General features: G+C 40.3%; 1 protein-coding gene across 1 annotated transcript; it reads left to right on the top strand.

Annotated features, from left to right (window-relative positions):
- Nucleotides 1-14,305: 14,305 nt before the first annotated feature.
- On the top strand, nucleotides 14,306-69,389 carry MFSD14B (major facilitator superfamily domain containing 14B). Its single transcript, XM_047754943.1, has 12 exons — nucleotides 14,306-14,718; nucleotides 23,494-23,589; nucleotides 42,829-42,891; nucleotides 47,621-47,748; nucleotides 50,287-50,401; nucleotides 54,308-54,526; nucleotides 57,337-57,450; nucleotides 61,111-61,182; nucleotides 62,560-62,672; nucleotides 64,830-64,927; nucleotides 66,738-66,880; nucleotides 67,561-69,389. Exons 1-12 carry the CDS (start codon nucleotides 14,611-14,613, stop codon nucleotides 67,888-67,890), a joined length of 1,599 nt encoding a protein of 532 aa, XP_047610899.1. The 5' UTR covers nucleotides 14,306-14,610; the 3' UTR covers nucleotides 67,891-69,389.
- The last annotated feature ends 2,700 nt before the right edge of the window (nucleotides 69,390-72,089 follow it).

Raw genomic sequence — 72,089 nt, 5'->3', positions numbered from 1 at the left:
ACAAAACAAAAAAAGAATGCATATATGGTGATAAATGTTTTGCATAGCCATAAAATTGAGCATGTGTGTGTGTGTGGTTATTAAAGAAAAAATATTTATGACACTTGTTAAAGATAGTAAGGAAAGAGTTCCTTCTGTGGCACAACGGGATTGGCATCATCTTGGGAATGCTGGGACGCAGGTTTGATCCCAGCACAGTGGATTAAGGATCCAGCATTGTTGCGGCTGTGGCTTAGGTTGAGACTGTGGCTTGGATTTGATCCTTGGCCTGGGAGCTCCATATGCTGATATGCCATGAGGCAGCTCCCCTCCCCCAAAGATAATAAGGAAGACTTTAGTCAAGGGGGCTATTACAATGAGGTTTTGTAGCAGAGGAAAGAGACAGCGTTCAACACAGAATATGACAAGGAAAAGTGAGAATTTATAGCCAAGAAGCAGCTCAGTGGATAGAAAATTACTGAGAGGAAACCCCAGTAAGAGGGGATTCTGGCTAACCTGACCCATTAGGATTTCTGTTGAAGGCAGGCCAGGGTGATCACAAATCTCTACACCCCGAAAGAGTTCATACCTAGAGCTTCAGAAGTTGGCATTTTTGTCAACTAGTTAGCAGCTTGCTGAGAGTAAGCATAACTCTTCACCATGCAGCCCTGGGACTGCCTGGGAGAGTTTTTTATGCAAGCAGAAAAGTCCTAGGATAAAGATGTACAAATCTTGGAGTTCCTGTCGTGGTGCAGTGGTTAACGAATCCGACTAGGAACCATGAGGTTGAGGGTTCAGTCCCTGCCATTGCTCAGTGGGTTAACTATCCGGCGTTGCCCTGAGCTGTGGTGTAGGTCGCAGACGCGGCTCGAATCCTGTGTTGCTGTGGCTGTGGTGTAGGCCGGCGGCTACAGCTCCGATTGGACCCCTAGCCTGGGAACCTCTGTATGCTGCGGGAGCGGCCCAAGAAATGGCAAAAAAAAAAAAAAAAAGATGTACAAATCTTCCATACATTTCAAAAGAACTTAGAGGTGAATAAAAGTCCACCCATCTCAGTACACCCAGGGCAGCCCTGGTTTTAGCCCTGAGTGTCCTACATATTGGGAAACCTTCGATCCCGGGCAAACCAGGCCAGTTGGTCACGTAATTAGAGGTTGTGAGACACGAGGTGAGTTTTAGCATCACCTTCCCTCCTGTTCACTCACGTCATGAGATGCTATTATATACTTGACTTGATTTCTATAAGAAAGATAGACAGGGATTTCCTGTCATGGCTCAGAGGAAACTAATTTGACTTAGCATCCATGAGGATGCAGGTTTGATCCCTGGCCTCACTCAGTGGATTAAGGATCCAGTGCTGCTGTGAGCTGTGCTGTAGGTCGCAGACATGGCTCAGAGCCCACGTTGCTGTGGCTGTGGTATTGGCCAGAAGCTACAGGTCTGATTAGACCCCTAGCTTGGGAACTCCATATGCCATGGGTGTGGCCCTAAAAAAAAAGACACACACATACACATACAAAAAAGGTATTAAATTAATAGTTTGCTCAGATTTAGTAATTAAATGGGACTATGTACAGTTTGCACAATTACTTTATTTCCATTATACAATGATACAAAATATCACAAAGTTTTGTATTTTTGTTTATACAACTAGCTCACTGGATGATGAAATATTTTCAATACACTCTCATGGAAACATTTGTACAAAGAATTTTATCCTCCTCACAATATTTCTAAAAACTTGGAGTTCCCTAGGAGTTCCCGTCGTGGTGCAGTGGTTAATGAATCCAACTAGGAACCATGAGGTTGCAGCTTCAATCCCTGGCCTTGCTCAGTGGGTTAAGGATCCGGCATTGCCGTGAGCTGTGGTGTAGGTTGCTGACGCAGCATTGCTGTGGCTGTAGCGTAGGCCAGTGGCTGCAGCTCCAATTCGACCCCTAGCCTGGGAACCTCCATATGCCACGGGAAGTGGCCCTAGCAATGGCAAAAAGACAAAACAAAAACAAAAAACTTGGAGTTCCCTAGTGGTCGAGTGGCTAGGACTTGGCACTTACACTGCTGCAGCTCGGGTTTAATCCCTGGTCCAGGGAGTGAGATCCCATATCAAGCCTCTTCACACCACTGCCAAAATAAATAAATAAATAATAAAATAAAATAAAAACTTACTCTGAAATTCCATTACTGAGAATTTGGGGGTGAGGAAAGCAGGAAGCAATGCATTTAGGCTGTCAAGTTTCTTATATTGCAATGTCAGTGAAACTACATCACACTTTGAAAAATCGACAAAATCCCTTATAACTTCCCTAATCATTCAATATTTTATTTGTCGCAAGACATGTTTCCTTGAAAACTCCATCTTGTCCTTCTTTACTTTATTCCATCTTCTTGTCTTATTTTATCCCATCTTCCTTCTTGGAAAAACAGTCACAGTACTGGTAAATGACTTAAGCTTAAGAACAAAGACCTAAAGGCATAAGTGACTTAACTGTTGTGTGCCTAGAGGTCAGAGTAAGGGCTTAACCCTTTACCACCTAAGTGGCTTTTTAAATAGTAAAAGAACTTATATAATAGTAATAAACCCTGTATCATCCACCCATAGCCACTCCTCACTTGATCTCATCTAGAGAGCACAATAAAAGCAGTGTGGATTCTTGAGGCAGGGCTCTTGGTCCCTGAGACCTTGAGTCCCCCGGCTCCCACCTCTACTTAAGATAAATGTCTCTGTGTCTTGTTTTGTGTTAACCTTTTTTCCTTAAGTTCCACAGCACCCGTTCTTCAGCCCCATCCTGCTGAGCTGGCCCCGGCATTTATTATCTGTAATATTCCAGCTCATCTATTTGGTTGAAGTGTATTTATTAATGTATTGCACATCTGTCTGCTTTGGTGATTTAGGTTCTGAGTTTATCTTCTCTGTTTTATGGGTTTCAATAGGGCCAAGTTTTCAAGTTGAAGATGCCCTAGCTTCCCACACAGTGTACAATTGGCCATTGATCTTGATTCAATGCATTTCTACGGAAGCTAAAGTTGGAATTGCACTCTGACCAAAAAGTCACTAACAGCAAGTAAATCATAACCCGATAAATAATATCTTAAAGGCAAAAATACTTCCGTAACCCACTTTCAGCATTCAAATTGTCACACCCTCTGTCACTGTCTTTGAGATGATGAAAGGAAAGTAGAAAACAATTTATGCTTAATGGATAAAGACACTGTGTCCCATGGAGATGAAGTCATTTGGTCAAAGTGATACTGGTTTTAGTGGCTAAATTTGTAGGAACGGAAAATAATAGGACCATTGTTGGAGCTTTACAATGGTGTTGTAATCTGATTTCAAACTGCTGAGTCAACATAGGAGGGCAAAAACACTTAACAGCTAAAATGTTCTAAGGGGAAATGTGAGACAACTTAATTCAGCACTTTATCATTTATTTGCAGATTTAAAATAGTAATTAATGTTGGAGTTCCCACTGTGGCCCAACGGGATCAGAGGCATCTTGGAAGCACTAGGGCACAGGTTTGATCCCTGGCCCAGCACAGTGGGTTAAGAATCTGGTGTTGCTACAGCTGTGATTTAGGTCAAAACTGTGGCTCGGATCTGATCCTTGGCCCAGGAACTCCGTGTGCCCTGGGGCAGCCAAAGAAGAAAAACAAGCAAATAAACAAATAAGAGTATATAAGGTTGGAGTTCCTGTCGTGGCTCAGGGGTTAATGAACCTGACTAGTATCCATGAACCTGCAGGTTCCAACCCTGGCCTTGCTCATGGGGTTAAGGGTTCCATTGTTGCTGTGAGCTGTGGTGTAGGTCGCAGACAAGGCTCAGATCCTCGGATCCTGTGTTGCTGTGACTGTGGCATAGGCCAGTGGCTATAGCTCTGATTCGACCCCTAGCCTGGGAACTTCCATATGCCATGGGTGTGGCCCAAAAAAGACAAAAGACAAAAAAAAAAGGGTTAATAAGGTTGATATACCAAGAGAACTATGGAATACTTTTATACTTAAAGAATTAAGAGCGAAACCAGGTTATCCTAAGCTTTCCCAGCCTGTTAGTAACAATGCAACCACCTGAATGGTACCACAAATGTGACAGTCTCACAACTCTGAGTGCCCCGCTGCCGCCACCACCACCACATCAGCATCTGATCATACTCAGTCCCTACCAAGACGTCCCCTTGCTCTTGTAAATAAGTCCCCACGGGCACATCTGTGGACTCAAATGCAAGCTTTCTTCTACTTTTGGGCCTGCCATGCACTGCCATGCTCTCATGCCCTTTGAGCCTAGTTGTGGAGGCTCAGCCTCCCTGCTGCCCTACAGCCCACAGATGGGAAGAATGTTCCTCTCTTACTCCAGGTCAAGGTGGATCACCTGGGCCTGATCCTCCCAAAGCCTATTGAAACCATGTCAGTAACACAAGGGCTGTTTTGTTCAAGTACTCATCCCATTTTACAAATCCAGTTGTAAGATAATTAGAATCCTGAGGTCATTCTGCCTCAGGTTGAATCCTGGCATTACTGTTCTTTGGCTGTGTGGCCTCGGGTGCCATAACTAATCTCTTTTATCTCTATTTCTCTGAATTTTAAATGCAGACTGTCTGTAGATTTGTCCTGACACACCAATAACTGTGTATGAAAATTGGTACAAGTCTGATTTTCAGTTATCGCTCAATAAATGTGCTAATATTCTTTTTGTTGATGCTGGTAATTGTGAAGACACAGACTTGTCCTCAAGATGCTTCCAGTCTAGTTGGGTTTGAGTCAGTTGAATTTATTTCAATTCAACTCTTTGTTAATAGATACAGAATACAAAGTATGTTTCTCAGAAATATAAAACTCTACAAAGAAAGAGAGGCTGTCTGGTACACAAATAATTGTAATAAGGACAATAAAAGAAGTGTGCACAAAGAAAAAAGTAGCAGATGTAAGGAGAGTGGCCAGGAAATCTAAATTTTATACTAATATAATCCAAGCTGCACTGGTTGATTTATACCTCATAAAAATACATCATGGGGAGCCAGGATGGGATCAGGTTTTAGGACCTTTCCAACCATTCAACTAGAGGCAATAAGTAATATAGAAAGGTGAAGGTTTTTTGTTCTGTTTTAATTTTTTAATTCAATAAATTTTATATTTGTAGTTGTAGAACCATCATCATAACATAATTTTAGAACATTTATATCCCCAACCCCCAGTTCATCCCTCCCCCCACCCAACCTGTCCCCTTTGGTAACCTAAGTTTTTCAAAATCTGTGGGTCTGTTTCTGTTCTGCATCTCTTTTTAAATTCCATGTATAAGTGATAGCTTATGATGTTTGTCTCTCACTAACTTCACTTAGCATGATAATTTCTAGATGCATCTGTGTTGCTACAAATGCCATTATTTCTTTCTTTTTATGGCTGAGTCATATTCCACTGTATATATGTATCACATTCTTTATTTCTCTGTCGATGGACATTTAGTTTGCTTCCATGTCTTGGCTATTGCATATAGTGCTGCAGTGAACATTGGGGTACATGTATCTTTTTAAGGCATGGCTTTCTCCAGATAGATGACCAGGAATGGGATTGCTAGATCATATGTTAATAGAAAGGTGAGTTTGTTTCTTTGTTTGTTTTTTAGGGCCACACCCATAGCATATGGAAGCTCCTGGGCTAGGGGCTGAATTGAAGCCATAGCCACAGCTACCGGCCTAAGCCACAGCAGCAGCAACACAGGATCCGAGCATCTGAGCCTTGTCTGCAACCTACACCACAGCTCATGGCTACACTGGATACTTAACCCACTGAGCGAAGCCAGGGATTGAACCTGTGTCCTCATGGTTACTAGTCAGATTCGTTTCCGCTGAGCCACAAGGGGAACTCAGGTGAATTTTGAGCCAACAGAGTGCTAAAATCAAATTAACAGAACCATGGTCAGGTGACCAAGCTGAAGGGAGAGGCCGCACCAAACAAGGAGCACTCCACAAAGCTCAGTGAGTTGACATCAAAAAGATAAGTGTCTTGGCTGTGAGTTCAGCTGGATTTAGGCTGTCTAAAATTTTCTTCCCAGGCAGTGGTTTTCAGTGTTTTTTTTTCCTTTTTTGCTTGTTGTCTCTTAAAACCACATTAAACAAACAAATGAAATCTATCCAACCTCACATACATTTAAATTGACATTTAAATTGCTTTATCATTAGTTTATAGATAGAAAAAATATATTTTCCAGGATATCACATAATAAGGAATTGGGAGTTCCCACTGTGGTGCAGTGGGATTGGTGGATCTTGGGAGCCCTGGGACAAAGGTTCGACCCACAGCCTGCAACTTGGATCTGATCCCTGGCCCAGGAACTCCATATGCCATGGGGCAGCCAAAAAGAAGAGAGAAAAAAAGATGGATTTGTATTAGAAAGACAAATTTTGTTTGAAAATTGCATGCATAGGTGGACGTGAACCCAAAGATAAAGACATTAAACTACTGAGAGTTGAGAAGAGATAAACTGTAGTAGTGTCAGTAGGAATGAGCTGGTGCAGAATGATTGGAGATATAGAATGTATAGGACATGATAGCTGCTTGGATGTAGGAGTAGGGAAAGAGGTCGGAGGTAAGAAAAGGCAAAAATGACATTTAATAACTGATTATCAGGAGGTGGCAAGGAGAAGGAGGAGCTGACCCATATGAGCAATAATTACTGCTTTAGGCATAGAAATTGTATCAGGCAGCACCAACAACTATCCAGCATGTGGAGCAAAAATAGGGCAAGGGAAAAGTCTTTAATTTCTAACTTTTTATATAGTTCACATACATTGCAGGAGAAACTCTTTATCTGCCTGGAACACTCAACATTCCATCCTGTCTTTCCTTTTCTTTTTTGTGCTTTTTAGGGCCAAACCTGCGGCATATGGAAGTTCCCAGGCCAGGGGTCAAATCAGAGCTACAACTGCTGGCCTACACCATAGCAACTTGGGATCCAAGCCATGTCTTCAACCTATACCACAGATCATGGGAATGCCAGATCCTTAATACCCTGAGCAAGGCCAGGGATGGAAGCTATATCCTCATGGATATTAGTTGGGTTTGTTACTGCTGAACCACAATGGGAATTCCAAATTCCATCCTTTCTTATGAAATATTTGACCACTCCATTTGATTCTGAATCATTCTAGTATACCTAATAGCCTAACATACTTTTTTTTCTAGTGGGTAAATCACATTTGCCTTTTGGCCAGATTTGCCAAATGGAAGGCTTTGCAGAATGTAAAGAATTGTAAAAATTAAGTAAATGATTGTTTTCCATGGAAAAAAAAAGTCAACTAAAATGAATCATTTCAAACAGCAGGCAAATACAGAAATAAATATAGATGTGTGCATATGGAAGGGCCTGAAGGCAATGATATCTCAGTAGCAAAAGCACACCCACCACCCAAATCTTGGTATCTGAGAATCTCTCTTTAATAAAAGCAACCAGAAATGGCTGATTCTAGGGCTGGGCTGAGAAAATACAAAATGAGCCTGGAGCATCTCTAGTGTCAGAAATTAATAATGTTCTGAAGAGTAAAAGAAGTGATTTCTCAAAAGGACACAGGAGAAAAATTGAAAGGGCACCCAATGGATGAAGATGGAACAATTTGAACAACAAAATAGTGATAGATTTCTAGATCGAAGTTGACATTTTTTCTTCTTTCAGTACCCTAAAGATGTTGCTTCACTGTCTTCACCCTTGCATTTTTCCCAGTGGAAAATATATGGTCTCATTCTTAACTTTGTTCCTCTATACATAATGTTTTTTTTTTTTTAATTTGGGCTGATTTTATTTTAATTTTTTATTTGTTTTTTTCTTTTTTGGTCCACCCCACAGCACATGGAGTTCCTGGGCCAGAGATCAGATCCGAGCTGCATTCGAGACCTAAGCTGTAGCTGTGGCAATGCTGGATCCTTAACCCACTGTGCCACTAATAGCCAGTGTTTGTTTTTTTAAATCACAGTCTCTTCTATTAGACTGTCTGCTTCTTGATGGCATGCATGTCTTCACCTACTTCTGCCTGTCTCTATTCTCCCATCCCTAATTGTTTGAGTCAGTTAATGCCATGGGGGTATCCTTATTAACCTGACCATTTACTTCTAGAGGTGACAAATGGAGTAGCAAGAATCTTTATAATGCATTATAAAACATTTTGGTAAGAAGCAATCACATTTAAGTAGTTTATTTTATTAGATTTTGTGCAGTAAAGGATCACTTGACTGGCTTCTGGGAGATAACGTCTAAGCCCTTGGAATATCACTATAAGCCTGATAAGAATGGCTTTGTGTTCCTGGGGCCTTGGGGTGTGCTAGGAAGTGGATGCTAACAATGTGATTTATGATGGGGGCTTTGGACTATCTGGTACCAATTTCATCTCTGGAGGGGCTGAGGACTGTGTATCTAAGGTCAGTCACTTGGTGCTTCATGCTATGTGACTGAACCCAATAAAAACCTTGGATACCAAGGCTTAGGAAGCTTTATGTGCATTGTTACATGTTGTTGCTGGGCTAATTAAGCAGTGTTCATGGGACCCACTCAAAGAAGACAACTGGAAAGTTGTGCACGGTCTTTCCTGAACTCTGCCCTATGCACCTTTTGTCTTTGCTGATTTCAATCTATATGCTTTCACTTCAGTAAACCATACATTGTGTTTAAGAGTCTTAAAAAGTTTTTTAAATTTACTTTTTAATTAATTAACAAATATGGTTTTTTGTTTTTTGTTTTTGTTTTTGGCTGCATCCGTGGCATGTGGAAGTTTTTCTGGGCCAAGGACTGAACCTGTGCCATAGCAGCCACCCAAGCTGCTGCAGTGACAATGCTGGACCCTTAACCTGCTGCGCCACAAGAGAACACTCAGTCTTTTTTTTTTAATTAAAATTTAAACTTTATTATTTTTTATTAACTTTTTCTCCAGCTTTATTGAGGTATAGTTCTTTATTTTTTTTGGACTCCCTGACGCATATGGACTTCCCAGGCCAGGCCAGGGATCAGATCCAAGCTGCAGTTGTGACCTAAGCCATAGCTGTGACAACTCCAGATCCTTAACCCTGTGCCAGGCTGTGAATCAAACCTGCACCTCAGGGCTCCCAAGACACGGCTCTCCCGTTGTACCACAGCAGAAACTCCAATTGAAGTATAATTGATGAATAAAAATTACAAAAATTAACATTGTTCTACTGATTTTTTTTTTTTTTTTTTTTTTTTTGCTGCACTCATGGCACCTGGAAGTTCCTGGGCCGGTAATCAAAACCGTGCTGCAGTTTCAGCCTCACCCATAGCTGCATGGGTAACATCAGAGCCTTAACCTGCTGATCCACAAGAGAACTTCCTCAATTCATGTTTCGATATTCATATAGATTATGAAATGTTTATCCCAAACAAGATGTTTAACATATCCATCTCCCTACACAGTTACCATTTTCTTTCTCTTTTTGTGATGAGAACACTTAAGATCAACCTTCTTAGCAAATCTCAAGAACACAATACAGTATTGATAATAACAGTCACACTGCTGTACATCAGGTCTTCAGAACTTACCCTGCATAACTGAAACATTATACTCCTGACAAATATCTCCAATATCCTCTTCCCCCAAGCCCCTGGACACCACCATTCTATTCACTGCTTCTAGGAGTTTGGTGATTTTAGATTCCACATATAAGAGGACATACAAGTGCAGTACTTGTCTTTCGGTGCTTGGCTTATTTCACTTAGCATAATGTCCTCCAAGCTCATCCATCTTGTCATAAGTGAGTACATTTACATCTTTTAAAATGATGAATAATATTGCATATATATTTTTTTCTTTAAACATTTTTAAAAATAATCATCTGAAGATGAATATTCAGGTTGTTTCCATATCTTGCCTATTGTGAATGCTGCTGCAATAAACTTGGAAGTGCAGATATCTCTTTAAGATTCTGATTTTAGATACATAGATTCTTTTTTTCTTGTTTGTCTTTTTTTGCCTTTTCTAGGGCCACACCCACGGCATATGGAGGTTCCCAGGCTAGGGGTCTAATTGGAGCTGTAGCTGCTGGCCTACACCACAGCTACAGCAACGCTAAATCCCAGCCTTGTCTGCAACCTACACCACAGATCACGGCAATGCCAGATCCTTAACCCACTGAGTGAGGCCAGGGATCGAATCCACAACCTCTGGTTCCTAGTCGGATTCGTTAACCACTGAGCCACGGCAGGAACTCCTAGATATATGGATTCTTGAGATTCTTTTAGATATATACCCAGGAGTGGTATTGCTAGATTATATGGCGGTTCTGTTTTTTATTTTTTAGGGGAAATTCTATACTGTTTTCTACATTGTCTGTACCAGTTTACATTCCCACCAGCAGTGTACAAGTTTTATCCATGTTTTTGCAACACTTGGGTTTGTGGGTTTTTTTTTTTTTTTTGACTTTTCTCTTTTTTTCTGGCCATTCCCGCAGCATGCACAAGTTCCCTGGCCAGAATCAAAGCCACGACACAGCAATGACCTGAACGAGTGACAATGCTGGATTCTTAAACTGCTGAGCCACTGGGGAACTCCTTCTTTTGGTCTTTTTTATAACAGCCATCCTAACAGTATTGAAGTGATACTTCATTGTGGTTTTGATTTGCATTTCCTTGATGGTTAGTGAAGTTGAGCATCTTTTCACATACTTGTTGGTCATTTGAATGTTTTCTTTTGAGAATGTATACTTAAGTCTTTTGCCCATTTTTTAAAATGATTTTTATTTTTTCCATTATAGTTGGTTTACAGTGTTCTGTCAATTTCTACTGTACAGCAAAGTGACTGAGTCACACATATACACACATTCTTTTTCTCACATTATTATCCATCGTCTTCCATCATAAGTGACTAGATATAGTTCCCTGTGCTATACCGCAGGATCTCATCAATTATTCACTCCAAATACAGTCTGCATCTATTAACCCGTCTCCCAGTCCATCCCACTTCCTCCCCCTCTCCCTTTGCAACCACAAATCTGTTCTCCCAGTCCATGAGTTTCTTTTCTGTGGAAAGCTTCATTTATGCCATATATTAGGGTTAGGGTTAGGTTCCAGATTTCCCATGTTTTAATCAGGTTATTATTTTTTTTGCTATTAAATTTCATAAGTTCCACATATATTTTGGATGTTAACCCCTTATTGGATATATAATTTAGATATTTTTCCCATTCAGAAGTTTCCTTTTTCATTTTGTTGATTATTTCCTTTGCTGTGCAAAAGCTTTATATGCAATCCCACTTGTCTAATTTTGCTTTGTGGCCTGTAGTTTTGGTGTCATATCAAAAAAAAATTTGCCCAGATTTTTCCTCTACTTTTTTTTTCAGGAGTTTTAAAGTTTCAGGTCTTTTTTATTTTATTTTTTTAGGGCCGTGGCATATGGAAGTTCCCAGGCTAGTGGTCCAATTGAAACTGCAGCTGCTGTCCACAGCCACAGCAATGCCAGATGCAAGTCGCATCTGAGACCTATACCTCAGCCCACGGCAATGCCTGATCCTTAACCCACTCAGCACAGCCAGGGATTGAACCTGAAACCTCATGGGTACTATTTGGGTTTGTTTACGCTGTGCCACAATGAAACTCCCAGTTGCAGCTCTTATGTTTGAGATGTTCATCCACTTTGCATTAATTTTTATGTATTGAGTAAGACAAGGGTCCAATTTCATGGTTTGCATATTGATATCCAGTTTTCCAAATACCATAACACATATATCTTTCAGCCATTATTTTTAGAGCCTAGGATGTTGAATGAAATTACGTGGAATCCCAGGTCTTTGACCTTGATTAGTGCAGAAGGTAATAAGGGTCTATTTAGTTCCTATGGTATAACTGTCAACATATGCAACAGACAATTCATCTTCTAAAAATTATTTTTATGACTCTGTAAATCAAGCAACCAGGCCTCACAGTGCCATCATCAAATACTACTTACAGTGTTATATTTTTGGCAATGCATTTTAATTGGGATTTTCATAAATTGGTATGTATTTGGAGGGTAATCAAGAAAGAGGACAGGTTCATCTTGGCATTTCAAAAAGCAGAATTAAGACATTTTTATATAGATATAGAAGGCAGAATCAAAGCATGGCTGGAATAGGCGGTTTTTGGCTTAATAAAAGAATATAATTCCAGAGTTCTCCCTGTGGTTCAGTGGTTTATGAATCTGACTAGTATCCATAAGGATTCAGGTTTGATCCCTGCCTCACTTAGTGGGTTAAAGATCTGGCATTGCTGAGCTGTTGTAGGTTGCAGAGGTGTCTTGGATCCTGTGTTGCTGTGGCTGTGGTATAAGCCAGAAGCTGTAGCTTGGATTTGATGCCTAGCCTGAGAACTTCCATGTGCTTCAGGTGTGGCCCAAAAAGCAAAATAAGTAAATAAATAAATAAAAGGACGTAATTCCAAGATATGACAGCTATCCATAAATAGATTGGTTCAATTTAACATATCCTCTTCTCTGTCTATATTTAAGAACAAGGGTAGGGAACAACTGGCCTGAGGTATTATTGGGGGAATTTCCCACTGTCAATTCAAGGCTGGTGACTTCTAAAATCCCATCGGTTCTTAGTGCCAACTAAAAAGTCTTCAGTCAAGAACAACTAGCAGTAAAGTCCCTAATAGAAGGGGCAGTCTAGGTAGATTACCTGAGCTCAAGAAAAGAACGTCTGTGTTTTCAGGAAAAGTTGCTTTTATACATCAGTATGCTTTGGGAAGCAGTGTGTAATCAGCGAGCATCAACGAATCTGTGACTTAGTACACCAAGAACTGTGGACTTAACTGTCTTCCCAAAATCTGTATGTTGAAGCCCTAACCCTCAATGTAATGGAATTTGGAGCTGGGACCTTTGGGAGGTAAATAGGCTTGGATGAGGTCAGGAGAGTTTGCTCTTTTGCTCATGTGAGGACACAGTGAGGCAGCCATCTGCAAGCCAGGAAGAAAGATCTCATCAGAATCTGACCTGCTGATGCTGAGCTCAGACTGCCAGTCTCCAGAACTGTAAGAAATTTCTGTTGTTTAAGCCATCCAGTTGATGTTATTTCATTATTGCACCCCGAGCTACCTGATACCAGCCCAAGGCATGGAAGGGACCTAAGCCAATAGATACACTATAGGAAAGCAAATAAATCCTTAGGCTTGTAAAGACCTGTTTGCAACAATAACAGTATAAGATGCAAGTCAATAGTGAAATGACTGGACTCATTCCCTTCTCCAATTAAGTCCACTTGGGTCTCTTTAAGAAAGAGGAAGACATCTCAGTGGTTAATGAATCCGACTAGGAACCATGAGGTTTCAGGTTCGATCCCTGGGTTAAGGATCCGGCGCTGCCGTGAGCTGTGGTGTAGGTCACAGACATGGCTCGGATCCCCCGTTGCTGTGGCTCTGGTGTAGTCCGGCGGCCACAGCTCCGATTAGACCCCTAGCTGGGAACCTCCATAAGCTGCAGAAGTGGCCCTAGAAATGGCAAAAAGACAAAAAAAAAAAAAAAAAAAAGAGGAAGACATAAGTTCTTAAGAATTTCAAAGTATTTTACTTCTTTCAAGGAGGCACTGAATGCTTAAACACCTAATAGGAAAAAACATTCTGACCATTTTTGTACCCCACATTTGCGGAGCAGGTCGTATCTGTTACATTAGCTCTTTAGCCAAGCTGCTTTACTTTTGAAGTATTTGCAGAATAGGTTGCGGTATCCACAAAGTCCTTTTCGGACTTTTTTTTATGGAGCCATGATTAGTGTTAGTTGATTTCGAGTACATCAGCACTTTAGCCAAACAAGATCTGACACTTTTGTTCATATTCACCGCGTTCGTACCATCAAGTAGCTCTGGAGTGGAACAGGGATCTCTGTGTTTCCTAAGACTGTCCGTCCCATGAATCCCACAGTCCAGGTGAAGCTCTCCATCGGCTTCTGTTTAGATTTGGAAGAGGAACAGAATATTCCAAAAAAAAGTGTCAGATACAGCGCGTATGACGCTTCCCTAATTCCGGATTCCAGCCCTGAGGGCTCTGTTTTCTGTCAGAACGTGCCATCTCTAGGCCAAACCAAGATCAGAAATGCAATCCCTACAAGAAGAAACCCCTGCCTTCAAAACTCCCAATTCCCCAGCCCCGGTACCGTACCAGCGAAAAGAAAATACAATTGCGGGCCCTGGGCAGTGACGCACTTCCGGCGCGCTGCGGAGTCCCGAGGCCTAGGCGGCCCGGGAGACCTGGAGGCGGGCCCTGAAGTGGGAGGGGGGCTCCTGGAGGTTTTGGGCGCTGGCTCTGAGCTTGTGGCGGGAGCAGAGATCTCGGGCGGGGCCGCTTCCCCCGGAGCGAGCCAGTAGGGAAGCGGGGGCGGGGCCCGGCCGCCGCGGGGCCTCCTGACTTCCCCAGGGCGGTCGCTGACGCGCCTGGCAGCTCCCTGAATCGCCTTCGGTGCGGGAGCTGTGGCGACTGGTCCCTGCAGCTGCCCTCCTCGCCTCTCCTCCTCTGAGGCTCCGACCTCGGCAGCCCTTACGGCTCTTGGCGTCTCCACTGGCGCCACCGTCAGGCCCGCGGGCCGCGGTGCCCATGAGAACGCGGGCCCCGCCGCCGCCTTTGCGGCGTCTCCGTAGTCCCGGAGCGCCCCGAGCCGGCGGGGGCATGGACGCGGCATGAACGCGGAGCCGCCACCCGAGCCACAGAAGACCGCGGCGTCGGAGCCCGAGGTGGGAGCCATGCCGGAGAAGCGCGCGGGCGCGCGGTCCCCTGGCGGCAGCACGGTGAGCGCGGGCACGGAGTCGCACCGCATTGCTTAGCCCGAAGCCCAGAGTCAGGGGAGGTGGGGCGGGGTGGCGGCCGGAGTCCTGGGACGCCTCGGGCGGGGCGGGGCGGGGGCCTGGGTACCCTGGAGGTGAGGAGACGCTGACCTGTCTCGGCTCTGGGCAGGAGCTCTGGTTCTTGGAAAGCCTGTCCTTTTCCCGAGTCAGGTAGCCGATTTCATCACTACTAGGCTTTCTTAGCGCTGCTCATCGTTAGACAGAAATTTAGGCGACTTAGTTATTGTTTCAAAAGACACACGACGTGGGATCGTGAATATAAGTAATCTGATTCTTTTAGAATCCTCTCTAGGTGTGACAGTAGATAGTATTTTCATGGTGCACTTCTGGCTTGAGCCTACCTAGAAGATAGGTAGAGAGCCTTTAGAACCGTCCTTGGGCCCTGGACGGGGAAGTTGGGCAGCGCCTTCCTGTTCCTTCATGGTTCCCTAGGAGGTCGCAGAAGCGGTTGGTGAGCAGGATTTCAGAGGAAAGCTGAGGATCCCAGGGCTCGGCTGAGGAGCGTGTTGAGGGAGGCCAATCTCTTTTTTTTCTAGTTTCACGTGAGATTCAGGATGCTTCCGAAGCACTGGTTTAATTGGCCTGGATTCAGCGTAACAGGCTTTGTCAGTGGCGCTTTGGTGTATGCATATGCATAAGTCTGTCGTTTCTTAAAGATTTTTTTTTTTTTTTTGGCCTGGTAAGGACAGGAAATATAAAAACGTTACAGTGAATAGAAACTAATGTCAGGGAGACTTTTTTATGGAAAAATAGAAATTTTAGGAAAATTATGTGCAATCGGCTTCAGATTTTATGTATTGTTTAGCTTATGTATTTTAATTTGCTTTTAAAAATGCTAAATGATGTTAAAGACCCCTTCCTGCCCAAGTGACTTCTTTTTTTCTTTTTTTTCCGGCTTTGCCAGTGGCCTGTCGAAGTTTCCAGGCCAGAAATTGAATCCACAGCAGTGACAATGCTAGATGCTTAACCCTGGGCCAGCAGGGAACTCCCAAGTGACTTCATATTTTTGGGGGAACAAAAAAACATTAGGGGTTCCTTATTTCAAAGATACGACTTCTGGAAAGTGGGGAGGTTTTTTTTTTGGTACGTGGAGGGAAATTCTATAGAACTGGTTTTTCTCGGTTTTTTGTTATTGTTGTTTTTTAATGGTCACACCAGGGGCACATGAAGTTCCTGGGCTAGGGATTGGATTCCAGCTGCAGCTGCCACCTATGCCACAGCTACAGCAATGCTGATTGTTAACCCACTGTGCAGACTGGGGATCAGAACCCTTGCCTCCGCAGGTACCCAAGCCTCTGCAGTGGGATTCTTAACCCACTGTGCCACAGCAGAAATTCCTCATTTTGATTATATAAAAAGTAGATTTGTCATCATCTTGCTCCCTAAACAAAACCAAACTGCCAGATCCTCCTCTCCACAGTGTTGATTAGTGTGATCTAACATGTAAATATGATCATTTCTACTGTCCTTAAATATTTTCATTGGTTCTCCTTGACTTATAGTATAAAAAGGAAACCTGGCAGGGTGAAGCATTATAGCATAATAATTAGGTGAGCATGATTGGAATCTCACTTCCCACCTTTTATTACCTACATAACTTTGGGCAAGTTACATAATCTCTCCAAATTAGTAAGAGCGTTTACCTCAGGATTTTTTGAAGGTAACTACAACCTGGCACCTAGTAAGTCCTCAATATATTAGCTGTTATTATTTCTCAATATTTTTGGCATGAATGATTGGTCAGAATGTATAGGTGATCCCTGTCTGATGAAAGCATGCAGTTACTAATCTATACAGGAATTGGACCCCAATCTAAAAATTAAAGTTGCCAATTTTATGTACATAGAGGAGAAATTTTTGATGGATGTTTACTCAACCTGAGACAGTTTATTCCCTGATTCCTTTCCAGATCCTAATTTGGGCACAGGTAGATGTTTATCCAATTTTTCCGTCTGTGAAGGTGATCTCTGCTATCTAGTCAGTAGTGATAAATTGCAATGAATACTCACAATGAGTTTTCTTCTTTTTTTTTCTTTTTTTTAAGGATTGCATCCACAGCTTATGGAGGTTCCCAGGCTAGGGACTGAATCAGAGCTGCAGCTGCTGGCCTACACCACAGCCATAGTAATGCCAGATCCGAGCTGCATGTGCAACCTGCACTACAGCTCATGGCAATGCTGGATCCTTAACCCACTGAGCAAGGCCAGGGATCGAACCTACAACCTCATGGTTCCTAGTCGGATTTGTTTCCGCTGCGCCAAGATGGGAACTCCTTCTATTTTTAATTTATTGAGGAACTGCCATACTGTTTTCCATAGATGCTATTCCATTTTACATTCCTACCAATAGTGCAGAAGAGTTCCGATCTCTCCACATCCTGGCTTCCAAGAGGAGGGCACCTGATCTGCATGTTTATAATTCCAAAACCCCTGAGGAAAGTCTCTTTCCTCAGCTCATTTGAAAAAAGAAAAACCCAGCATAGAATTCTGATTGGCTTGACTTGGATCATGTGTCTACTCCTGGACCAATCCCAATAACTGGACTGAGACTCTCTGATTCGCCCATCTTGGATCAAGTGCCCTCCTCTTGGCACATGTTGGAAACACTCACTAGAACCACATGGTTTGAAAAAGCATCTACCCGCAGATACTGTTCTGGGCATTTTTAAAACAAATTTTTCTTTGAGGCTCTCTTTCTATCTGTTTCCTTATATTTATGTGTTTATAAAATGACAATGAGTTTACTTAATGAGAGCGCGGACAGATTTCAGCTGCTGGTGCTTTTTGAAATGGGAAATCAGTGAATGGCTTCTATCATGTATGTTCATGTCATATGCCAAATATGCCCAAATGATGCCACTTTCCTGTTTGCAGTTTCTTTCTACCATTGCTTCCAGGTGCTACAGTTTTCTGGCTCCCATGACTTGACTTTATTTTAAGGTGTAGGAGTTTCCTTATAGCTTGATTCTAGTTTTTCATGGTTTCAGTTCTTAGATGCTACTAATAATCACGGGAAAGACTGCCTACGTACAGGGAATCAGCTGAGAACATTTTTCTGCCTTGTTTGGTGAAGAGATGTATTGACCTCCATAGTAAAAGGGAATCAAGTATTTATTTGAAGAGGTCATTGTGTTCTAGAAAAGGAAGATATGTGTAGGAAATAAGTTATGTTATGGTCTTCTCTTTCCATTGTCTCTCCTTGTGTGTGTACATACACCTTGAAATGTTGTGTCACAGTTATTTGCGTTATCGTTGAATGTGTATTTCCCATAACCAGGTAAAGTCATTTTGGAGTCATTTACTTTTAAGAATCTGACAAGAATTAAGGCTTTTCTGCAAAGAAAACACAACTAAGTTTATTTTAGCATACTATGTATTTCAGAATGTTCAGGGACTCCAAAAGTCCAGTACTTAGATACCAGTTAAGATTCCTGATGTATGGCCTCTTAGGATCTATGCCATTCTGGCAACATTTGATGTCTCAGACTGTTTCAGGAGGGGCCCCTGTAAAGGCTAATTTTGATATAAATAAATGTAACATACAGGCAAAATGGAAATAATACTGAAGAACAGCTTCTGTTGCTAAAAAAAAAAAAAATCTAAAATGACTAGGTATGTTTTGTTTGTAAAAAAAGCGAAAGAGGACCTAGGAACATTTTAGGGAAAATTTTTTTTATTAGCATTCAATTCTGTTAGGAATTAGTATGATCATTTCAGTAATACTGGGACACTGACAAAGGCAAACTGTTAAATTATAGCTGGAGAACAGGAAAAATAAACATTTGTAAGCATCTGATCTGTTGCAGTTTATAAAAGTGAATGCATCATACTTTCATAGCAGAAACTTTATATTTCATATTTAGCATTATGCAGATCTCTAGTCAACTTTCTATCATTAAACTTAGCCTTTATCCCAACGCTCAGATTTGTTGTTGCTGCTGTTGTGTTGTTCTTAGGCCTAGTATAGGCAGGATTTTGTAGATCTTGCATGTTAGGATATCTGAGCATCCTTTCCCACTCTTTTTCTTTTTTTGCTTTTTAGGGCTGCAGCTGCAGCATGTGGAAGTTCACAGGCTAGGGGTCGAATGGGACTGCACCTGCCGGCCTACGCCACAGCAACTCAGGATCTGCGCCGCATGTGCAACCTACGCCACAGCTCATGGCAACACAGGATCCTTAACCCACTGAATGAGGCTAGGAATCGAACTTGGGTCCTCATAAATACTAATTGGGTTCATTACTGCTGAGCCACATTACTGCTGCCCATTAAAAAAATTTTTTTTTTGTCCTTGAGTTGTAGGACTTCTAAAATATATTTTGGATATTATCTCTTACTAGATATGTGGCTTGAAAATGTTTTCTCCTGTCAGTTGCATTTTTACTTTATTGATAATGTTTTTTGATGCACCAAAGTTTTTCATTTTGATCAAGTCCAATTCATCTATTGTTTTCTTTTGTTACTTTTTCTTTTGGTGTTAATATCCAAGAAATCATTTTCAAGTCCAGTGTCTTGAAGCTTTCCTCTTGTATTATCTTCTAAGAGTTTTATAGTTGTAGCTCATATACAGGGCTTTCATCCATTTTGAGTTAATTTTTGCACACGATGTAAGGTAAAAAGGTCTACTTCATTCTTTTGCATGTGAATATTCAACTTTCCCAACACCATTTGTTTAAGAGACTTTCCTTTCTTTATTGAATGGTCTTAGCACCCTCATTGCAAACCTTTGACCATTATGTAACTGTTTATTTCTGGATTACATGGTACTCTGCATGTCTGTCTTTATGCCCATGCCACACTGTTTTGATTAGCTTTGTAATATGTTTTGAAATCAGGAAGTGTGAGAACTGTAGTTTTGTTCTTTTTCAAGATTGTTTTGGCTATTCATGGTTCACTGAGATCTATATGATCACAGCATCCTCAAAAAAATAATTTTACTCCTGCCTTTCCAGTTTGGATGCCTTTTATTTATTTTTCTTCCCTGATTACTCTGGGTAGAACTTCCACTATTGTCCTGGAATAGAAAACTGAAAGTAAGCATCCTTTTCTTCTTCCTGATCTTAGGGGAAAAGCTTTTTAGCCTACTATTCAACCCCTAGCCTGGGAACTTCCATATGCCATGAGTGTGTAGCTAAAATGACAAAAAAAAAAAATTTATGATTTTATTATTAGTTAGGCTTTTTTTTTTTTTTTTTTGGTCTTTTGTCTTTTTAGAGCTGCACCCTCAGCTTATGGAGGTTTCCAGGCTAGGGGTCTGATCGGAGCTACTGCTCTTGGCCTATACCAGAGGCATAGCAATGCCAGATCCGAGCCATGTCTGTGACCTACACCACAGCTCTTAGCAGCGCCAGATCCTCAACTGAGCAAGGCCAGGGATCAGACCTGCAACCTCATGGTTCCTAGTCTGATTTGTTTCTGCTGTCCCATGACGGGAACTCCTAGACTTGTATTATGGTCTTTCCATATACACATGAGAAGAATGTGTCTTTGCTGTAGTTGGGTGGAGTGCTCAATAAATATCTGTTTGAACGTAGTTAGTGTAGTGTTAATTGAAATCTTGCGTGTTTCCTTGTTGATCTTTTGTTAATTGTTCTGTTATTGGAAGTGGGTATTGAAGTCTCCAACTATTATTGTTGAATTGTCTATTTGTGCCTTTTATTTTTAAAGGGCTATGGGTGCCAGTGGGAGAGGGAAAATGATTTAATATTGCTTAACATAAATATCTTTGGTATTGATTGTACAGAGGTCTTATAAATATGAAAGATTATACTCTTCAATGAAAATATGCAAAAGATGAACAAACAATTCATAGAAAAAGAAATATAAATGTCTAATATTGAGGAATATTAGAGTTGAAGAAGCTCAGCTTCTCTAATAATTAGGGAGATGGAAAACAAAATGAAATAAGGTATTCATCACCCTACTTCAACTGTTGAAACAGTCTTTTCTCACCTGCATCTTCTGTAAACCTCATTAAGTATTTTTTTTTTTATTACTCAGTGAATTTATTACATTTATAGTTGTACAATGATCATCACAATCCAATTTTATAGGATTTCCATCCCATAACCCCAGTGCATCCCCCACCCCCGCGAACTCTCTCCTTTGGGAACCTTAAGTTTTTCAAAGTCTGAGAGTCAGTATCTGTTCTGCAAAGAAATTCATTCTGTTCTTTTTTCAGAGTAAACTTCATTAAGTATTATCAACTGAATTGAATCTTAGCTTTTGCTTGTTATGTTTTATTTTGGCGAGAGAACTTTATAGGGGAGTTCAGCAGAAAATGAACCCAATTAGTATCCATGAGGATGCGGATTCAATCCCTGGCCCCACTCAGTGGGTTAAGGATCCAGCATTGCTGCAGCTGTGGTATAGGCCAACAGCTGCAGCTCCAGTTTGATCCCTAAGCCTAGGACCCTCCATATGCTGCATCTGCGGCCCTAAAAAAAAAAAAAAAGAAAAAAAAAGAAAAAATTTAACGAATGAGGGAATGAATAACTTATAATCCTCACACTTTGTAACCTCACTGTAATAGTAAATCTGGGCAATAACCGTTAATGACCATTAAGGCCTTTGGGTAAAAGCTAATGAGGTACTTCATGAGGGAATAGTCAGACTAACACCTGAAACCTGATCATTCATAGCATCACTAAAGAGTCAAAGATTATTTGCTGCATGATGTGATAACAAATAACACCACTTAAAGCACTCTTTTTTTTTTTTTTTTTTTAGGGCCACACCTGTGGCATATGGCGATTCCTAGGCTAGGGGTCGAATCAGAGCTACAGCTGTTGGCCTGCACCACAGCCACAGCAATGCTGGATCTGAGTTATGTCTAAGACCTACACCACAGCTTGTGGCAGTGCCAGATCCCCAACCCACTGAGTGGGGTCAGGGATCAAACCTGCATCTTCATGGATTCTGGTTGGGTTCATTTCTGCTGAATCACAATGGGAACTCCTCTTTCTGGTCTTTTTTTTGGTCTTTTTGCCATTTCTTGGGCCGCTCTCATGGCATATGGAGGTTCCCAGGCTAGGGGTCCAATCGGAGCTGTAGCTGCCGGCCTACACCACAGCCACAGCAATTTGGGATCCAAGCTGCGTCCCTGACCTACACCACAGCTCACGGCAACTCTGGATCGTTAACCCACTGAGCAAGGGCAGGGATCGAACCCACAACCTCATGGTTCCTAGTCGGATTCGTTAACCCCTGGGCCACGACAGGAACTCCTCTTTCTGGGTTTTTAATGGGAATTTGTTCTTTGCCTTTTCTGAAAAAATTTGAAACTACAAAAAATTAAAAGACTAGTAAAATGAAGTCATTCCTTTCATCTAAATTCAGCAATTAACAAAATTTAATTTTGTGACATTTGCTTTAGAAAATATATAGCTACCATTTTTTCCTCAAATCATTTGACAGTAAGTTGCAATGACATGAATGCCATATTATTATCTAATATATAGTACATACTGCAGTTATTTTTCCCCTTGTCCCCTTTTTATCCGGGGTCCAGTCCAGATCTTCTATTTGGTTGTCATAACTCTTGTCTCCTTTAATCTGTACGGGTCTCCTACCTTTTGTCTTTTATGACATTGATGTTTTTAAGGAGACCAGGTTATTTGTCTTGTAGAATGTCCCATAATCTGAATTTGCCTCATAATTTCCTGATTAGATTCTGATTAAACCGTAGGGATGTGTTTTTGCCTTGTGAAGAATTCAAAATATAAGCATAGGAGCAATGGGGATTTCACAGTCTCTTATAAATATCCCTTCCATTTATTACAAAATGCTAGTAAAGTACTCGATCTTGTAATAACTATTGTCACAGAGTCAACTAAACAAACTTTGAGGTTTTATCTCCAGAAGTCACAAACTGCAGAAAACTAGCGGAATAGGCACAGTCTTAGAACAGTAACAGAAAGCTGAATTTTGACTCCTGTGGGATGAGTTTTCAGATTTGACTGAGTCCTTATTGTTCTTCCCTCACCCCCTTCTCATTTTAAATCATATGCTATCGCTGAAACTTTTGAGCATATGATCTCATGCCTACTCTCATGTAGCTAGGGAAACTGCAGGCTTAGAGAGGCCAGCCTGCTAGGGAGCACATAATTAGCACGTTCAGACAGAATATTCATGTTCTGGAACCCTGTTCTCTTAAAGACCCAGTTGATTTTCTACCAAAGTTCCAGTGATTTGCATTGATGGGACAAGTAGAAAGTATAGAATCTTGGCACCTTCTGTGGTGAGAGAAGATGAAGAGATCAGGGATACCACAGAATGAAGTTTTTTCTTCAATAGTATAAGTGGTCCTAGGTTGATTTTATTTTATTTATTTATTTATTGTCTTTTTTTTGTCTTTTGTACGGCCGTTCCTGCGGCATATGGAGATTCCCAGGCTAGGGGTCGAATTGGAGCTGTAGCTACTGGCCTGCGCTAGAGCCACAGCAGCACAGGATCCGAGCCGAGTCTGCAACCTACACCACAGCTCACGGCAACACTGGATCCTTAACACACTGAGCAAGGCCAGGGATCGAATCCGCAACCTCATGGTTCCTAGTCGGATTCGTTAACACTGCGCCATGACGGGAACTCCCCTAGGTTGATTTTATAGTTGTGTGTGTGTGTGTGTGTGTGTGTGTGTGTGTGTGTGTGTGTGTTAGATACCATTTTAGGATAATGGGTTTCTCATAGCTATTTTTCATAATAACTTTCTTCCTTTTTTAGCTGCAAGGCTTCGGCCGACCAAGTGTATACCATGCTGCTATTGTCATCTTCCTTGAATTCTTTGCATGGGGCTTATTGACAACTCCAACATTAACTGTAAGTATTGCTGAATTAGGTCCTAGTTTATGAGAGCAGAGACAGTCTTAAGCATATGTCTCCAGGGCTATATGTCTAGGTGTGTATTAAGTCTTGACATTGATTTAAGACTGTATACCACTGGGTTGTTTCCACTGTGTAGACTGTGAACCACCTGCAACAAAAATCTGGGCTGCTTATTAAATATTCCTGGGTAGCAGGACCACTCCCATTGAACCAAATCTTGGGAGTGCTGTGGAAAACTGTGATCTCTATGCTTAGGAAAATTGTGGAGTTCCTTCTGTGGCAAAGTGGGATTGGCAGTGTCTTGGGAGTGCTGGGATGCAGGTTCGATCCCCGGCCTGGTACGGTGGGTTAAGGATCCAGCGTTGCCGTAGCTGCAGCATAGGTTGAAATTGGAGCTCGGATCTGATCCATGGCCCAGTAATTCTAAATGCCATGGGGTGGCTAAAAAAGAAAAAAGAAAGAAAATCATTAAGATGCCCTAAGGGAAATTATCACAAAGCTTTGTTGAAGTTTGTAGCTTGCTTTGTGTGGGTTTACTGGCCTTTGACTTAAGAACATTGTAATAGGAGATTGCTAAGTTCCTTGTTGCAGTGACTATGATGACTGTAAGAGTGTCCCAGTTTCCTTTTTTGGTAGCCGATCTACAGCCATTTCTTCACAGAGGAATGTTGAATTTCTTAGCAAGAACTGGATGTTTGATGTATGGTTAGAGGGAAGGGCAATGTTGAAGGAAAGATTGGGGTGCATATTTTAGGTGCTTAGCAACTACTTAACAGTTTTTTTTTTTTTTTTTGTCTTCATGGCATATGGAGTTTCTCAGACTACGGGTTGAATTGGAGCTGTAGCCACTGGCCTGTGCCACAGCCACAGCAACGCCAGACCCAAGCTGTGTCTGCTACCTACCCTACAGCTCACAGCAACATCAGATCCTTAACCCACTGAGCGAGGCCAGGGACCAGACCAGCATCCTCATGGATGCTAGTTGGGTTTGTTACTGCTGAGCCATGACGGGAACTCCAACACTTAGTTTTAATAAAGTTTTTTTTAAATTGGCCTTACATTTTAGTTGTCTTAAATTGTTCTTTAAAAATCATTGTTGTTAACTCTTTCCCTTACCAGAGAGTCCCTTTGGATACAGATGAACTTTGTTCCCAAATTAGGTTTAGAAAATAGAGAATTTTAGAGGGTGGCTCTTAGCCTTACATATGATTTTGCTGTACACTTTTTAAAATTTTTAATTGGTTAATTTAATATGTCCCAGGGACCAGTGCACCTTCTTCCTTCTTACTGCCCAAAGTAGTTAATTTTTCTAGGGTTTCTGTGTTCTTCTTAGATCCTGGAATGTAGTCTTAGAAGCTAGGTAAAATGCTGCTCTTCTGTCTCTTTGCAGTTTCTGAGAAGTTTTGCCACTTGTAAAGATTTGGTTAAAATGAATGTTTACGTGAGCAGTACAGGGTTGTTAGCATTAGTCTAGAGTGTCATAGAAGAAGTGTTTCTTAGTAGATGTGCTCATTCCCTTTTTCTAAGCTCTTGGTGTTGCTAAATTAAGCTATATGCCCTTTACTTTCCCATCTCTCCCAAACTTTACCCCACAGTTTGCTGTTTCTTTTTGATGTGGGGGAGACTGATTCACTCCTTTTGAAAAGAAAGATTTTTCTCTAGCATATACCCTCTCTGCCTTTTCTGGTTGGACAGAGAAATGATAATATTGTTAGATAAGGAAGGGACAAAAATAGGGCTTGTTTTATTACAGTTGGAGTTTGTTATTTTCTTTATGCTGGGGTTATCTAGTTCTTAGAATCGTGATTCTCTTACCACCTTGATGTAACTATAAGGATGATAGTTCGTGTGCATTCTCTCTCTCTCTTTTTTTTTTTTTTTAACCCACTCTTGCTGTCGCTAGTGGACAGCGCTCTATCCCATTTCCATGAAGGCAGGAAAAATAGTCTTGAGATAAGGATTTAGAGATATTGAACAGTATATACATCTTCATATTTTATCCAGTCTATCTCTGTGTCCTAGCGATAATTAGGATGCTCTGTTTGAAGTAATATAGAGCAATTTACTTCTTAGTCATTTTCTCTGTGAGATTTGTTGCCTGTCTCATGTGGCCATGTCCTAGATTACAACTCTAGCTTGTTAGTTAAGCACCATCAGAAGGGTCTCTACCTCTAATACACTGAAGCACAACTGCAAAGTTGGCCTCACATGGTGATCTTAACCTTTTGGTAGTAGTTCATATATAAAAATGACCTCTCTCGTCTTATATCCCTGCCTGATATTCTACTCCCTCATCAGAATGTGCATCCTCTTAGAGGGCCTGATCCCATTTTAATATAAGTAAAGTAATCTGATTAAGCTTTTTTAAAGGTCTTCAGCTATATTTAAATAGGACACTTTTTTCAATAAAGATATACTTCTTATTAATTCCTGTGAGTGAAGAATTTTATTATTTATTTCTTGCAATTTGCAGACTTTCTTTTGCAAGCCGACTTTCCTGGAATCCTGCTAGAGATTTCAAGGACTCTGTATTCCTTCCATACCACTGCATTTTCTCTCTGTATGGCTCTTTAAACACTTTCCTGCCACATTCAGTTTTCCTTTCCCTTCTTACTAACTCTCAAAATATGTGTTCATTCAACAAACATATAGTCTATCTCATCAGCCCCTTATTTGCTCCACAGTCCAGCTCTTCTGCTTCCATTGCTTTATCAGTGTTCTCCTCTTGGGAGCTGAGGTAGATGGAATGGATAGGGCTGTTTGTGAGGCATTTTTAGCATAATACACAGGCACTTTGAGGCATGATTTGCTCTGCACATGAAAAGAAAGTAAAGTTCTAACTATAGTCACAGGGAGACTATCTTGCCTTCTGGATTCACAAGATGTTCCAGGCTCATCTTATGGTTTTGACAGTTTCATGTTGGTGTTTTGACCAAGTTTTCAGAAAGTAACATTCCATGAACATATCTGTATTATATAATGACAGTGTATTAAATCTTTGCTTTCTTCTGCACAGCTGACTGTTATGATATAATGAGCATTGGCTAATCAATTGCAGTGAACTTTGGCATTTATTTCTGTCCTATTATTGTGTGTTATATGTTGTAGTCTGTAGCATATTTTTATATCTATAAATTGTGAGTGCTTAAAAAAAATGCTGATTTCCATCTTAATATAATTAAAAGAATAATTGACCTGGAAATACAAGGTAACCATTGCTGGGTCTCTTTGTCTTAAAATTTGGTATATAAAATATTTGGTGTGCCTTGTGTTTTTTAAAGATTTTTCAGCACTTCTAATATATCTTTGTATTGCTTTCTGGAACCCATAATATCTTATGGGAAGTCAGCTAGTAATAGTATTGTTTTCTTTATGTTAGGGGGTCTGCAAAATATGGCCTACAGGGCTAATTTGGCCCACTGTCTGTTTTTAATGTGGTCTGAGTACTAAGAATGTTTTCTTAATTTTTTAATCGTTGGAAAATGCCAAAAGAAGGTATTCGGTGACACATAAAAATTATATGAGATTCAAATGTAAGTATCCACAAGTAAAATTTTGTTGGACCACAATGATGCTAATTGAATGTGGCAATTTTTGTTCTACAATTGCAGAGTTGAGTGGTTGCAACACATGCCATCTTCCCTAAAATATTTACTGTGTAACGTATGTTCCTTTACAGAATAATTTTTTTAGTTCCTGCTATAAGTGCTAACTAATTTCCTTTTTCTTGCTGCTTTGGAGATTTTCTCTCTGTGTTTCAAGAATTTGACTATGTTATATGTTAAGGTGTGGATTTTTTTGTGTTACTTTACTTGGGATTTGTTTAGCTTCTGGAGTCTGTAGATTATTATTTTTTTTAAATCAAATTTGGGGAGTTCCTGTCGTGGCTCAGCGGAAAACGAATCTGACTAGCATCCATGAGGAGGCAGGTCAGTGGGTTAAGGATCGGCATTGCCATGAGCTGTAATGTAGGTTGCAGACTCGGCTCGGATCTGGTGTTGCTGTGGTTGTGGTGCAGGCCAGCGGCTACAGTTCTGATTGGACCCCTAACCATATGCTGCAGTTACAGCCCTAAAAAACAGACCAAAAAAATTTGAAGGGAAGTTTGTGGCCATTTTTTCAAATCTCTTTCCTTTCCTTTCGAGACTCTCATTACACTTGATAGTGTTTCACATGTTTCAGAGGTGAAGTTCATTTTTTGTTCTAAAAATTGCTGTCAGACCTCTGGCTTTTGACATGGTAAGACTTCAGCAAATTCTGTTCTAATGAAGCTGAGCAGACCGGTCAAAACCATTTCAGTGCTCTGGGAATTCGACCAAAGGCACACAACAAACTGAGAAGCACTTTTTTTTTTTAAAGCTACTGAGCTTCACGCAAGGACAGTGAGTTTGAGTTCTGAGCTATATCTTTTGCTATAATTGTAACTGAGTGTACCAGTTTCTGAGTCCTGTGAATTCTTTTTAACAGATGACTTGAAATCCATTCTGTTTGTTGTTGGACATTTGGATTTCCTATGTTTACCTATTACAACTATTGCTTTTGTGATATTTCTTGTATATGTCTTTTGGTGAATGTGTATACATTTTTCTTGTATTTTTGTAAAGTATACCTAGGAGGAACAATGCAGGATTTTGTTCAATTTGGGCAATATACTGTCAAGAGTTCTCCAGAGTGGTTGAATTGGTTTACCCTCCAACCAGCCAGGCTCCACATCTTCACCCACAGTTGGTATTTCATTTTAATCATTCTGATGTGGAGAGTGTAGCCTTAATTTGTATCTTCCTAATAATGAAGTTAACTTCATTTATGTATATTTATTTGCCATGTAAATATCTTTGTGACGTGTTAGCTCAAGTGTTTAATCCATTTAAAATAATTGAATTGTATGTCCTTTTCTTGTTATTTGTAGGAGTTCTTTGTATGTACTAGATACAAGTTCTTTCTTTTACATGTATGTGTTTGTGATTGCATTGCCTATAAATTGAGAGGGACCAACATCTTTACCAGTATTGAGTCCTCTAAGATACATGGTATATTCTCATTACACAGCCTTTAAAACTTTCTCTGAATTAGGTTTTAACATTGTTGTTTTTTTAAATTTTTTTTTAATTTTTTTTTTTATTACTCAAATGAATTTGTCACATCTGTAGTTGTATAATGATCATAACAATCTGATTTCACAGGATTTCCATCCCACAGCCCAAGCACATCCCCCACCCCCCAAACTGTCTCCTCCGGAGACCATAAGTTTTTCAATGTCTGTGAGGCAGCATCTGTTCTGCAAAGAAGTTTAGTCTGTCCTTTTTTCAGATTCCACATGTCAGTGAAAGCATTTGATGTTGGTGTCTCATTGTATGGCTGACTTCACTTAGCATGATAGTTTCTAGGTCCATCCATGTTGCTAAAAATGCCAGTATTTTGTTCTTTTTAATGGCTGAGTAATATTCCATTGTGTATATGTACCACATCTTCTGGATCCACTCCTCTGTCGACGGACATTTAGGTCGTTTCCATGTTTTGGCTATTGTAAATAGTGCTGCAGTGAACATTGGAGTACATGTGTCTTTGCGAGTCGTGGTTTTCTCTGGATAGATGCCCAGGAGTGGGATTGCTGGATCAAATGGTAGTTCTATTTTTAGTTTTCTGAGGAATCTCCATACTGCTTTTCCACAGTGGTTGCACCAATTTACAATCCCACCAACAGTGTAAGAGGTCTTCTTTTTCTCCACACCCTCTCCAGCACTTACTGTTTGTAGACTTTTGGATGATGGCCATTCTGGCTGGTGTAAGGTGGTACCTCAGAGTGGTTTTGATTTGCATCCCTCTAATAATGAGTGATGTTGAACATTCTTTCATGTGTTTCTCAGCCATCTGTATGTCTTCTTTGGAGAACTGTCTGTTCAGATCTTCTGCCCATTTTCTGATAGGCTTGCTTGTTTTTTTGGTATGGAGTTGCAGAAGGTATTTATAAATTTTGGAGATTAATCCCTTGTCAGTGGATTTACTTGCAAAGATTTTCTCCCATTCTGTGTGTTGTCTTTTTGTGTTGTTTAGGGTTTCCTTTGCTGTGCAGAAACTTTGAAGTTTGATTAGGTCCCATTTGTTTATTTTTGTTTTTACTGTCATTACTCTAAGAGGTGGATCTGAGAAGATGTTGCTGCCATTTATGTCGGCGAGTGTCTGGCCTATGTTTTCCTCTAAGAGTTTTAGAGTGTCTGGTCTTATATCTAGGTCTTGAATCCATTTGGAGTTTATTTTTGTGTATGGTGTTAGGGAGTGTTCTAATTTCATTCTTTTGCATGTGGCTGTCCAGTTTTCCCAGCACCACTTATTGAACAAGCTGTCCTTTCTCCATTGTATATTCTTGCCTCCTTTGTCATAGATGAGTTGGCTGTAGGTGTGTGGGTTTAATTCTGGGCTTTCTATCCTGTTCCACTGATCTGTATTTCTGTCTTTGTGCCAGTACCATGCGGTTTTGATGACTGTAGCTTTGTAGTATAGTCTGAAGTCCGGGAGCCTGATTCCTCCAGCTCCATTTTTCTTTTTCAGGATGTCTTTGGCTATTGTGCTTCCAAACAAACTTTAAAATATTTTGTTCGAGTTCTGTGAAAAATGTCCTTGGTAATTTGATAGGGATTGCATTGGATCTGTAGGTTGCTTTAGGTAGTATAGTCATTTGGAAAATATTAACTCTTCCCATCCACGAGCATGGTATGTCTTTCCATCTATTTGTGTCATCTTTGATTTCTTTCATCAGTGTCTTATAGTTTTCAGAGTACAGGTCTTTTGTCTCTTTAGGTAGGTTTACTCCTAGGTATTTTATTCTTTTGGATGCGATGGTAAACGGGATTGCTTCCCTAATTTCTTTTTCTGCTCTTTCATTATTAGTATATAGAAATGCCGTCGATTTCTGTGTATTGATTTTGTATCCTTTGACTTTGCCAAATTCATGGATGAGCTCTAACAGTTTTCTGGTAGAGTCTTTAGGACTCTCTAGGTATAGTATCATGTCATCTGCAAATAGCAATAGTTTTACTTCTTCCTTTCCAATTTGGATTCCTTTTATTTCTTTTACTTCTCTGATTGCCGTGGCTAGGACTTCCAGAACTATGTTGAAGAGTAGTGGCGAGAGCAGACATCCTTGTCTTGTTCCTGATCTCAGTGGGAATTCTTTCAGCTTTTCACCATTGAGAATGATGTTCGCTGTGGGTTTGTCGTATATGGCCTTCATCATGTTGAGGTAGGTTCCCGTTATGCCCACTTTCTGAAGGGTTTTTATCAGAAATGGGTGTTGGATTTTGTCAAAGGCTTTTTCTGTGTCTATTGAGAGGATCATATGGTTTTTATTCTTCAGTTTGTTAATGTGGTGTATCACACAGATTGGTTTGCAGATATTGAAGAACCCTTGCATCCCTGGGATAAACCCCACTTGATCATGATGTACAACCCTTTTAATGTATTGTTGGATTTGGTTTGCTAGTATTTTGTTGAGGATTTTTGCATCAATGTTCATCAGTGAAATTGGCCTGTGGTTTTCTTTTTTTGTGGAGTCTTTGTCTGGTTTTGGTACCAGGGTGATGGTGGCCTCATAGAATGAGTTTGGGAGTATCCCTTCCTCTGCAATTTTTTAAAATAGTTTTAGAAGGAGAGGTGTTAGCTCTTCTCTAAATGTTTGATAGAATTCGCCTGTGAAGCCATCTGGTCCTGGACTTTTGTTTGTTGGAAGTTTTTAAATCACCGTTTCAATTTCAGTTCTTGTGATGTGTCCATTCATGTTTTCTATTTCATCTTGGTTTAGTCTTGGAAGAGTGTACTTTTCTAAGAATTTGTCCATTCTAGGTTTTCCATTTTATTGGCATATAGTTGCACATAGTAGTCTCTTATGATCCTTTGTATTTCTGTGGTGTCCGTTGTTACTTCTCCTTTTTCATTTCTAATTTTATTGATTTGAGTCCTCTCTCTTTTTTGCTTGATAAGTCTGGCTAGGGGTTTATCAATTTTGTGGATCTTTTCAAAGAACCAGCTTTTCATTTCATTGATCTTTTCTATGGTTTTCTTTGTTTCTATTTCATTGATTTCTGCTCTGATGTTTATGATTTCTTTCCTTCTGCTAACTTTAGGTCTTGTCTGTTCTCTCTCGAGCTGCTTTAGATGTAAACTTAGCTCGTTTATTTGAGCTTTCTCTTGTTTCCTGAGGTGGGCTTGTATTGCTATAAACTTTACTCTTAGAACGGCTTTTGCTGCATCCCATAGGTTTTGGAGTGTTGATCTTCGTTGTCATTTGCTTCTAGGTATTTTTTAATTTCCTCTTTGATTTCTTCCGTGATCCATTGGTTGTTTAGTAGCATGTTGTTGTCTCCACGTGTTTGTGTTTTTTTGCAGTTTTTTTCTTGTGGTTATTTCCAGTCGTATAGCATTGTGGTTGGAAAAGACACTTGATATGATTTCAATTTTCTTAAAGTTACCGAGGTTGGATTTGTAGTCCAGGATATGATCAGTCTTAGAGAATGTTCCATGTGCACTTGAGAAGAATTTGTATTCCGTTGTTTTTGGATGAAATGTCCATTAAGTCCATCTGGTTTAATGCTTCATTCAGGGCCTGTGTTTCCTTATTGATTTTCTGTCTGGTTGATCTGTCCATTGCTGTAAGTGGGGTGTTAAAGTCCCCCACTATGATTGTGTTATTGTTGATTTCTCCTTTTAAGGTTGTTAGCAGTTGCCGTATATATTGTGGTGAACCTGTGTTGGGTGCGTAGATATTTAAAATTGTTATATCATCTTCTTGGATTGATCCTTTGATCATTATGTAATGTCCTTCTTTGTCCCTTAAAATATTCTTCATTTTAAAGTCTATTTTGTCTGATATGAGTATTGCTACTCCAGCTTTCTTTTGATCCCTGTTTGCATGAAATATTTTCTTCCATCCTCTCACTTTCAATTTGTGTGTGTCCCTAGAAGTGAAGTGGGTCTCTTGAAGACAGCATATATTTTGGTCTTGTTTTTGTATCCATTCAGCCAGTCTATGTCTTTTGGTTGGGGCGTTTGGTCCATTCACATTTAAGGTAATTATTGATATGTATGTTCTTATTGCCATTTTATTAATAACTTTGTATTTGTTTTTGCTGCTCTTTTTCCTTTCCTTCTTCTCTTGTTCTTTTCTGCCTATAGAAGTTCCTTTAGTATTTGTTGTAAGGCTGGTTTAGTGTTGCTGAATTCTCTCAACTTTTGCTTATCTGTGAAGGTTTTCATTTCTCCTTCAAATCTGAACGAGAGCCTTGCTGGGTAGAGTAGCTGGGTAGAGTAATCTTGGTTGGAGGTTTTTTCCTTTCATCACATTGAGTATATCATGCCACTCCCTTCTGGCCTGCAGAGTTTCTGCTGAAAAATCTGCCAATAGCCTTATCGGGGTTCCCTTGTATGTTATTTGTTTCTTGTCCCTAGCTGCTTTCAAGATTTTCTGTTTGTCTTTAATTTTGGTTAGTTTGATTAATATGTGTCTCGGGGTGTTCCTCCTTGGGTTTATTTTATATGGTACTCGTTGTGCTTCCTGGATTTGAGTGAGTGATTCCTTCCCCATGCTAGGGAAGTTTTCGGCTATTATCTCTCAGAATATTTTTCCTGTCCCCTTCTCTCTCTCTTCTCCTTCTGGCACCCCTATAATACGGATGTTGGTGCATTTAATGTTGTCCCAGAGTTCTCGGAGACTCTCTTCATTTGTTTTCAATCTTTCTTCTCTTTTCTGTTCCGCATTTGTATTTTCTTCTAATCTGTCCTCCACCTTGCTTATTCGTTCTTCTGCCTTCTGTATTCTGCTGTCGGCTGCTTGTAGTGAATTTTTTATTTCAGTTATTGTGTTTTGCATCTCTTCTTGTTTAAGTTTTCTATCTTGTATCTCTTTGGTCAGTGTTTCCTGTAAGTTATCCATCTTTGCCTCCAGTTTATTTCCAATGTCTTGCATCATCTTCAGCATCAACAGTCTAAAGTCTTTTTCCTGGAGGCTAAGAATCTCCTCATGGCTTAGCTGTTTTTCCTTTCTGAGGTTTTTCCTTTCTCCCTCATCTGAGTTCGAGTTCTCTGTCTTTTCATTTGTATAGGCTTTTGGTGTGGTGACCTTTTGTAGCCTCTCTTACTTCTGATATCTGTCCCCCTTGTGGCTGCAGTCGGTATGGGGGCTTGTTGTAGGCTTCCTGATGGGAGGGGCTGATGCCTGCCCCCTGGTGGGTGGAGCAGATTCTAATCCCTCTGGTGGGTGGGGCTTAGTCTCTGGATGGGATTAGAGGGAGCTGTGTGCCTGAGGGGTCTTTAGGTAGCCTGTTTACTGAGGGGTGGGGCTGTGATCCCACCTGGATTGTTGTTTGCCCTGGGGCTTCTCAGCAGCTGACTGATTGGTGGGTCCAGATTTTCCCAAAAATGGCCACCTCCAGAGAAAGGCATGGCTGCTGAATATTCCCGAGAGCTTTGCCTTCAATGTCCTTCCCTCACAACAAGCCACGTTCACCCCTGTTTTCCCAGGATGTCCTCCAAGAACTGCAGTCAGGTTTGACCTAGGTTCCTGTGGAGACCTTGCTCTGCCCTGGGACCCAGTGCACGTGAAAGTCCGTGTGTGCCTTTTAAGAATGGGGTCTTTGTTTCCCCCAGTCCTGTGGAGCTCCTGTGCACAAGCCCCACTGGCCTTCAATGCCAGAAAGGGGTCTCCGTTTCCCCCAGTCCTGTGGAGCTTCTGTGCACAAGCCCCACTGGCCTTCAATGCCAGATGCTCCGGGGGCTCTTTCTCCCAGTGCCAGAATCACCACATGTGAGAGTTTGATGTGTGGCTCAGAACTCTCCCTCCTGTAGGTGAGTCTCTGTGAACCAGTTAGTTTTCAATCTGTGGAGCTTCCCACCTGGGAGGTATGGGGTTGTTTATATCACGAAATCATCCCTCCTACCTCTTGATGTGTCCTCCTGTTTTTCTTCTGGAGTAGGGTATATTTTTTAAGGTTTCCAATCCATTTGGGTGAAGAGTGCTCAGTCTTTAGTTGTGAATTTTGTTGTTTTTAGGAGAGAAGTTGAGCTCCAGTCCTTCTATTCTGCCATCTCTTCCTCCTGAAGCTAACATTTTTCGGTGCATGTATTTTCCACTAGGTATTTGGGCTTTGATCCTATTGTAAAGGTTTATTTTCTGTTTGTTCATTTTTAGTACATAAAACAATTCATATTTGTGTCTTGACCATGAATCTAGTAATTTTGCTAAATTCATTTATTCATCTTTATAGTTTAGGTAGGTTTTATGTGTACATTCTAGTGCTCGTCTTCATCTTTCAGTATTATCTTCTGTAAAAAATTCTTGAAGACTTTGCTTACTTGTTTTGCTTTGATTGGTGCAGGACCTTGTGCAGTGTATTGTTTTGAATACATGCAGCATCCTCTTGACTCTTATGGAGAACACCTACACTTGTTTTAAAGCTTTCTTCTGGAGTTCCCGTCGTGGCGCAGTGGTTAACGAATCCGACTAGGAACCATGAGGTTGCGGGTTCGGTCCCTGCCCTTGCTCAGTGGGTTAACGATCCAGCATTGCCGTGAGCTGTGGTGTAGGTTGCAGACGCGGCTCGGATCCCAAGTTGCTGTGGCTCCCGAGTTGCTGTGGCTCTGGCGTAGGCCGGTGGCTACAGCTCCAATTCAACCCCTAGCCTGGGAACCTCCATATGCCGCGGGATCGGCCCAAGAAATAGCAACAACAACAACAACAAAAGACCAAAAAAAAAAGCTTTCTTCTGCTTCCTACCATGATTTGGTTATTTGGTAATGAAGTTGATTTTTTTTTAATTTTGTCTTTTTGCCATTTCTTGGGCCGCTCCCGTGGCATATGAAAGTTCCCAGGCTAGGGGCCGAATCAGAGGTGAAGCCCCTGGCCTACACCAGAGCCACAGCAACGCTGGATCCGAGCCGCGTCTGCAACCTACACCACAGCTCATGGCAACGCCGGATCGTTAACCCACTGAGCAATGGCAGGGATCGAACCCGCAACCTCATGGTTCCTAGTCGGATTTGTTCACCACTGCGCCAGGACCAGAACTCCCTTATCTTTACCTTTTTGTGTTTTTGTTTTTTGTTTTGGGCTGCCCTGAAGCATATGGAGTTCCTGGGCAAGGGATCAGTTCTGAGCCACAGTTGAGACCTACACTGCAGCTGTGGCAACCCACTGTGCTGGGCTAGTGCCTGTGTCCTAGTGCTCCAGAGATGCCACTGATTCTGTCACATCACAGTGAGAACTCCTTTTTGTGTTATTTTTTTGTGCCTTTTAGTGGTTTTCCTCAAATTCTTTTGTGGAATTTTTTATGTATTTATATTTACAAATGAAATGGTAGATCAGTGCTTGTGAAACCAAATGTCTTCTGAGGCTACACAAGTGAGAGGCAGGGTAAGAATTGGGTTGGTGTTGCCATTGGAATACATGCTGCTACTGCAGCAGCCACTATCTACTTAGCCATTTGGTAACATGGTAGTTCAGGCTCCATGTTTTGAAATCTTCTGACTTTCTATGAGATGCTAGAAAATAATATCGAGTTTGGTGGAATTTCCTGAAATTTACACATTGGCAACCAACTCACTTTGGAAAATATGTTATGAGACAACTTTGCCAATTTGCTGGTCATTGTCTAGACATCTCTGGTAGTTAGAGTGACTCTTTTTTTTTCCAGCCCAGGTGGAAATCCATCTTCTGTAATAATGAATTGCAAGGATTGTTTATAGAAGCTCTGAAAGTATTGGTGCTCTGGGATTTCCTCTATAGTACTGATTTATAGTAGGGCTTTTTGCCACTTTTGGCAGCCATAAGCCACCTGGGAGACTTATTAGTTTTGAATTCCAGCCCCATTCAATTCTGCAAGTATCCAATACCACTTAGAAGTCCCACTTCAGAGAACTGTGCTTATGGTTCTCATCCTGGGGACATATGTAAAGGTCAGCAGCTTTGAGAAAAGATACCTGTTAATAACCTTTTAATAATCTAGTCAGTTATGGATGTTCTTCCTCTTCCAATTCTGGGTCCGCACTCCCCCTCCCCCCCCCCCCCCCCCCCCGCCCTGCCCGGTGGATTCTGAAAAGATAACTTCAAACATCTTTTTTTACCTGCATATTTGACTATTTCTTTCTCAGCCTTTTCCCATCTGCTCTATATCATCCAGAATTGCTTCACTTTTCCAGGTAAATAGTGAATGCTGTACATTAGTTTCACTTTTTTTCTGTCATATTTATACACACATACAGATGTTTACTAGCTTCATTGTACTGGAAGTCAGTTCAGTTCTCCAAACTTTCTGAAGGTTTTTTTTAAGCAAATGCCATTGTATTTTTATGTTTACTATAGTCCTTCCCAAGAGTAAAGGCAATATCGTTCTTGAATTTTTTAGTATAGAAAGATATTTAAAATGAAAGCTTGTTCTTACCTGAGATATTTAATATACTTTTAATAACTAAAGTTTACTTTATTGTGCTATTATCTTTAGTAGCTAAGTTTTTATTGCTTTATTTTATTTTATTTTTTGTCTTTTTAGGGTCGCATCTGCGGCACATGGAGGTTCCCAGGCTAGGGGTCGAATCGGAGCTGCAGCCACTGGCCTACGCCAGAGCCACAGCAATGTGGGATCTGAGCCATGTCTGCGACCTACACCACAGCTCACAGCAACACCGGATCCTTAACCCACTGAGCGAGGCCAGGGATCGTACCTGCAACCTCATGGTTATTAGTCGGGTTCGTTAACCACCGAGCCACGACTGGAACTCCTGCTGTACTGTATTTTTTAAAATTTTGAATATATCATAAAAAGTCTGGAATATTGCTGTTTTCTTTACAGCTGCTTTATTTTATGAAGTGTTTAGTCCTTCCTCTGTGAAAAAAAATTATTGACTTTGTTTTACTTATTTCTTTAACAAAACTTTTATGTTTGTCTTTTTTTAATAAGAAAAAGTAGAAAAGTTTTTAAAAGCACAGATTGAAAATTTTTAGAGGATCTGCCTATGGCATGGCTCTGTTACCCAGAAACAGTCTGTCCTACTGCCAGTAATTCTTTTAGATCTATTTATTTTAATGTGCAGGTCAGTAAATCCATGTTCTCTCATACAGGGATATGGTTTTGCCAGATTTAAAGAGGTTATCTCTTATTCTTAGATTGTATCACCAGATAATGAATGCACATTTGAACCATTTTGACTGTAGAATTGTTTTAGGGGAGGTCAGAGGTCCGGAGTGTGAGGATGAAGCTGGGATCAGCAGAGGATCAGCATTGCTGTCCCTTTGACTGCATGAAGGCAGCCCCTGGAGTTATTGGTGTAGCGTTCACCAACACTCCTCCAACCCTGTTTCCCACTAGCAAAAACTGAGGAAACGCATGGACAGGAGGAGTTTGAAAATTTTCTGTAAGCTCTCAGCCTTGGTCTGACAAAGTATAATAGGGAAAAACAAGGGGGTGAAAGACAGTGGATAAATAACCGGCACATTCAGGATTGGAGAATTGTCTTGTAAAATATACTGACTCTTGGGTTTTGCTGTTTTACCATATTATTGTGATACATTTGACAAATAGTTTTAATATTTGTTTGTATTCCTTTTTCTTTAAAGAAAATTTCTATATCTCTATCCTATGAAATTTGTCATTAAGGGAAGATTTTTCTGAAAAGTTTTCCACTTGAGATACTTGGTGTCCTTATTTACATTTCTGTTTTTCTCAGTACAGCAGTTAAAGTTCAGATGCCAGTAGCTGAGATGACCAACTTTTTCTGAACCTTAAAATTCATGTTTTTAGGGACTAGATAAATCATTTCTGTGAGTACATTTTAATGTCATTTTAAAAAAAAACCTTCAGAGATAAACCATCTAAACTTAAGAGACAGTTGCCCTATCCTGCCCCCCATTTTTTATAATTCATAGGACTTCAAGTGTATAGAATTAGATTAATCATAACTCTTTGTTCATGTTACATAGATTGAAATATTCATTCTCCCTTGTTTTATGTTTTAGCCTCATTTTAAAAATTTATTTCTGTTACATATTTTTTAAGGAAGTGGCAAACAGCTGTAAACTCATGCATAACCCAACAATAGTTTATTTCTAGTTGTGTCCTCTTTGCTTGTTTCTTTTCTACCATGATTCTTTCTTTCTTTCTTTCTTTCTTTCTTTTTTGCTTTTTAGGGCTGAACCCGAGGCATTTGGAAGTTCCCAGGCTAGGGTTCGAGTCAGAGCTACAGCTGCCTGCCTACACCACAGCCACTCAATGCGAGATTCTCAACCCACTGAGCAAGGCCAGGGTTTGAACCTATATCCTCATGGATACTAGTGGGATTCGTTTCCACTGAGCCATGACGGGAACTCCCGCGATTCTGAATTTTTTATTTATCATTTACTTGATTATTTTTTAGTTTTAGCTCACATTATTTTATATAGTAACACACAGTTATAGGTTTTATTTATCACTTAATTTTGGTTATTTTTGAACTTATAAAAGTGGTATCACATGGATAATGCTCATGTTCTATTCTGGGGCTTCCTCTTTCTCTGTTGTGCACTTTTTTTTTCTTTTTCTTGTTCTTCATTTTTTCTTTCTTTTTCCTTTTTAGGGCTGCACTTGAAGTATATGGAAGTTCCTGGGCTAGGGATTGAATCAGAGCAGCAGCTCCCAACCTACACCACAGCCACAGCAACGTGGTATCTAAGCTGCATCTGCAACCTACACCACAGCTCACAGCAATGCCGTATCCTTAACCCACTGATCGAGGCCAGGGATTGAATCTGCATCCTCATGGATCTTAGGTTCTTAACCTGTTGACCCACAGTGGGAGCTCCCATTGTATGCTTTTAACACAAATTATTTTTCTGTCTTCTGGTGGTAAACATTTGCTTCAGTTTTTCCATTGTTTAAACAGTTTTGCTGTAAACATTCTTGTACATGTCTTGGTGTCCGTGCACCTCACTTTCTTCTGTGGTTAAACATTGCTGGATCATAGGTGTGCAAACGTTGATTTAGCCAGATTTTGCTAAACTGTTTTTCAAAGTGATTATACTAATACAGATTTCTACCAGCAATGTGTAAGAGAGTCTGTGGTTCCAAATCCTGTGGTTCAGATTCTATCTAAAACTTGGTATACTTTTTTGACTTTTAACTGATGTATTAAGTCTCTGTGAATTCAGTTACCTCATCATTCTGTTCTGTGTACCACAGTTCTAAGTTGTTGTTTTTCCTTTTTGCCCTCTTTAGCATTGACTAGTTAGCAAAATTTTCTCCTATTATATTGGAAGTATTCTCTGTTCCTGTCATTTTGTGGTTGCCATGGCATTACATGCAGATGTATCAAAGTCTAATATTAATCAATATCTTTACCCTCAACCAGGATAATAATATTAGTATAAGTGAGGTAAATAAATTTAACATTTTGTAGTCACTTCATTTATGCTAATGCTATTATTTTAATTCTGTATAATTGAAAATAAAACCTATAAGACTCATTTTTGTTCTGTAGCATCACTGTTCATTTATATCTACCATTTTCTTTGCTCTTTATTTTATATCTGGCTTAGTTTTCTTCTGGGAATATATTTTTTATATTTTATTTGCCAGAATCTATAAGTTAGTAAACTCACTACTGTAAGTTAATAAACTAGTTTTTACCAGCTCAAAAAAATGTATATATTTGTCTTTGTTCTCAAAGGACATTTTAACTGGGTATAGAATTTTAGGTTGGTGTTTTTTTTGTTTTTCTCATCATATTACTGATAGGACAGCATGCTCCTTGTCTTGCTCGGTTCAGTTGTTACTTTTACAAAAAAGTCCAGCTGTTGTTCTTTTGAAGGCAATCTGTATTTCTCTGGCTATTTTTAGGAACCAAATAAGGTTCTCTATAGATTTTTTTTTCTCTCTCTCTTTTTTTGACCACCCCTCAGCCTATAGAGTTCTCTGGCCAGGAATCAATGCTGGATCCTCTAACACACTCTCTGGGCTTAGGGTTGAACCTACATCATGGCACTGCAGAGATGCCATCAATCCTGTTGAGCCACAGTGGGAACTCATATAATTTTACTTTGTGTGTGTATATTTCTTCTTATACTGTTTAAAATTTGTTAGGCCGCTTTTATCTCACATTGATGTCTGTCATAGATTCAAGTTCATTCTCAGCCATTGGCTCCTGAAATACTGCTCTGCCTCATTGTCATTACTGGACAAGTTTAATTGTCAGATTTTCTTTTTGGATCCTCTGTGTGTCTCCTCTCTTATTTTCACTCCATGCTTTTGTTTATTTCTTCCTGTTGATTTCTGCCTATGGTCTACTTTATAAAAAGAATAAAAGCTACAGAGGAGAATACGTAAATTATCTAGAAATGGCTTAGGAATGAGTGAAAATGAGATTCATGAAAACAAATAGAGAATTGGTAAAGCATGGTGAGAGAGGAGTCAGTGCAATTTCTGACAGTTTTACCAAGCCCAGTACAGAGAGGAGTGTTGCTTGCCTGACTGAGGAGAGGACAAGGTTGACTTTGATTGACAAACTAGCTGAAAGCTGGTGACTGCAGCAGCAGACTCTTGCTTCCTTTTATTTGATACCTGGGCTTCAGAAACAACTCTGACCCTTGGGCTTCAGAAATATGCCTGCCCCATCTGATTGCTAGGGAAACTAAATTCAGAGGATGAAACTAAAGGCTGTATCTTCTCCTTTTCATTCCTTTTTTCTTTTTTCTTTTTATGTCTGCACATGTGGCATATGGAAGTTCCTGGGCCAGGGTCAAATTGAAGCTGCAGCTGCCGCCTGTGCCACAGCCACACTGGATCCGATATGCATCTGTGACCTACACAGCAGCTTGTGGCGATGCTGGATCCTAAATCCACTGAGCAAGGCCAGGAATCAAACCCACATCTTCATAGAAACTATGTCAGATTCTTAACTTGCTGGGAACTCCTGTATCCTCTCTCTCCACACCCCACACCCCCCCTTTATTTTTTTGCTTTTTAGGTCCAAACCCATGGCATATGAAAGTTCCTAGGCTAGGGGTCCAATTGGAGCTACAGCTGCTGGCCTACACCACAGCTCACAGCAGTGCTGGATCCCTGATCCACTGAGCAAGGCCAGGGATCGAACCCGCATCCTCATGGATACTAGTTGGGTTTGTTTCCACTTCAGCGGGAAGGGAGCTTCCTCCCCCCTTTTTTTTTTTCATTATTGGCTGCCCCAGGGCATATGGAGTTCCCAGGCCAGGGATCAGCTCTAAGCCACAGTTGCTACCTATGCCACAATTACAGCAACGCCAGATCCACTGTGTCAGGCTGGGGATTGAACCCACGTCCTGGCGCTGCAGAGGTCCTGCTGATCCCATTGTGCCACAGTGAGAACTCCTGCAGCTTCTCTTCTATGTTCTGTCTTTTTGTCTCTCTTTGCTGCATTATGACCTACTTTTGGGTTCACTAATTCTCTCTTAAGCTACGTTAATCTTGTTAAACATATCCATTGAGTTTCTAACTTAATTTTTTTCTGTTCTAAAATTTCTTTTGCTTTTAATCTGCTGCAAAACTTATTTTGTATATTTTTCAACAAAATAATAAGCATGCTAATTTTAAAGTCTATGTTGAGTAATTCCAAAATAGGTCTTTGATGGTCAGTTTATGTTTTATATTTTTGTTTGCTTGTTTGTTGGTGTTTTCTGGTTCACGATTTCTGATTTACTTTTGTATCTGATTACCTTTGATTATGTATTTATCATTATGCTTGAAAAAATACATGTATAGTTGATTTGGAGGCTAGATGATGGCCTTTTCAGAAATGATTGTTGATTTTTTTCTTCTTGATCTCTGAAGGTGCTACCAGTCTGGATCAGTACAATCCAAATTTAAGGCTTGAGGTTTTCTAGACTACCTAGGGCAGGAAGCTGAGCTGCAGGTCCATACCTGAGTTTGTGTAACTCTGTAGTGCATGATTATATTGTTGGTGGTTGAGGAGGTAGCCAATGTAACAATTTATTTTTGCTACAAACACTTTTGTAGTAAAAGCAACTGAATGCTGGGTGTTCGTAGGTTCTTGCTTTATATTGATTTCTGTCTCAGTATCTTATTATCTTTTCATGTTTTTAGGGTCTTTTCTTTATTTCACTGATATTTAAAGTTTTTCATTCCTCGGTTCATTTTATTTACCTAGCCTGCCATTAACAGAGGCAGAAATCTTTCCCTTTAGTTTGGTTTTAAATTTGTCTTGATGTTTATTTGCTTTTTGTAGGTTCTACATGAAACATTTCCTCAACACACATTCCTCATGAATGGTCTCATTCAAGGTGTAAAGGTAAGAACAGATTTTTTGTGAGGTATACAGTGAGCCAAAGCCAGCAATCCTTAGCAGTTTAACTCTGGAAGTTTAAATGAGACTTAGGGAAATGATTACTTTTGTAACTTTTGTAAATCAAATTTCTAGGCAGCTTATCAAAGAGAAAATAAAATACAATGCAAATCCATAAGGCACTGGTAAAAGCATTACTTTACTTATTTTTATTAATATGTACACAGAAGTATTTGAAAGGTTTAATTATGTGAGCTTTTAATTGCTCTATCAGCAGAATATAATGTCTTTTTTGGAGACAGACTTTGAGATTGAAGAAGGAAGCATCAAGATTTAGTTGGAGAATTCCATTGTGGCTCAGCAGTAATGAACCCAACTAGTACCCACAAGAACTCAGGTTCGATCCCTGGCCCTGTTCAGTGGGTTAAGGATCCAGTGTTGCCATGAGCTGCGGTTTAGGTTGCAGATGAGGCTCGGATCTGGCATTGCTGTGGTCTATGATGTAGGCCAGCAGCTGCAGCTCTGATTTGCCTCCTAGCCTGGTAACTTACATATGCCACAGGTACAGCCCTAAAAAGCAAAAAAAAAAAAACAATTTTCTGAGCTCTCATTTAATTAGCCTTAATTCATTATTTAAATTTCAGTGTAATATTTTCAGAAAAGCTTATAAATAAGGGGTTAAAATAAATGTTCCAGTCCCACTTTGTAGTAGAGTATATTGATACAGGATCTAAATTGACTGTTTCAACTTAGATAATATCTATCTACGTAATTTTACTTGGTGGTGAACAGCACACTTAAAATTATGCCTTAGTAATTTGCTGAATTCAGCCGTAGAAATTTGCTGAATTCATAGCTTTGAGCAGCCTTAATTGTAATGAAGGCCTGTTATTCTTTACCTGTTTACAAAATGAATTTGGGATGCTTACAACAATAGCATAAATAAAACAGGGCAATTTAAATAAAATGAAACAAGATGCTCTTAATATTCATTGAGAGGAGGAGGAGTATTATCAGGAATCTGGTATCTGTTCATTTAAGCACCAGTTTGTGAGCAGTTTTTATCTCCATGATAAAAAGAATAAATAAATGAGAAAAGACATTGATAAAAATACAACATACATTTTTTTTGGTCTTTTTAGAGCCACACGCATGACATATGGAGGTTCCCAGGCTCTAGAGGTTGAAGAGGAGCTGTAGCCACTGGCCTATGCCAAAACCACAGCAATGCCAGATCTGAGTCTCGTCTGCGACCTACACCACAGCTTACAGCAACGCTGGATCCTTAACCCACTGAATGAGACCAGGGATCGAACCTGCGTCCTCATGGATACTAGTCAGATTCATTTCCACTGAGCCACAACAGGAACTCCAATAGAACATAAATTTATCCTTAGAGTAGATCTTTGTAGAGGATACTCCATATATCTTTTAATTTTGTCTTGTGGAGCTAATAAAATGTGTTTTATTCTGGTTCTGCAAAAAAAACCCAACTAAGTCTGCACCCTAAAGCCAGCAGGCATGTTATTACACGTTCACTTAGAGCCATCCATAGTGTTACTCTAAAAAAAACATAAAAGGTATTTGTTTGAATCATGGGCATGGGCAAAGACTTACTTAACTTCAACAACTATTGAACTTCAGTTTATTGAATTTAAATAAGGAGTTATATAGTTTAATAACTGGCTGTTGTTTCAAGGGTGGGATATAATGAGAGAACTCTACAGCAAAGCATAGCTCTGGCAAGATATCTTCATATAGCTTAAACACAGAGGAATGAATATGGCTGTAGATTGCTTTAGCTTTAAAAATCTCTGTTTTACATCATATTAACTGTGTTATCTTAGTCATAATTTATCCTTCCTAACCTTAGTTTCATTATTAATGTAATAAAGATAAAAAGATCCAGGAGTTCCCGTTGTGGTGCAGTGGTTAATGAATCCGACTAGGAACCACAAGGTTGTGGGTTCGATCCCTGGCCTTGCTCAGTGGGTTAAGGATCTGGCATTGCTGTGAGCTTTGGTGTGTCGCAGATGTGGCTCGGATCCTGCATTGCTGTGGCTCTAGCGTAGGCCGGTGGCTACAGCTCCGATGAGACCCCTCGCCTGGGAACCTCCATATGCCGCGGGAAGCAGCCCTAGAAAAGGCAAAAAGAATAATAAAAAAAAAAAGCGAAGTCATTTAACTCTCTTGACGTAAGAATAGACTAAATGCCCTGGTAATCCACCATGGCTTAGAAGTTACAAGGTTTGAACATGGACTAATATTTTATTTCAGAGGAGCCGAAAGTCTTTTCTCCTTAGCTGTCTGCCCTCTGTTGAGTCTTCCTCTTACCTCTCCTTATTTCATTTTACTTGTCTCCTGGCCCATTGACTCTGATTTATTGGTGGCTGATAGGGGTTTAAAATCCTATTCCTTTTCTTCTCAGCGGTGTCACCTTGGAAGCTACTGTGTGTTGATTTCTTCTTGCAAGTTCTATTCAGTTTACCAAACCTCTTTAAAAGCCCTTATTACCAGGCCCTGTGATAGGCACCAGGGATACAGGATGAAAAGAAACCATCCCTCTGACCTTAATCTCAATTTCTAATCCAATAGCAAAGATAGACAACAAGTAATTGTAATAGGGTGTACCACGTCTGGGGTGGGTGGGTGGGGATTGTTTATTTTGCAGCCTTCCAAAACTAGTGTGATTAATTCTGCTTGAGTAGCTAAGAAAATAGATAAGAGGACAAGGTGCTTCTTGCCCATAGTTGTTAAGAGTGACTAGTGGATTACCAGGTCCAAGTGTGGAAAGTATATACAGGCACAGCAGGGGCCTTTGCAAGTAAATGCTCATTGGCACAAAGAAACATGGGATGTTCAGAAAACCTAAGAAATATTGCATTAGCCAAAGCTTAGGGTGTGTGTTAGGTGCCAGCTTTTGGACGGTTCTATTTGTGCTTATGCTGAGGAGTTTTTTAAAAGTATTATGAAAGTTCACAAAGGAAAGAATAATATAATAAACACCCATGTATTTATCATCCAGTTTCATTATAGATCAGCATTTTCCCACTCTTGGTTTTATCCTGGTTTTCCTTCACTCTTTTTTGGGGTGGGGCTGCCCCTGTGTTATGTGGAAGTTCCTGGGCCAGGAATCAAACCTGTGCCGTGGCAACTACCCAAACCACTGCAGTGACAACACTGGATCCTTAATTCATTGCACCATAAGAGAACTCCCTTCCTTCACTCATTTTTATTTGAACTGTTTAAAAGCAAAGTTCATTTTGTTTTTCTGTTTGTTTTAGCCATCTTGCAGCACATGGCGTTCCCAGGCCAGGGATCAGATCTGAGCTGCAGTTGCAACCTATACCGCAGCTATGGCAACGCTGGATCCTTAACCCACTGTGCTGGGCTTGGGGTGGAACCTGTGTCCCAGCAGTCCAGAGATGCTGCCAATCCCTTTGCACCACAGTGGGAACTTCTAAAAGCAAAGTTCAGACAGTCATTACTTCATCCACGAATACCTGCTGAAGAATTGAAACTCTGCACAGTAGAGATCATTGCTGGGTTTAAACAAGATATCAAAGAATTGACATATGCATCTCATCAAGGTTGCTCTTGGGAGTATGTGAAAGACAGACTAGAGGGAAGTAGGACCAGGGGCAGGGGACAGTTAAAGTGGCTTTATTTCAATCCAAGCAAGAAATGCTGAACTGTGTCATAGTAGGGGATGGATAGAGACAAAAGCATGATCTGAAAGATCATCTTGGGGAATGGAGGAATGATGGAAAAGCTTTAGACCGCTTCTTAGCCAAAATGGCAAGTGTGGACCTTTGCTCAGGTATATAGGGAGCAGTGTGAGTGTTAAATGTCCCAAGTAGAGAAGTCCATTTGGCTGTAGGCACAGAACTCAGAAGAGGCTATGTTCCTAAGGCAGGTGGTGGCTGTTTGTACATACAGAGCAGGTGAAGGGAGGACCGTGGCACCAGCAGGGTCTGAGAGGCAGGTGTGTGGCCACCATAAAGGGCCCTCACATAGATATGGTATGGAAGTGGCCGGCCAGCAGCGTGACTAGCAAATTGTGAGGAAGTGGTAAATGTGAGTTTCCTTACTTCCTTTTCTTATGCGTGGTGTTCTTGCTTCCCCTTAGCCTCAACTCTTGTGCAGCTTGCATTATCTCTGTCGTAGGTTCACTAGGCAGATAGAACTTTAACTTTGTTGGAAAGAGAATCTACTTGTCTTATGGACATTTAGTATCTGCATAATCATCCTGTTAATCCCTATTAGTTTATAAGCCCTTTGAGAGCAGAAGGTATGTATTCATTCGAGTGTCTTCATTTCACCAGTTGATTCAGAGCCTTGCACATAATAGATATGCTATATACATATTTATTAAAATGAATTAAGTTTCTAGCTTCTTACCGTAAGCTTGGTGTGTATCATGTTAAGGGTCCACTGTGGGTGTGTTTATATATATTTATTTATATACGTAACACACACACATAGCATCACCTCTCTTTTCCAGTTGCTTCCAGAAAACAAGCTCTTATCGCTTTCTTCCCTTTTAAACAGCATGCTTACAGATTTTGTTAGAATTTTTTTTCAATGATATTTTGTATTTAATGTCTCCAACTGTTATGTTTGGGGGCCACTGAAGTGAATTGGAGCATTTAGAAATGCATTAGGAAATTAAGAATTACAAGTAATTGGGAGATCCCGTTATAAATATGACTTTTGCTTCTGCTTTCTTCTCCAGGGCCTGCTCTCTTTTCTGAGTGCCCCACTCATAGGCGCTCTGTCTGATGTGTGGGGGAGGAAGCCCTTTCTCCTTGCCACTGTCTTCTTCACCTGCTTCCCAATTCCACTGATGAGGATCAGCCCATGGTGAGTGGCTTGGCCCTCCATCATGACTTCTGGGCCACGTGAGAACAGTACATCTGCAGAGCACTTTTTAACCTTTTCAAAGCAATCGTACCTGTGTTTTCATTTGAACTCTTTGATAATCCCGAAAGCCAGTAGGCAGTTGCTGTCATGCCTATTTTATAAATGAGGAAATGAAGACATTGCAGAAGTAAGTTACTTAAGGGAAGATATAGAAATAAATGATGTCTCTAAGGGCAGCTGTTGTTGCCATGAGATAAGTTACAGGATTGGGTCCTGGGGAGGGACTGACAATTCCTGTTCTGACACAACCGTGGCTCATCTGACTTTGCACATGTGTGGTTTTCGTCAGCTCATTGTTCTAGACCATTGGCATGAACATAGTTGATACCAAAAGGCAGGAGTCACTTTTCTGTGTACTGTACTAAGACCAAGAGGCTGTTCTAAGTAGTAACATGAATTTTAACTTGATCTCATTTTTTCTTTTCATGCTAAGTAGGGAGAGAATAGTTAGCATGTAACCAAGGCCATTTGCTTAACAAAAATGTTAAACTAAAAGTTGGAATTTGCACCTGAACCGTAACTTAGTTTTTCTGGAGTCCAGAGGATGGGATTTTGGCCAAAATTCCTACTGCTGAGATGCTCCTCCTATGTGAAGAATACACTTTTGAATGGAAGGGTTTTTTGTGTTCAGTTTTTTTGTTTTTTAAAACACAATTAATCGATTAGGGGTGGGGGTGGGGTCATGTGAAAATACTTTAGTTTGACTATTTGATAGGGATTTTATGTCAACGTTTGTCACATTCTATATGTACTGAGTACCCATAATGGATCATTTTGTCACTTAGCAGATGGATGTTTATATTTTTTGGTATTGAGATTTTTCTGTCCAAGAACTTGTCATGCTTTTCCAATGAATTAGGCCTTTTTAAAAAATGTCGTCTCAATACCTTACATTTTTTTTCCTTCAGATATTTGTCTATCTATCTCTCTATTTATTTTTGTCTTTTTAGGCCTGTGCCCATGGCATATAAAAGTTCCCAGGCTAAAGGGTCGAAGTATAGCTGCAGCTGCCAGCCTACACCACAGCCACAGCAATGCCACATCCGAGCCATGTCTGACTTCCGCAGCAGCTCACGGCAATGCCAGGTCCTTAACCCACTGAGCAAAGCCAGGGATTAAACCCATGTTCTCATGTGTACTAGTTAGGTTCGTTACCACTGAGCCACAACGGGAACTCCTCTTCAGATCTTTAAGTGATTTTACCTCTTCTCTTCCAGTTTCATGCTGCTGCTTCTGCTGCTTGTATTGACTAATGGAGAATATTAAATTAAAAAACCTATCTTCCTCATGTATATAAAGGAAATATAATGTTCATCATTGAGTATTAAGTTAACTTTTTGGTTAAAAAATACTTGTTCTTATTTTACTTAGAGATTTTCTTTTTTAAAATCAAAGTTGAATGTCTTTTTTTTTTTTTGGTCTTTTTGTTATTTCTTTGGGCCGCTCCTGCGGCATATGGAGGTTCCCAGGCTAGGGGTCAAATCGGAGCTGTAGCCACTGGCCTACACCAGAGCCACAGCAACACAGGATCCGAGCCGCGTCTGCAACCTACACCACAGCTCACGGCACAACCCATTGAGCAAGGGCAGGGACCGAACCTGCAACCTCATGGTTCCTAGTCGGATTTGTTAACCACTGCACCACGACGGGAACTCCTTTTTTTTTTTTTTTTTTCCTTTTTCAGGCCATACCTGTGGCATATGTGGCTAGGTGTCGAATCAGAGCTGCAGCCATTGGCCTACACCACAGCCACAGTAACGCCAGATCTGAGCTGCGTCTGTGACCTGCACCACAGCTCACCGCAATGCCGGATCCTTAACCCACTGAGTGAGGCCAGGGATCAAACCCACATCCTCCTGGATCCTAGTCTAGTTTGTTAACTGCTGAGCCACAAAGGGAACTCCTGAATGTCAAATTTTAATGGATGCCTTTTGCATCAATGGAGATCATTTGAATTTTCTCCTTAGATCTGTTACCGTAATGAATTATGTTAATGGATTTCTGATATTGAAACATATCCTAGAATAAACCATACTTTTTATTCTCTGAGATTGTTTGCTCATATTTTAACTAGTTTTTTTTAAGTATCAATGAATATGATAGAAATTTTTGGTCTAATTACATTAATTTTAATAAAATCTTTTCTGCTTTTGTGTGTATGTCTTTTTTCTTAGCTAAAACTAAGAAATTTAGACAGTTTTCATTTTTGTTCTGGCTAACTTTAAAACTTTACAAGCATACCCTTACTCTTTCATTTTTTTAAACTGCGTATACAAACACCTGAGCATTAAGAAAACTAGTATGTTTTTATTTCCTCCCTGTCATGATTATAATTTTATTAATTATACTCTTTAAATATACATGTATTTTTTTAATTTATTTTTTGGTTTATAATCTTTACATGATATCTTTGTCTTTGGTTATAAAAATGTACATATACTACATCTCTCATGGATGCTTAAAATAATCTTTTTATAGGTGGTATTTTGCAATGATTTCCATGTCTGGAGTCTTCTCAGTCACGTTCTCTGTGATATTTGCCTATGTAGCTGATGTTACTCAGGAGCATGAGCGAAGTACTGCTTATGGATGGGTAAGATAACAGATTATGCTTTTTTCTTTTTTCCTTTTTCTTTTTAGGGCTGCACCCATGGCATATGGAAGTTTCCAGGTTACGGGTCGAATCAGAGCTGCAGCTGCCCACCTATGCCACAGCCTCAGCAATGGTGGATCTAAGCCACATCTGCAGCCTATGCCACAGCTTGCAAGAGTGCCTGATCCTTAACCCACTGAGCAAGGCCAGGGATCGGACCTGCATCCTCATGGATGCTAGTTAGGTTCTTAACCCGCTGAGCTGCAATGGGAACTCCAGATTCTGTTTTTTAACCAGAGGAATAATGAACATTCTACTAAAAATTCACTGAAAAGTGAGATGTAAAATAGTGTTAAATGTTGACTTAGATAAAAGAAAATCTAAAGCAATTGAAATAAAAAGGAGGCTTATGAGAAATTAAAAATAGCAGGATATAAATTGCTAGTAGTTTATTCTCTGGTTTTCATATTGGAAGATTGGCAGGAATGCATGAGTTGTCAATGTGCTAAGTATATATTTTTTTAATGCCTGTACCCTTGGCACATGGAAGTTCCTGGGCCAGGGATGGAATCTGAGTCGCAGCTGTGACTGATGCTGCAGCTGCAGCAACATCGAATTCTTAGCCCACTGTGCCACAGCAGGAACTCTTGCAAAGTTTTTTTAAAGTTGATTTGATTTTTTTTTTCTTGTTACCTGATCTCTTGAGGAACCATAAACAGTAAACAGGTGCTAACTTCATAAGTCTCTGTGCACCTAATTAGAATTGGAGCTCTGATGGAACCTCAGCCATGTTAATCCGTTGTTACTGTATTGCTGGTTGTGTGACTTAGGCACTTATTTGGGACTTAGTACTGCAGAAAAATAATTCAGTAAATAATTGCCGAGTGCCTAACAAAAGTTACAAGAGACCTTTTTTGGATAATTGAGTATTAGATAATCATTTCTAATTTTCTTAGGCTAGATAATGGCGTTGTGATTATGTAGGAGAAGAAAGACCTGTAGGAGATGGCACGCTGAAGCCCTTTAGCTCAGAGTGTCATGACTCTGAGAACTACTTAAGTGGTTCAAGGGGAAAAGATGATAGGTGAGCATCCGTGAGCATGTGTTCAGTGCGTGAACCTAGGGCAGGTGGGTGTTGTTGCACAGGAAAAATTTTCCCTTTAAGGCTCTTTGGCTAGCATAATGATTAAATTGACACCAGACGGATTAACAAGAGAAAAACGAGTTTAATTTCATATGTATGGAGTCCCACAAAGACATGAGAGACTCAAGGGCAGTCAGGCAATTGAGGCTTATGTATCACTCTGAGCTAAGAAGAAAGAGAATAGAGGTCTCGGGCTTCAAAGGGAAGGAAGACAATTCACAGGAAGATGTGAAGAGCAAATATCTGGCAAACAGGTGTTTGCCATGCAGATAAGTCTTTCTGATATAAAAGTTATCTTTGGTATTTGCTCTCTTCCCAGTATAGGCCTCCCATCGAAATTCTTTTTTTTTTTTTTTTTTGTCTTTTTAAGGCCACACCTGAGGCACATGGAAGTTCTCTGGCTAGGAGTCAAATCGGAGCTGTAGCTGCTGGCCACAGCCACAGCAATGCAGGATCCGAGGTGCATTTGTGACCTATACATCTCACGGCAACACCACATCCTTCACCCACTGAGCGGGGCCAGGGATGGAACCTAGGTCCTCGTGGATACTAGTCAGGTTCTTTACTGCTGAGCCACAACAGGAACCCCCATTCCTATCTAAATTCTCCTAGGCTATTAGGGGAATGGTAAAAAGCTTTTCTTGAGTCTTCATTTACCTTCAGCTCAAAATAGTCCACATGCCAAAGTGGCACATTTTGGGGTGGCTTATTGTGCATTGTGCTCTTCTCTCAACTTTCCTGTGTTTTGAAATGTTTATAATAAGAAGGTGGAAGAAGAAAGATGATCTGGCTGGGCCGTTGAATGGGTTGGAAGAGGGTTAAATGCCAGAAACTCAAGTTACTTCTCTTCTGAGTCTTACTCTTTCTTTTTAAATCCCGTTTCCTAGAAGACAGTAAATAGTCATTCATTTGACTTGACTGAATGAGTAATTGTATGGATCAGTGATGGACATATATATACATCAGTTACTGCTATTCCACAAAAGCAGTTTTTACTTTGTTGACCTCAGACATCGGTTGTTTAAAAACTTCTCCTTTGACCCCAGTTACCCTCCAGCTACTGCCTCCCCTCCCCTGAATGTTTCTTATGCCATGTCCTAAAACAGGGCCATCTCCAGAATGTTGTGGAGGACAGGGAGAAGCAGAGAGGAAGGCCTCAAAGAACAGAGGGTGTTCAAGATGGGCTCTTAAGGGTTGGTTAGCAGAGGTGAGGGGTGCCAGCAGCCCTGTTTGTCACACTTGTGCAGCTTTTCTCAACACTGTATGAAATGCTCATTGAGATACTCATTTCCCTCCAATTTTATTAGATTTTTTGTTCCTTGCTTTTCACTGGAAAAACCACTTATAAAGCTGTTGTGCTGAGCAGTAGTATTTAAACAAAGATTTCAGAGAGAGTTCTGGTATAAAAGTGATCATGACTTAGGTCCTCTGTCTCTAGCTTACGTTTTCATCTGTAAAATAGCTGTTATAGTAATGCCTGTTCATAGAGATGTTGACGGAAGTTAGTGAGAGGAGCACTGAGTGAAGTCATCCTATAGATTTATTTAGCAGTCATATCGAGGGATTTAGATAAATACACAAACTAAGCAAGTAGGCTATTTTAAAAAAGACACAACGTTTTACATAGAATTTCATGGGGTCGTAGATCCAGAAATCTATTTATTTACTCACTCAACAAGATTTATTAAGCATCAGTTGTTCAAGAGTAATGCAACTCATTAAGAGAACAATTAGGAAACCACTGTTGCTCTTTATCCCCTACTGATATTTGGAACCATATTCCACATGGTTAAATTAACTCCCAGAATATTCACTATTTTATATACGTGTGTGTGTGTGTGTGTGTGTGTGTGTGTACACTTTTTTTTGGCTGCCCCTCGGCATGTGGAGTTCCCTGGCTAGAGATCAGGCTGCAGTCACGCCCTAAGCCACATTTGCAGCAATGCTGGATCCTTAACCCACTGTGCCCGGCCAGGGGTCAAATCTGCATCCCAGCACTCCGAAGATGCCGCCAGTCTCATTGCACCACAGCGGGAACTTCACTATACATATTTTAATAACAGACTTTCCCACTAAATTTCCATTTTCTCACTATTACTCTATGTAATAGTTATTGCGTACTTGAAGAAATTAAACTCATTTTCCAAGTGCTGTACCTGTTTCAGTGGGCATTAGTAGAGGGAGCTTTGAGGGGTCTCTCAACAAATCTTTGAATTTCTTATTATAGCTTTTTTAAAAGAACGTCATGGATTTTGCCCCCCACTCAGTGCTAATGAAATGGTGAAACATGTTTTTGGAAGACGAAATGAAGCACAGTCCCTCAATAATTTGTAGATTTTATCATCAGCCATACAGAAAAATTTTCCATACCTTTCTCTTTACATCTCTATTCTCCAATTAAAGAAGACTTGAAATGTGTTATGTTTTATTTATGTGGAAAGTCTTACAATTTTCATTTCTAATTATATATATATATATATTTTTTTCTGGTAGCTTTCTAGAATATCTCCAATTAGTTAATAGTTTGTGAACAAATCCTTAAAATTACTTTAATTTTGTATCATTCTTAAAAATTGTGTGCAACACAGTCCTTTTGTCTTTATAAAGCCAGGGAAGGATGGCTGTAGGTATGCACCTGTGGAACCCTGGATAAAAACAGTAATGTAGGTGTGTACCTGCAGCAGATGGGATCCTGGCAAGAGTGTGCTTTGCCGCAGGTGTACATCCGTGGGACTCTCGGTAAGAGTGTGCTTTTTCCATAGGTCTCAGCTACATTTGCGGCCAGTCTGGTCAGCAGCCCAGCCATTGGAGCATACCTCTCTGCCAGTTATGGAGACAGCCTCGTTGTGCTGGTGGCCACAGTGGTGGCTCTTCTGGACATCTGCTTCATCTTATTGGCTGTTCCAGAATCTTTGCCAGAGAAAATGAGACCTCTCTCCTGGGGAGCGCACATTTCTTGGAGACAAGCAGATCCTTTTGCGGTAAATACAAACATGAAAACATATACTTTCCTAAATATGTTTCTAAGCCATGCAAATAAAAGAACATTTCTGCAGCCTCAAACATCCTACCATTTGTTGATCTTTTTTTTTTTGCCTCCAGTAAAAAATAAAAAAAGTTTAATTGCAAGTAAGGGACTGAGGCAGACTGTGTACCAAGAATGTACAGAATTGATATTCTTTTTTTTTTTTTGTCTTTTTGCTATTTCTTGGGCCGATCCCAAGGCATATGGAGGTTCCCAGGCTAGGGGTCGAATCGGAGCTGTAGCCACCGGCCTACGCCAGAGCCACAGCAACGCAGGATCTGAGCCGCATCTGCAACCTACACCACAGCTCACGGCAATGCCGGATCGTTAACCCACTGAGCAAGGGCAGGGACCAACCCGCAACCTCATGGTTCCTAGTCGGATTCGTTAACCACTGGCCACGATGGGAACTCCCCAGAATTGATATTCTTAAGTCAAGCATGTGGTTATCACAAGGGAAGAGACCAGAAATGTCCAGTTAATCCCTGATGAGGGCTTGGGAAGGAAGATTTTTTCTTTTCGCATCTTTTCATCATTTTTAAACAAATGAAGGTGGCCATTTGAAGTATTTGTTTTCATTTACTTAAATTCACAAAGGTTAAATGCATGTGGACTGACTGAGGTAGTTATTTTCTAAGTTGTTAATGTACACCCACTTCGAACAGAAGCTTTGAACTTGTCTTTTGCAGATTGAATGGATTCCTTGTTTTCTGTAATTTTGTTTTTCAGCCTGGGGGGAATCCCATTAACAACTAGAAAAAGTACTGAGAAGAATCTTCTCTTCCCTTCTCCTACTTTATCTGCTTTGAAAGTGTTCTTGAGGAATATATGTGCAGGAAAAAATAACCAGAGATTTAATTTTTGCTTTTTAGACCTTAAGCTTATCTTTTAGGAAAAATACATATAAGAAAACTAACTCGGAGTTCCCCGTTGTGGCTCAGTGGTTAACAAATCCAACTAGGAACCATGAGGTTGCAGGTTCGATCCCTGGCTTGGCTCAGTGGTTAACAAATCCAACTAGGAACCATGAGGTTGCAGGTTCGATCCCTGGCTTTGCTCAGTGGGTTAAGGATCTGGTGTTGCCTTGAGCTGTGGTGTAGGTTGCAGATACAGCCTGGATCCTGTGTTGCTGTGGCTCTGGCGTAGGCCGGCAGCTACAGCTCTGATTCGACCCCTAGCCTGGGAACCTCCATATGCTGAGGGAGCGACCCTAGAAAAGGCAAAAAGACAAAAATAATACTACTAATAATAAGAAAACTAACCATGAGAAACTTTTTCTAAAAAACTCCCTCAGTGTATGACCTGAGGACCCTCATTCTATTTGTGTCCCTGTGTAGAGAGGAAACCAGGAGTGGACCTGGTCAGATCTGCCACCTTCTTGTCATGTAGTGGTCGGTCAGGCTACACACTCTTCTATGAAGTGGAACTATTTGGGCTTACTTTTCAGGGCTGTTAGGAAGATTGTAGTGAATGTTTGGAAATTAGCTAGTCTAGTATCTGGGGTATAGCAAGGTCCCAATAGACTTGAGCTGCTTTTGTTTAATTATTTGAAGGTTACAGGGATGACTTAGAATGCACTGCAGCACTTTGTACTCCATAGACAACCTTTGATGTACCTTTTGGTTTATTCAGGCATCCTGTGTAGAGAGAATGTAAGGATTTTGGACAAGATTGTAACATTCAAAAAGTTGTTTACTTGTCAGAGAATCTTGTCACTGACTCCGTGGCTGGAACATATTTATTTGCCTACCAATTTTATTGGCAAATTTAATATTAACATTTTAAAGGATAGAGTATATTTACTCCATGTAATGAAAACCCTGTACTGTTTATGGCTCCCCCCCAACCCCCCCATCTTTTTGTCCTTTTAGGGCTGCACCTGTGGCATACGGAGGTTCCCAGGCTAGAGATCCAGTCGGAGCTCTAGCCTCCAGCCTACAGCAGAGCCACAGCAACTGGGATCTGAGCCGCATCTGCAACCTACACCACAGCTCACAGCAATTTGGATCCTTAACCCACTGAGCAAGGCCAGGAATTGAACTCATGTCCTCATGGCTTCTAGTCCGATTCGATAACTGCTGAGCCCCGACGGGAACTCCATGTTTATGATTTTAAAGGAGTTGTATTATGGGGTAGCAGAAAGGAGTTTATTATGAATGAGAGGTGAGATTTTCTTAGAAGATTCCAGGGCAGTCTGCTCATAGGATGTTCTAGGTCTCTTTCAGAATGTGAACCAGTATTGCTCACAAAGATGAACAGGTGTTTTTGAAAGAGAAAGAGGGAGTTGCGTTGTGGCTCAGGGGTTAACGAACCCAACTAGCATCCATGAGGACACCGGTTCGATCCCTGGCCTCCCTCAGTGGGTTAAGGATTCGGCGTTGCCGAGAGCTGTGGTGTAGGTCAAAGATGTGGCTCCAATCCTGCGTTTCTGTGGCTCTGGTGTAGGCTGGCAGCCAGGGCTCCAATTGGGCCCCTAGCCTGGGAACCTCTATATGCTGTGAGCACGGCCCTAGAAAGACAAAAAAAAAAAAAAAAAGATAAAGAGAAAGCTGTAAATATTTGAAACATATACCTCTGAAATTAGGACTTGTAAGCTCCTTAGAGAGATGGTGGTGGATTTAATGTTAAAGTTTAGTGGCTTTTATATTCCATTCATCTTTTGTTATCGACCTTAATAGAGCAAAACAATGGAGCCAACACCCTAGAATATCAGTGACATTAGTATGTATTTGCTTTTTATATGTTTCTCTTTTTGCTTATTCCTAGTCACTGAAGAAAGTTGGAAAAGATTCTACTGTCTTACTAATCTGCATCACCGTTTTTCTTTCATACCTTCCTGAAGCTGGACAGTATTCAAGTTTTTTTCTCTATCTCAGGCAGGTAAGTAGTGGGTGCCTAGTAGCTTTTGAACTTGGAGAAAATCAGAGGTAGACTTCAAGGTGGTCCACAAACAATAATCGAAATACTCTTTTCTCTCTTCTGATTTTTTTTTTTTTCTTTAAAAATTTATAATCTCCCTTCAAAAGGCAATTGACCTAAGGAAAATTTTTTTTGGGGGGAGGGGCAGGTGGTAAAGGAGAAAAGAAAAGCTTTATTGCTTTGCTAGATAAAGGAGGACATGGTGGGTTAAAGCCTTGAAAAACTGTGTCCTTGGGAATTCCCGTCGTGGCGCAGTGGTTAACGAATCCGACTAGGAACCATGAGGTTGCGGGTTCGGTCCCTGCCCTTGCTCAGTGGGTTAACGATCCAGCATTGCCGTGAGCTGTGGTGTAGGTTGCAGACGCGGCTCGGATCCCGAGTTGCTGTGGCTCCCGAGTTGCTGTGGCTCTGGCGTAGGCCGGTGGCTACAGCTCCGATTCGACCCCTAGCCTGGGAACCTCCATATGCTGCGGGAGCGGCCCAAGAAATAGCAAAAAAAGACAAAAAAAAAACCCTCTGTGTCCTCAACTTACCATTGAGTAACTTGAGTTACCTTCCATTGCAGTCCTGCCTTAGTCTCTTACTGATTTCACCGGAAGTTTTTCTCCTAAAGGTTTATTAAATAAAATTTGTTAATTGGCCATTCTCACAGTTTTCCTGAGAGCATGCGCCTGTAATATTTACATGCCTGTAAAACTTTTTTCAAGCAGTTCTGTTTTTATTTTGCTCATGTATGGTGGGTGGATGCTGGAAATTTAGAAGGAAGAGTGCTGAGATAGTGTGCTTAATATAGAAACTTACATATGCATTTATAGTTAAATTATACATTAAACTACATGCAAGAAATAATGTAGGGAAAATGGGAAAACCCAAGGAAGAAAGTGAAAACACATGTCTCATTCCTTCACAAGTATTATAAACAACTGAATTTCGTTACCCTTTTTACATACACATATGCTTATGTCACCACCAGCAGCAGTTGCAAGTCAGAATCATTCTATTATTTTATGTTTGTGCTTGCTTTTTAGAGCTTGCACGTAATTAACACACACATGTATTTGCTAAAATTGTATTTATTTGTAAAGCATGTATCTGATAAGGAACTTGTATCCAGTGCATATGTAGAACCTTACTCAACAATAAAAAGATAAATAACCCAACTGAAAAAATAGGCAAAGGATTTTGAACACATAGTTTTCCAAGTACGATATACAAGTGGCCAATAAGCACACGAAAAGATGCTTAGTATCTTTAGCCATTAAAGAAATGCAAATGAAAACAATAATGCTTCACTTCAGACCTGCTAAAATGTCTGTAATCAAAATGACAGACAAGGATATGGAGAAATGCGACTCCTCCTTCAAGCTGGTAAAATGGGGAACTGGGGTAGCTAGTGTGGAAAAGAGTCTGCTGGTTCCGCAAGGTGTTCAACATAGGGTTCCCGGCAGGTCTCCTCCTAGGCACATAGCCAAGAGAGTTGAAAGCATCTATCCAGACACTCCTATACCAGTTATTATTCTTAATAACCAAAAAGTAGAAATAACCCGTATGCATTGATGAAGCAGATCAACGAATGTGATCCATTTGTTGTGATCTGTCTATACAATGGAATGTTGTTATTTGTCAGTAAAAAGCAATAAGCACTGATACACGCTACCACATGGGTGAACTTTGAAAACATTATGCTAAGTGAAAGAATCCAGGACCAAATATGGTATGATTCCATTTGTATGAAATGCTCAGAATAAATGAATCTGTAGAGACAGAAAGTAGATTACTTGCTGGGTGGCGAAAAATGGGAAAGCCCAAGGAAAAAGTGGGGCTGGGGGAAGTGGACTCCTACGGGGGGGTCATGTTTCTTTGAGGAGGAGTGACATCTTCTGAAGTTTTTCATGGCGATGATTGCCCAACTCTGCATGTACTAAAACCATTCATTTGTACACTTATAATGGGTCAATTGTTTGGTATTTTAATTCTGTCTCAGTAAGACTATTTTATTTTGTTTTATTTTGGTCTTTTTGCCTTTTCTAGGGCCACTCCTGCAGCATATGGAGGTTCCCAGGCTAGGGGTCGAATCAGAGCTGTAGCCACCGGCGTATGCCAGAGCCACAGCAACATGGGATCCAAGCCACGTCTGCAACCCACACCACAGCTCACGGCAATGCCAGATCCTTAACCCACTGAGCAAGGCCAGGGATCGAACCCTCAACCTCACGGTTCCTAGTCGGATTGTTAACCACTGAGCCACGACAGGAATTCCTCCTCAGTAAGACCATTTTAAGTATATATTTACAAATTAGTAATAGAACATTGTTAATGTCAGCAATATTGGTTTGGGATCTAGAGGTTGTACCCCTAACTATTTTTTTTAGCCAACTGTGACTTGAAGCAAGACAGCCATTTATGAAATGTGACGAATGTGTATAATAATTTTTAAAGTTTCTTTCCCTGAATTCTATGGAATTTCATTTGAGGGCAGACTGACTTTAAAAACTTGATATTTAGGAGTTCCTGTCATGGCTCAGTGGTTAGTGAATCCGACTAGGAACCTTGAGGTTGCGGGTATGGTCCCTGGCCTTGCTCAGTGGGTTAAGGATCTGGCGTTGCTGTGGCTCTGGCGTAGGCCGGCGGCTACAGCTCCGATTCGACCCCTAGCCTGGGAATCTCCATATGCTGTGGGAGCGGCCTAAGAAATAGCAAAAAGACAAAAAACACACAAAAAAAACACAAAAAAACCCTTGATATTTAAAACTTAAATGTTGTAGGCATTTCAGAGTTACTCTTAAGGTTAAGAGACCTAGAAATAATTGCCAGCTAACTTTTCACTTTGGCTGCTCATTAGAATCACTGTGGAAGCTTTTAAAAACATACCTGTGTCTGTGCCCAGAGAGTCCAATTTAATTGGTCTCAAGTGGGTTCCACCATCCCATTTCTCCCCTCTCCTCTTCCCTTCTCTGTTGCCCATGTGATTTTTTTTTTTTTGTCTTTTTGCTATTTCTTGGGCCGCTCCTGCGGCATATGGAGATTCCCAAGCTAGGGGTCCAATCGGAGCTGTAGCCACCGGCCTACACCAGAGCCACAGCAACGCGGGATCCGAGCCATGTCTGCGACCTACACCACAGCTCACGGCAATGCCGGATCGTTAACCCACTGAGCAAGGGCAGGGACCGAACCCGCATCCTCATGGTCCCTAGTCGGATTCGTTAACCACTGTGCCATGACGGGAACTCCTGCCCATGTGATTTTAATGTGCAGCCATAGTTGAGAGTCACTGACTTTGCCAGGGAGCATATTCTGTGTTGGCAACACCAAAAATCATTTGCTTCATGTTCTCTTAATGTTTGATGACATTATTTTGTCTCTTGGTGAGGTGGGGATGGGGATGAATATGAAAATAACAGGTAGTCCTATAATATAAAATATTTTCTTAATATTTGTTAAATTGTTCTTGTTTGTAATGATTTCTTATAACAGATTTTAATTACTGGTTAAATTGCCTAAATTGCCATTGTCAAGATTTTATGAACTTTTTTCAACTGTTTTATTCTATAGCTTTATAGAATATAATATTTTTTATTATTTTTATAATAAGTATATCACAAAGTGTTTTCATTTCCACAGGTCATAGGTTTTGGATCTGTCAAAATTACAGCATTCATAGCTATGGTAGGAATTCTGTCTATTGTGGCTCAGGTGAGTGTTATCTTACCGATCCCCTTTTTAAACATTTTTAATCTGAAATAACTGTAAATTCACAGGAAGCTGCAAAGAAGTATTTGTGGAGAGCTCCTGAAACTCTGTCTCAATCCTTCTCCTTTCCTGCCGTGATAAAATGTGTAGCTGTAGTATAAATATTAAATCGAGTAAACTGACATGGGTACAGTCCATAGAAGAATTCCATTTTTAATAGACTCTTGAGGTTGTGATTTAGGAGAAGTTTAATACAATTTTTCAACACTTTTTAGAATACCTATTATTGTCTTGAAGGTGTCATTTGAGCAAATAAATATTAGCTTTTACAACCACCAACCAGAATGTAACTCTAGTATTGCAGAATTAACCAGAAGAATGTTTTGATGTTATTTTAATTTTGATAAATAGTGAAATGAAAAGCAGAAATGAAAATTCGTAACTGTTCAAGTTCTGGCTATCTCCAGGGCTGAAGAAATGTGGGAAATCAGTGCATTAGGGTATATGTAGTGAATAAAGGGTTATTTATTAAACATTTCCCCATTTATTATAAATATAGGACCACAAAAAACAGGGAGGGCCTATGAGCTTTAAATTAATTCGTTGATGTGCTTAGGGGCATTCCGTGTTATATGTATGAACACTGTATTATATGGGACTGCCTACAGGCTATTTCCCTAAAATAGCTACATGAGGCTTTAAAGCATGGTAGGCCAAGTGGCACACTCTTCTGTAATAGCTCTCTTGAGAAATGAGGCTGCAGAATTGCCCAAATGTTCAGAATTGACTTATAGGAATGCATCAAGGCAAAGGCCTTTTATTTTTTTAAAAACTGTATTAGCAAATATAAATTATGTTAAATTTTCAAGTTGCTTAGGATTTTGTTTTATTTTTTCATATTAACTCTGATTAACTTAATCAGTTAGCCCAGATTCATCTTTTATCCTATGCCTTTTCACACTATTTGTTTAAATCCCATTTCTATCAATCTAACTTTGTGAAACTTAACCCCCAGCAAAAGCCCACATGTTCTGTAAATGTTCAGCAGGGCTTTGCTCTTCACTGGTGGTTGAGTGATTGGCATTTCTCCGAAGAGACTGAAACATCCTCTTCTCAGTCAACAAATAACCATTGCCCGTGGTGACCTTTTGGGAAGTTCTAAGCACCAGATAGACGGGTTTATGGAGAGGAGACCGAAGGCCCTGAGCCCCGGTCAGTCCAGGAAGCCTCTTTAGAGCTTCTTGCGTGGTCTCCAAGGTCTCAGGTCAGGAAGTCTGCCCTTAGAAGTTCTTGGTTACCATTAATGGGCTTCCCCCACAGACCTAGCATCAAATCTCTGTGTTCACATGATTTCTCAGCATTATCCCCTTTGCTTTGCAGACAGTCTTTCTTAGCATCTTGATGAAATCATTAGGGAAGAAGAACACTGTCCTCCTTGGTTTGGGCTTCCAGATGTTCCAGTTAGCCTGGTATGGTTTTGGATCTCAGGCATGGTAAGCCTCTGCCAGGAATTCTCATGCGTAGACTCCCATGAAGCCTCATGAATAGATGTATCTTTTAAAGGAGCTTGAGTAAGTTGAGTGTGATGCAAAGGAAGCAGGAGTTTGTTTACTGGTCTAGGGTGTTCAGCATTTCAAAAACTGTTTTGACTTAATTTTGGGGGAGGGTAAAGCTATGTAATTCAAAATTATTTGGAAAGATTGCCTTCATCCTAGCAGGCTTTCAGTGAATTGTTCCTTCCCCCTTTCCCCTCCTTTCTCCTCTCTTCTTTCTTTTTTCTCCTCCCCCCTCCTTCCCCTCTTGGTTTCCCTTTCTGTTTCCCTTTCTCCTCTCCATTTCCCTCTCTCTCTCCATCTCCCTCTCCCTTTCTGTTTCCCTTCCCCTCTCTGTTTCTGTTTCCCTTTCCCTCTCTCTCTCCATCTCCCTCTCCCTTTCTGTTTCCCTTTCCCTCTCTGTTTCTCTTTCTGTTTCTCTTTCCCTCTCCGTTCTCTCCCTTTCCCTTTCCTTCCTCACCTGTGGCACATGGATGTTCCCAGGCTAGGTGTCAGTTGGAGCTGCAGCTGAGGCCTACGCCACAGCCATGGTAACACCAGATCTGAGCCACATCTGCAGACTATGTCACAGCTTGTAGCAATGCTGGATCCTTAACCCCCTGAGCCAGGCCAGGTATGATCTGCATCCTCACAGACAGTGTCAGGTCCTTAACCCACTGAGCCACAACAGGAACTCCTGAATTGTTACTGAACTAAATGTATATATCTCTTTCTCTGATTCTACAAGAAAGTTTTATGTTTAATTTTTGAACACATTTGTCAGTTTTTAGAGACATCACATATAGTCAAAAAAAAAAAAGAAAATAAGGAAAAATGGTTATGGCAGGGTTTACTGCTGTAGTTAGTGACTTTGGACAGTGACATAACCTTTATAATATAAAGCATATGAGTTAGATGAACACCAAGATCCCTTCCAAGATCTTGTGTACCCTGAGGCAGTTATTACTCCTAACGTTTTTTTTTTTTTTTTTCTTTTTAGGACCACATCCACAGCATATGGAAGTTCCCAGACTAGGGGTCAAATCAGAGTTGCAGCTGCCAGCCTACGCCATAGCCACAGCCATGCCAGATGCGAGCTGTGTCTTCGACCTACACCACAGATGTAGCATTGCCAGGGGTTGAACCCACGTCTTCATGGATACTAGTTGGATTTGTTTCTGCTGAACCACGGTGGGAACTTCTAAGGGTTTTCCCTTTTAAGTAAGGAGGTGCATGTCATTCCTGAGACAGTCTGGCCAAGCAGGTTTTAAGTCCAGTTGGGGCCTCACTTTCCTCACACTCAGACTTAATACTGACACACATGTAGGTTCCTTTTGTTGAGAAAAGAATAAAGGTTTACAGCAAGCAGGCTTGGAAGTCTACAGTGCTCATCCTGAATTTCAGGTCTCTGTTTTTTTATGTTGGTGGCATGTAGCACGTTGTTGGGAGGTAGCAAACTGAGCAGCTCAGGGTCCGTATGGAAGTGAGCTTTTGAGAAGTACAAAGAAAAGAATGGAAAATGGGTGGGGGAAATGTGGTATAGAAACAAGCAATCCTAAAAGGAAGAAGAAGAGGCGTTCTCATCGTGGCTCAGTGGTTAACAAATCTGGCTAGGAACCATGAGGTTGTGGGTTTGATTCCCTGGCCTTGCTCAGTGGGTTAAGGATCTGGCATTGCTGTGAGCTGTGGTGTAGATTGCAGACGTGGCTCAGATCTGGCATTGCTGTGGCTGTGGCGTAGGCCGGCAGCTGTAGCTCCAATTGGACCCCTAGCCTGGGAGCCTCCATATGTCATAGGTGCATGCGGCCCTAAAAAGACAAAAGACAAAAAAAAAAAAAAGATGGTAATAGGGAAACCAGGGAGAAGGAACACATGTTGGCAGAGATAAAATAAGTGAAATTTTCCCAGCCCATAAAGTAATCAGTATCAACAATGTGTGATGTATAACCTTCCAGGTTAAAAAAAAAACAAAAACCATTTTTAGAGAGGAAAAAGATTAATATAACTTAACACAAGAGAATAAGAGCATTTTGTGCTTTTGCAATTACTTGTACTCTGAATAGCAAGCTCAACTGGGGCTGGCCTACCCCCTGATAACAGCCTTTTCTGTCCTTGCAGGATGATGTGGGCAGCTGGGACCGTAGCTGCGATGTCGAGCATTACATTTCCAGCTGTCAGTGCCCTTGTCTCTGGGAATGCAGAGTCAGACCAGCAAGGTGAGGTCATAGTCCCACTCACTGTTTTCCTCCTTCAGCAGAAGCATGAGCAACTCTGAGCCTCTGTCCACATCAGCAGAGCAAGAGGTTACAGCCACATGTCCCTGCTCAACAATTGTACCTTTGTACTTTGGCAGATGGGAAAATTCTATTTTCCTTCCGGCTTCGATCTTACACTTTATTTTTAAAATCTGGAATCATCAGGTCAGAAAACTAAGAATTAGAAACACAACTATCCATTTTGTCTTTTCAGTTTTGACTCCTCTTTTATGTATTACCATCAGAATTTACTAGACTATGATCATACTTTAACACGTCTATTAAATAATGATAGACTAAAGCAATGAGTTCTTTAATCACTAAAATTTCTTTAATTTGGAATCACTCAAAATCCATTACTCAATTTAGAAAATGATTCCTTGAGAGGACAATGAGAAAACAAATCTCTGTAGTTCTTAATAATTGCATGCCGAGTGAGAGACAAAATTGAGATGACTAGTAGTTCCCTGGTGGCCTAGTGGGTTAAGGATCTGGTGTTGTCACTGCCATGGGCTCTGTTTACTCCTGTGGCTCGGGTTCGATCTCTGGCCCAGGAACTTCTGAATGCCTCAGGTGCGGCCAAAAAAAAAAAAGATGACTGTGGAGGAGGGAGTAGCACTCTACTGTCTGGGCTCTTACTTGATCTGTCTATGCCTTTGTCTTCCTTGTCAGGCAGTTTCTACTGCCAGAATTAATCCTTTTCCTTCTCCATCACTTGGTGGCTCTCCTGATTGTAGTCAGGAAGTAGTGAATTTTAGAGGAGAAAAATTTTAATACCTTAGAGACGTTTAAAAAGTTTCAGTAAAAAACTAGATTGGAAAAGATGGTTTTATTCATTGCACCCATTTTTCCACATCGGAAATTAGCTGTCTTATTCATATCCCACTTTTAAATCATATCATTTGGAGACAACAAATTCTGTGTCACTCCTTATGGTAACTCAGCTGGCTGGCTGTGTGCATCCTTGGGGAGGTGTCATGATTGAAGTGAAGGCGTGAGCTGTCTGTGGTGGATGGGCATACCTTGGTGTCTAAGAGACACTCCTCTGTCTCTTGGCATGAATGTTCCTTGACTTTTTTTCTCTTTTTGTGTGGTAACACAGGTGTGTCTAAATGTCAGCATATAAACTTATTAGAACACCCTTTGTTAGGTTGAACTATATTTGACCTTTTTTGACATATAGAAACATCCATCTCATACAGTTCAAGCTAATTTTTTACCTTCCACTTTAGAAACCAGAGATAGAAATTGGCACTTCTGGGATTTTTCAGTACAGATGTTCAGGGAGATAGACCTGGAATATGGAGGTCACTGTGAGAAACCTGTCTGGAGGTGTTAGGAGCACACAGCATCAGGATCTCTGTGGACTCACACACGGTCAGGGATACAGGAGGAAAAGAGCAGATTTTTATCGTAAAAACACCACTAAATGAGTAGAAGAGGAACATCTCAATCCACTGAAAGGTGGAAATTGCCTATAACTGGGGAATATTAAATTTTTTTATTTCATTATTCCCTGTTTATAGGAAGATCTGCTGTTAGGGAATTCAACCCCAAAGGAATTTCAGGTAGATCTTAAGACAAGCGGTGAGGTCTTTGTGCAGTAAATGAAAATATGGTGGGTGAAGTCCCTATAATCTCTTTTCCTCAGCCCAGACTACTCAGTCCAGTTGACTTAGTATTTTATAGTTTGTAAGAAAGTACTGCTAAGTCTCCAATCTTGAGATGCATCTCTGAGAAGACTGGCTGCTTTTTCTTTGTCCTGACATAGGAGTTGCCCAGGGGATCATAACTGGAATAAGAGGACTGTGTAATGGCCTAGGGCCGGCCCTGTATGGCTTCATTTTCTACATGTTCCACGTGGAACTGACTGAGTTGGAACCAGAATTGAATTCTAACAATGCTGCCCTGCAGGTAATTTGGTAATAAGTCTAGTTTTATAATGATTGTGTCTGATTGTAGCAAAATCTTCTGACCTTAAATTTGGAAAGTGTTTTTATTTTTTTAATAGTACTATGTATTTGACAGTAGTAAGTGCTGTGTTTATCAATTCCTGGGATTAGGGAGGGATCATTTCAGTGATTTAATATCCTATGGAAAAGATTTGTTTTATCTTTGTTCAGATTCTCTTTCTATCTACATAATACTCATCAAAATGCTGTCCTCTGATAAAGCCCAGGCTAAATAAAAGAGGAAATGCCCTAAAATTCCAGTTAGAAATTGAGCTTGAGTGCTTTTTCTACTGTTTGTTATTACTTTGCTCCTTCCCAGCTAGATTTGACATAGAATTCTGTACAAAACTGTAATTAATGTTCATGTGCAGAATCCACCATCTCAGGTCAGAGGATGGGACTAAATAGCTATTGCTTACAGGTTTATTTAAGCTGTTTGTGGTGCACAAAGCAGTGATTAGCCCTCCATCATATTCCAGACACCAGGCTTTGTTAGAGTTTGCCATAACATTTATTGAAACATGTGCTTATGAGAAAATAATTTGCTTTCTGGTGGTGTGTTTTTTTGAGGGGGTCATCCAGGATGAATTTGGGGTTGAAAGACTAACCAAATTCTTCATCTTTATTTCCCACACCTATCAGGGAGCTGTCATCCCAGGCCCACCGTTTTTATTTGGGGCATGTATAGTTCTTATGTCTTTTCTGGTTGCCTTATTCATCCCTGAATACAGTAAAGGCAATGGAACTCAAAAACATAGCAACAGCATCAGCGGCTGCCTGACCAACACTCCAGAACGGGGCAATAACGAGGACATTGAGCCACTGCTGCAGGACAGCAGCATTTGGGAGCTCTCTTCCCTCGAGGAGCCTGGGAATCTTTGCAGAAAGAGGGATTCTGTAGACGCCATCTCTGAGAGCCACGGAGAAGCCACACCACATGGAGACTTTAAGGTGCTGGAAGGGAGATACTAGTAACATCCTCCAGGATCTAGCTTGAGAAGGAACCACCCCTATCCCTTTGTCTCCCTCCTCTTCCTCTTCCTTTTCTGTCATTCTTTTTCTTTTGTTGATACATTAGGGCAAGTTAAGATTTGAAATACTTTTCTGAAAATAATATGCAACCCTCAAAGTTATCTGGAGTCCATACTTTGAAACTCAAGTAGAAATCATTCCTGGGAGTTCCCTTGTGGCTCAGCAGGTTCAGGATCTGGGTGTGGCCAAATAAAAAGAAAAAAAGAAAAAATCATCTATAGTAGAAAGGATAGCTTTCCTTTAGTAACTTTCAGAATGAGAGTGACCATGTCCTCTTCAGGAGAAAGGATTGTAGTGCAACTCCCATCTCTGACAAAATTTGAGATACAGAATCTCATATTTTCTTCCTTCCTGTTTCTCTGACCTGTACCCATTTAGCCCATGGATGTTTATGAGTGGTTGCTCCAAGAGCCACTCAGTATCAGGGATCTACTGTCTTTGTTCAAAGGTCAGGCAGAAATCTAGTCTTACTCTCCTTTCCTTCTCTCTCTACTTCCTCTTCTTGGTTAGAATGAACTTCAGCATATACACCTCTGAACAGTGATAGTATGATCAGTGATTACCTTTACCAGATGAAGGGAAGTTGTTTTTTTTTTTTAATAAATTTAAATCATGAAGAACAAGCACCTCAGATTCCTGGACCGATTGTCTTGGTCGATCCAAGGTGATTTAAACACATCAAGCATTCCGGTGGCAACATAGAAATTGGAGAGTGCTTTTAAGAAAGTTTTCTACAATGTTAACATTCCTGAGTGAGGATGAGGATGAGAGTTAGTACCTGGATACCAGTCGAGTTTATAGACATGTTTAGACTCATGTGATGCATTATTACTCTTTGCTCCCACACATGTCTCCTGTGTCCCACTTTTCAGTGTTTCTCATCCGTCACACCCCTGCCTTAACTACTCTATGTAGGCACTTGTTTTCAGTCAGTCTTTATTTTCATCTGTTTATCTGCCTTTTGGATCTCATGGGAATATGCACAGTAAATTCCTTTCTAAAATATGATGGTTTAAGAAGCTCAGTGTCACAATAAGTGTCTTGCTAATTTTTTGAGATGTTTTATGGACAAAGAAAACTTTACAGATTTATATGTATTTTGCTGTACCAGTAAGTGGACCATTAACTAGGGCCCATCTTTAACAAAGCACTCCTTTGGAAGTTTTATAGATAAGAAATATATGTAGATATTCGTAAGAAGTTTTAATTTTTTTGACGGGGTGCTGTGTAAATCTTGTATTTATAAATGTAATGAAGGTATTGACAGAAAAAATATATACAACTTTTATAAAGGATTGTGTACTGACTGAATACATTTAAAAGAAAATATATTTTGAAACCTGTTCTGCCATGAACAAAGATAACATATCTTTTTACTATGCTGTTGGTTTTTAAGTTAAGCTTCCTAATGCATAATAAATTTGCGATGGATATTTTTATGTCTTTTGTGTTTCTTTCAAGCAAATAGTAACACTGATCTTTGGGTTCTCCTTTGGGCAATTTGCAACTAAGATAAGTTTTTAGTCTGTAAGCTAATGCAAAAGATGTGTGTATTTTCCAAAAAGTTTCATTTCAAAGTTTCCCTTCAGAAAGAGATCACAACTATTTTTTTATTTTTTTAAAAAAGCAGGGACACAAAAAGTACTTGTACGCCCATTTTTATTAACAGCATAATTCATAATAGCCACAAGGTAGAAGAAATCAAAGTGTCCATTGATGGATGAATGGGTAAAGAAAATATGGTACATATGTAAGTGGAATATTATTCATCCTTTAAAAGGAAGGAGGTTCTGACACATGCTACAACATGGATGAAACTTGAAGATACTATGGTAGGTGAATAAGACAGTCACAAAAGGACAAATACTGTATGATTCCACTTACATGAAATTATCTAGTCAAATTCATAGATACTGAAAGTGGAATAGTGGTTGCCAGGACTAGAGGAAAGGGGAAGTAAGAAGTTCTTATTTAATGGGTAGAGTTTCAGTTTTGCAGTAGTTCTGGAGATGGTTGGTGAGGATGATTGCACAATGATGTGAATATACTTAATGCCACAGAAGTACTTAAAAATGGTTAAAATGATCAATTTTATATTAAGTATATTTTTTAAAGATGCTCACCATGGTTTTTTTTTTTTTTTGGCCATTTCCTCAGCATGTATCAAACCAGTGCCACAGCAATGGCCTGGTATCAAGACCAGTGCCATAGCAGTGGCCTAAGCTGCTGTAGTGACAGTGCTGGATCCTTATCCCACTGCACCACAGGAGAACTCCATGGTGTCTTTTGTCTTAACCACTGCTTATCAAAATTGTAGATTTTTTTTTTTTTTTTGTCTTTTTGCTATTTCTTGGGCCGCTTCTACGGCATGTGGAGGTTCCCAGGCTAGGGGTTGAATAGGAGCTGTAGCCACCGGCCTATGCCAGAGCCACAGCAAGGCAGGATCCGAGCCGCAACTGCAGCCTACACCACAGCTCACGGCAACGCCGGATTGTTAACCCACTGAGCAAGGGCAGGGACCGTACCCGCAACCTTATGGTTCCTAGTCGGATTCGTTAACCACTGCGCCACGACAGGAACTCCCCAAAATTGTAGATTCTTTACCCAGTATAACAAATGTCATTTATTCTTTTTTTTTAATTAGGTTGATTTTTTAAATTGAGGTAAAATTCACCATTTTAACCACTCCAAAGTATACAATTCAGTGGTTTTTAGTTTATTCACAAGATTGTACAGCTAGTAACACTGTCTAATTCCAGAACATATCCATCATCCCAAACAAGAAACCCATATCATTAGCAATCATTACCAATTCCCCTTATCTCCATCTGGCAACTAGTTATTACACTTTCTGTGTCTATAGATTTGCCTATTGCCTATTTTGGACACTTCATATAAGTGGAATCATACAAAGTATGACCTTTTATATCTGGCTTCTTTCACATGTTTTCAAGGTTCATCCATGGTATAGCATTGTGACACATTTTATTCCTTATGTCTTTTATTTCTTTTTCTTGCCTAATTTTCTGGCTAGAACTTCTAGTGTATCCCCTCTTCCCCCACTGCCCCAAGTATATCTATGTCTTCTCTCTTCCTGATCTTTAGGAAAGCTTTCATCTTTTCACTTTTGAGTATGATGTTATCTGTAGATTTTTGTTTTATTTATTTTATTTTATTTTATTTTATTTTTTAGGGCCGCATCCTTGGCATATGGAGGTTCCCAGGCTCGGGGTAGAATCAGTTGTAGCTGCTGGCCTACACCACAGCCACAGCAAGGCCAGATCCAAGCCACATCTGCAACCTACACCACAGCTCACAGCAACACCGGATCCTTTAACTCACTGAGCAAGGCCAGGGATCGAACCTGGCGTTCCCATGGATGCTAGTCAGATTGATTAACCACTGAGCCACGACAGGAACTCCATATCTAGATTTTTGTTGTTGTTGTTTTTGTTGTTCTAAGCGAAATAATTCATTAATTAAATTGGATATCCAGGAGCTATTAACATACAATAAATCTTTCTAATTTTTTCTCTCCCGTCTATCCTTTTCTGTACTGTTTTATTTTATTATTTATTTATAATTTTTATTTTTTCCATTATACTTGGTTTACAGTGTTCTATCAACTTTCTACTGTACACAAGTGACCCAGTTACACATATATATACACATTCTTTTTCTCACATTATCTTCCATCATGCTCCATCACTGTAGATTTTTCATAGATGTCCTTTATCATGTTGTGACAAGTTTCCCCCTATTCCTAGTTTGTTGAGTGGGTTTTTTTTTCTTTGTTGTTTGTTTTTTATCATCAAAGGATGTTGGATTCTGTCAAATGCTTTTTCTGCATTGAGATAGTGATGTCTTTTTTTTTTTTTTACTTTATTCTATTGTAGTGTATTACCTTGGTTGATTTGCATGTGTTGATATATCCTCATATTACTGGAATAACTCCCACTTAGTTATGTTGCATAATCCCTTTAATATGCTGCTGGATTCAGTGAAGTTTTTTTAAAGGATTTTTGCCTCTATATTCTTAAGGAATATTATCTGTATTCATAAGGCATATTGGTCTTGGATCTCTTTGGCTTTGGTAATGCTGGCCTCATAGAAATGAGTTGGGAAATGCTCCCTCTTCT

Source organism: Phacochoerus africanus, chromosome 12 (assembly GCF_016906955.1).
Source record: "Phacochoerus africanus isolate WHEZ1 chromosome 12, ROS_Pafr_v1, whole genome shotgun sequence".
Lineage (NCBI taxonomy): Eukaryota > Metazoa > Chordata > Mammalia > Artiodactyla > Suidae > Phacochoerus > Phacochoerus africanus.
The sequence above is the reverse complement of the archived record's forward strand: the minus strand, read 5'-3'. Positions and strand labels throughout refer to the sequence as shown.

Excerpts from the sequence above, each read along its gene's own strand:
- MFSD14B (XM_047754943.1), top strand. The coding sequence starts at position 14,611 with ATGAACGCGGAGCCGCCACCCGAGCCACAGAAGACCGCGGCGTCGGAG. Across the intron at positions 54,527-57,336 it reads GACAAGCAGATCCTTTTGCG|TCACTGAAGAAAGTTGGAAA; the intron begins GTAAATACAAAC and ends GCTTATTCCTAG. Across the intron at positions 64,928-66,737 it reads TGCAGAGTCAGACCAGCAAG|GAGTTGCCCAGGGGATCATA; the intron begins GTGAGGTCATAG and ends GTCCTGACATAG.